Below are 72,089 nucleotides of genomic sequence, written 5' to 3'. Positions count from 1 at the left end.
TTTTACATCAGTTAAACATGAAGGCACACTGTGAATGCAGGTTCTGGTATGTGCGCTTCTTTACATCTTTATGTTAAAGGTGATCCTTATTTAATGTCCCAGTTAAACGTGATCAGTGTTGAAGAAAATTCCCAGGGAGGACATGGAATTACATTGCTGCTGTTCCTTAACAGAGTTCTTAATCAAAAGATACATTACAGCTCTTCTTTACCTGACTCATCCAACAGGACGTATCTTTTTTTCAGAGTTCCCTGAGTGGAGGAAAAAAGTTATACTGAAAATAATCATTTATAACACTTCATTTATAACACTAAGTGTACATTCTTCTTAAGTTTTAGGAGTCAAATAAACTGGATGTAAGATGCCCTGTATGGAAATCCAACGGGAGGACTGGCCTATCACCAGTAAAGGGTGATTGCAGCTTCCCAGGATCTGTGACACATCAGCTTCTCCACATTAGCAAAAGACTCTAGTTTAGCACAACTCCTGGGAGGTGCCTTGATACCGTGTCTGGTAGCCGCACTAGGAGAGGAGACATGAGCACGTGGTATTGTCTCCTGCACTTAATCGTTGCACTTAATGTCACGAGTTACATAACACTTCCATGACGAATGAAAAAAACACAGCAGTTGTGTTTCCTGCCAGTCTTCCTCTTCTGCTATGTATCCATTCCTTTCTTTGCAGAGTAGGGAGAGAAAATGTTGGTCTCATCCCCTGTGGGAGGTTGAGGTAGAGTTCCCAGAACTATACCATGGTAACAGCAGGATTTTGTTCCTTCCCTTTCTTTGTGTCTGGGTTTGCCCAAGCTTCCAGCGGACTAATTTTGTCTCCTGAACTAGATGGAAGCTGTTTTCTGGGTTTTGTTCTGTTGTTTGTTTTTCTGGATTACTAATTTACTGGTCTAGTGAGCTAAATTGGCTCATGGAGGGCATTGACATGCGCTCAGAGGGATACTGCGAGTGCTCAGCTGGGAGTGGAGCCACCCATTTCAGCAACAGAAAGTTAGTAAATTGATTAGACCTTTCTCTTCAAACTGCAGTTTATTCAAATTCTGACTCACTGATTGAAAGAAAAGGTTTATTTTTTTTCCCCCTTAAGTTGGGAAAATAGTTATTCTGGGTTTGTGTCTTTTTCTTCCTCACATTGAATTGTATTTTCTTTTAACTTGCTCCTCCTCTTTTTAGATCTAATTCATTCTCTTCCAAATCAGAACAATAATAATGTATTTTCTTGCATTGGCTACCTTTAAATGTCTTTATTCTTGAAATTTCCTAGAATAATTTGTGAGAGCTAATTTCCAGCTAGTCTTGGAGTGTGTCTATTGCTTTGCTCATCCCACTTAGAGGAGGGAAGGGAAAGAATATCCTCATTGTTTTGCTCTGTTTGAAAGACTAGATACAGCAAGGCTTGCCAGCTTTCTGATATTAAGATTTCTTAGCAGTTATAAACTTGGATTTAACAGAGGCTTACTAAGCAATGTGTTTTTCTGTGGTACGTAGGATGTTCCAAGTCAAAAAGTTTAGCACAACTAAATGATTACAAATTTAACTGTGACTAGATTGAGTACTAGATCAAGAGATGCATTAAGTATTCAGTAGTTCAATGATTATCTTTTTTGAAACTATGAAATTTTTGAGGTTGTCTAGCATTTAGGTTAGAAAATTGTCCACATGAAAGTCTAGTCTGATGTATCCTTTAACAGCTTTGTATCATGTGAAATGCTACAAAGCAAAGTAAAACGTCTGTTTTTAAAGCAAACCCCATGAAACTTTCATTATGCATAATCATTGAGTATTGTAAATTAGGTTCTTAACTAAAGAAACCAGATGTTTTGTGTGTCCTTGGGATTTTCACTAGTCCTGTGTTTGCACCATTTATAGGCAGCTGTGCAGAAGATGCTGGATCAAGCTGAAAGCCAGGTACGCTCAGCGTCTTTTTGAAAAAAGAACTGAAAAATAATTTAATTGCCATCCGGTGTTTGCCTTGTAGCGTGTTGTCCGTCTGCTCTCAAGAACCTAATGGCCTGAATAAATTTAATATGTAGTGGTTTGCGTGAGCAGTAAACAATTATTTACTGGGTGGAACATAATTAAGTGTGTTTCTGGCTGGTTGATGGCAGTGCATTTGTGCATGCTCGTTCCTGTTCAGGAGGTCTGAGTCAAAAATGAATCTGAAAATACTGCTGTGTGCTGTATTTAAAACAAAACAACAAAACGCCCGACCCACGAACCTAGGAACAGTGGATTTTTGAATTAGAATTCTAAATAAATCTGTCAGTCCTTCTGGGTAGCAAGACAAAGTTGTTTTTTAAGCAGATGGGGGATTCTAAATAAGACATTCAGCAGCATAGGAGAGCACAGATCCTTAAGGAGAGAAAACAGCGTGGGGGAAGCTAACTGCTGGAGCGCCTGGAAGAACGTGGTTCTCAAGCTGTGTATAGTAAGGAAAACTGCAGTCTTCCTTTGATACTTAGAGAGGATGAATTCAGTTTTTCCCGTTTCCTTAGAGAACAACCTGATACGGTTAAATTTGTGAATACTCGTACTCTGCATAAGTCGGAAAATTAAATTTTAACCTAGTTACCTGTTGAGGGTTGATTGCTATTGGCTACATTCGGTTCTGAATTGCATTTAAAGAGTTTTCTTAGGCAGGGAATCTAAACCTTTATTTTGCAATATGGGTAGAAAAATGCTCAGAGCTATTACCCGACTGGTGCTGAAGATGTATTAGCAGCCACTTCTGCAAGGGCAGAGACAGAAATACTGCATGTTGGTCTTCATGTGGTATCAGTTCAGGGTTCAGTTACTTCGGCAGCATGAACAGTGATAGTGCTGTTTTGTTGAGGGGAAATTATGGCTGAGAGTCATGAGCAGAACTGGTGGCAGAGTCAAATGCTGCTCACAAATAAACAGTTTTCAATTAATTTAAAAGGAGAACTTAGGCTAGTTAGCTTTACAGATCTTTTGGCTAATGAAAATTACCTTCTTAAAACCTGTTTTGTTCATGGTCAACCAATGCTTGCAACTTGATAATCCCGATTTGAATTTTAGAAATCTTAATGTGATGGCCTGAGTTGAGCGGTATGGATGTTTTTCATTCCACTGCTAACTGTGAATTTAATTGCTTTTTAATTATGGCCTTTGGCAGGTTACTTTTATTTAGCCTTTCCTAACAGCATAAAAAGTGATAATATTATTGAGCTTTAAGCTTTTGCAAGGACAGATAAGTAAATAGTCCTAGGCTTTTACCTGCCAGGTGTAAAAAGTGCTGCTCAGTGTGTGCTGGCATGAAGGAGCTAACTGGTTTAGCTGAGTGAAAATAAACTGTCCCAACATTTGTAATTCTTGTGGATGACAAATGAAATTGTTGTTTCAGGAGCAAATATCACAGCTCTTTTTTTTTTTTTTTTTCCTTCAGCAAAAGAAAAGACACGGTTTGGTTATATTTTATTGTTAATACGTAATTACGAATATAGACTTGCTCGTAAAACTGCACAGTTATCAAGAAAAGGGGCTTCCATCACCAAAGACCCAAGGCACTGGGTAGCTTTGGGTTTGTTTGTTTGTTTTTTGTTTAAAAAAATAAAAGCTTAAATAGGTTCAAGCTTGCATTTGTACTAATGCAGTGCTCATAATTGCCTGTGAATTTAATTGGCAGCTTCATTTTGATACTAAATCTTTCTTCTTTTTTTTTATTTTTTTTAACTTATATGTATTTTAATGTTTTTTTTCCACAGCTGGAGAATGGTGTGTCCTGGCATAACCCAGAGCCCCCAGAGAACATAGGAACAGAGAAGGACAGAGCAAATTGCCCGTTCTATATCAAAACAGGTTCCTGCCGATTCGGAGACAGGTAATCAGTTGAATATTTACCAGCAGGAATGTTTTGGAGAGGTGAGAGGCAAGCAACTTCATTAGCTTATGTGCAAACTGAAGAAATCTTGCTTCATAAATCACTTTTATTTATTTGGATGGGGTTCTGTTATTCATGGTGGAACTAGACATTGAGAACAAAACTGTTGACTGCCTGGAACTGAAGCGTTTATTGTTAAGGCATATTATTGATGGTACATTCTGGTTCCACTGGCCAGACTGCCTTTACCTTAGATCTGGCAGATGCACAGATACATTCAGACAGAGTACATTTGATTTCTGCTATTAGCACAGGCCTGACATGTCAGATGTTGATTTTTATCTTGATTAGTTTGCATACGCTGCATCTTTTAATAAATAAATAAATAGGAGGATGTCAACTAAAGCAAAACTGTGGTACATCTGCACAGTTGGGAAGGATGTTGTAGTAGCTTCCAGAATTCTCCTGTTTGTATACTGTTAAACGTGTGATACACTCATTCTTGGTTCTTGTATACTGCTGTGGGTGCCCTGTCTGGGAAAGGAAATACAGTAAAAGGTGAGAACAGAGGAAGGACGACAAGGTGATGAGAGATGAGGAGCAGCTTCTGTAGGAGGACTGGCTAATGCATCTAGGCTCTTCACTTTCAAAGAGTTGAGGGAAGAGGGCTGTGGTAGGTGAACATTGAAGTCATGAGCAGGATGGGAAGGATTATTTGCTTTTAGTATGAAACAGCTTAATTAGGTGTCCCCAAGCATTTACCAGCTTAAAACAACAAAAAAACATCTTCCTCATAGGAAACAGATTGTGAAATTTGTTGCCAGAGGACACAGAGGAAGTCAAGAGCGTAAATGGGTCCGGGAGTACAGGTTCATCAGTGATCATTGAAATTGGTGTCCCAAATGAAGGGTCTGGCTAGAAAATCCTTTCCTTTCTGTGCGTGTTAAGGAGGAACGATAGATCAGCAGGGAAAAACTCTGATACTTATTACATGAATGTTCAGCATAAACGAGTAAGGCCATTTAACTAACTTGTATCACTGAAATGTGTCTGATCCATGTCCTGTAGTTCTCTTTCTCCTAAAAGTAATTTGTTTTAGAGTGATGCATATTGTGGACAATTATGTGATTACTGAACTCTACGGAAATTTCAATCCCATGTATCTTTTTCTATTCTGAAATATGTGTTGAATGCCTAAATAAAACTTTGGGCAGCTATTTCACCGCAAATAGCATTATTGCTGTTGAAATTTTAATGCTCAGTTCTTTGTAATCTTTGCAGTCTAATTTTTGTTTTGGAGGTGCTTAATGGAGGTAACCTCCTTGGGTTAACTATGAATTGGCTATAAATCAGTTTTGCTGCAAACTATGCATAAGCTTTGTAACCAAGTACTGAGAAACATTGTATGCTGCCCTTCTCTCGCCTATAGTTGTTTCCTCTCCTTCCTTCTTTGTCTTCACATAACATACTGCCTTCATATTCTGGTCATTTCATCCTCTGCTGCTAGCCATAAGTAGAAGGACCGAGATACAGGCAGGATAAGGAGCGAACAAATAGGGTAGAAGCTGAAATGGGCCACAGTGGTGAAAACTTGAGGATTGATATTATTAATAAAATAATGACTGACTTGTCAAAGCTCACTATGTCTTGAAGACAAAACTTTTTCAGTCGATCTTAGACTCATATCATAGAATCGTCAAGGTTGGAAAAGACCTCCAAAATCATCTGGGCCATCCCTTACCACCAAATAATCACAGTAATTTAAATACTAATTATTTTCTAGCAATACTAAATTCTGGGTCATTTGTTTTCCTTGGGGTTGCTTTTGTTCTGTCATGTGCTATCTTTGTACAGGCAATACTGGTTGGGTATAATATTTTGTGTTCCATAATACAAACACCAGTGAAATGAGGTCGCTTTTCAAATCAAAAAAAGATCAAATTCATTGTCTTATTTGTTTGTGGTTTTTTTGGTTGGTTGGTTGGTTGGTTTCTAAGTTGTAAATCAGAACGTGTGAGTCAATTTCTAGCTGGCAAGATGCAGAAGGAAACTTTCTGTCTTAAGTCTAGGTTGTAATTGCTGGTTTTAGACCTGACCTCCCCCAGTTTGTCTGTGCTTTGCCATTGCTAGATAAGAGAGCAGATTAGTCTGACTGTTGCTCTGATCATGTCATGAAAAGCAGAAACGTGTTGGAGAGCGTATGACCCAGTTACTCTGTGAAGTGTTTGAAACAGATCATAAAGCACAGTGAAATAAACATGGGGGCTAGCATCCGTGCTCTTACCAAATCTAAAGATTTGTGGGGGAGAACTGTATTTCGTGAGGGAGGTAGCCTGAAGATGATAGGCAGTGTGGGAGAGCTTAATAGTTTTATGGCTGCCCAGAAGGTGCAGATTAAGCTATGACTTGTTTATAATAAGCATTTTTTAAAATGGAAGAAAAACAATAAGGTATTCATCCAACTACAGGACTAGACGTGCTTTCTTTTCCTCAGCCCCCTCCCACCTCACAAACCCACTCTTCCCTGTGTGCTGAGAACATTACCAGTAAAAGTTCTTCAGTTCGCAAAAAGAAGAGCAGGGACTTTTTTTTTTTAATATTGTAAAGACTTGTCAGTATTTCTGTAAAGCCGTTGAGAAATGGGGAATGCATTTAAGCCTTGCAACTTTGGCTTTTAATACGTTATGGGTATCTATATCTTCTGCAGACTTTTTTTTTTAATGTAAGAATATATTTGTGATTGACAGAAAGCATTAAGATTATTCGCAAACTCACTTCCAAACTTCACTGTTTTAATAACAGTGTAACTTGGTTTTCCACTAGTGGGTTTTCTTTTGTAGGAGCTTTCTCAAAATGGCAGCTGTTTGAAGCTTCAACAGGTCCATCTTCTGCCGAAAGCACAAATCCTCTTCGTTCTTCTTCTCTGTAACTATCCAGGTGTTCTCGCAAGCATAACTACCCAACGTCTAGTAAGACACTGCTTGTCCGAGGGATGTTCATTACTTTTGGCATGGAGCAGTGCCGGCGGGATGACTACGACACCGATGCAAGCCTCGAGTACAGTGACGAGGAAACCTACCAGCAGTTCCTGGAGTTCTACGAGGACGTGCTCCCTGAGTTTCAGAATGTGGGGAAGGTTGTTCAATTCAAGGTATGCATAGGAGTGTAATAGCTTGTCTTTTTTTTTTCAATTTTTAACATATACCACATCAGCTGTGTTTTACTAGCCTTTGGAGAATTCTGTGCAGCATGCTCTAGCTAAATCCCATATACTTGAGAGAACTGTCTGGTGTCTGCTGCAAACTGCGCATCCCTCACGGCACCTGTAAACTTCCCAACTGCTGCTACAGAGCATTCTGGGTGAATCTTCTCTGCTAGTCTCCTGAACTGTCATAAAAGCTTGTGCTTTTATATTGCCAGGTGTTCATACAGAACAACAGTCCGCTTAACCTCACAGTCCCTTCTCAGCCTGTGATAAGCCCCAGAGGGCCCATGAATTAAAACTGCTAGGCAATATTAAAGATATCTGGGCTAGTGCATTTGTGCCACTTCAAGCTGCACCAAAGGAATGATCCTGGGGAGATACAAAAAGTACTTGGAGTATACACCCAAATAATGTCATTTTAGAACTGGTTAGATAAAATAAACTCAAGTGGCAATGAACTGAAAAGGTAGCAGATATTTCAGCAGCAGGAATTAATTTGAAATGGCTGTATTACAAAGAAGTATGTTGTGTAAATGGTGTTGAGATTTGTCATCCAGCCTTAGTTTCTGCATCCGGTTTCCTGATTTTTTTTTTTCCTATTTATATTATGATTTCTCAGGGGGACAAATGAGGGTCCTGTAAATGGAGACCTTGGAGATGAATGCTGCATTTTGACAGTCCCTTGTTGTCATAAAACATGCAGCTTGGATGGTGAAAGCTCCTTGTAACAAAACCTATTGCAGCATCCCTTTCTGCTTGCCATTCCTAAGTGTTTTTCTGTAGTCACCAGGAGGCATGCTGTGCCTTTTCTCCTTTTGTTTCTCTGTACTGACAGCTGCCTTAGAACAGAAATTAGCATTTCAAGCAAGAGGAAAGTTGTTTAAAAAAAAAAAAAGTGAATTTTCAATAGCTGTATAACGAGGTTGTAAGAAAGAAACCTTTACTTGTTTGGATGAGTATCCCACCTTATTTTGACTCAAGGGATATTAGCCAGCAATACTCCATCATAGAAGATGGGATGTAGATTCCCACTGGAGCGTGGGTTGAAACGCTGTCTTATCATCAAACTCGGATCCTTAAGGTAGTATCTTTGTTGTGTTGCTAAAGTTGCACATACTTGGATCCCTGTGGCTAATAATGGGGTAAGAGCTTCTAGTGTGGGGTTTTGTAGCTTCTCAAGTAATTGTGCAACTGTAATTTGATTTTCAAAGGCATTTTCATGTTATTAGAGATGCTTTGGAATTATGTGTTGGCAGCTGGAATCTCAACTGTGGTTGAGTCTCTCCTACCATTTATAATCATATTATACTCATCCCTGTTTCAATTGACTTCCATTTCCAACGTGGCACGGGGTTTTATTCTTACTGTTCTTTCTGGGAAGCTACTCCTGAATCTGGCAGATTCTGACAAAATGCCCTTCTTTTCTTTTCCCACCCAAACATGTTGAAGGTGAGGTCATTCTCACTTGTTCTTACATTGTCGTTGCTATTTATCTCAAATACTGTGACTGTTTACTCTGTAATATTTAATTACATAACTGCTCCCTGTTGCCTCTGAAGCCCTTGCCTAATCCAGAGGTCTATTCTCTTGAGGGTCAGGCAGGGTCCAGCGATGAAAGAAGCTGCTTGCCTCATTTGGTGCCGATACTGGAAGAGGCCTGGGGGCAGAAGAGGCTGGGCTCACAGTTCTGCTCTGGAGAACTAACTAGGTCCTAACCGGCTTGGGCCTGCCCGACTCAGCATCCCTAGTAACCAGTAACAAGGTTTTTGGACATTAAATTGTGTATTTTTGTGAGGTCCAGATAGACTTTGAATGCTAAATTATTGTGAAAAATGGTGTATCAGAACTGTCCAATGAAAGCTAGTGACTTCAGCTTTTCTAACTTATCTGACAGGGATGCTGTGAAGGTAAATTGTTCTAAAGATTCTTTTTCCATAATGAATCCCACATTTCCTCATGGGGATACTAGCGAATGTTTTCAGAGCGGGACTTGGCAGTCGCGTAGTAGGGTTGGCCCAGACTTAAGTGCAAGACAATGGAGTACAAGCTGCCTTTTGGACTAACTGAAGCAGAGGACCTAGTGTTAATCAAAGCAAAATGCTGGAAACGTACAAACGTAAACCAGAAGGTCGTCTTGTTGTCTGAACATTGTATTTGACTAAAACTATGTTTAGAAGAAAATAATATGCAAGTTCATATTGATGTGCTGTCATAAATCAGAATGGCTGCCACCTTCACGTGCGTGACTTGCTGTACAGCATTAGCCTTCAGGTGTCCTAACTTAATGTTTCGATCTCCTTAGGTCAGTTGCAACTATGAGCCTCACCTGCGAGGAAATGTGTATGTCCAGTACCAGTCGTAAGTATTCACAATCTTACCAAGTTTTAGAACGAAACTCCAAAGCCTAGTAATCAAAACTGTTTGTATAATCCAAATATTTGTTCTCATACTGCAATGGGAGCCTAAAATTGGTAACTAACATCCTAAATGCTTGTACAGTGATAATGTTACGTTTGTTTTGTTTCTTTCTTCTTTTTAAAGGGAGAAGGACTGCCAGGCAGCTCTTGCTCTATTCAGTGGCCGATGGTATGCAGGCCGGCAGCTTCATTGTGAATTTTGTCCTGTGACAAGATGGAAGACTGCCATTTGTGGTGAGTTATATAAACGCTTGTAAAAGAGAATGTGTGTTAATGACAGAGTTAATGTAGAAGTGAAAAAGATGGAGTTAATCTGTCACTTTAATTCAGCCAGTGCTTCAGATCGAGTTCATTTCTATTTGGAAGACAAATATGCTTACTTGTTTGTGTAGCTCTAGGAAGGAGAGGGAATATTTGTCCTGTGTCACTTAAGTGTTTGAGTCATCCTAGTGGATTTGCTTGGACTGGAAGAGAAAACGTAGATTCCAGCTTTGGAAATAATAACAACACTAAAGCGGAAGTGCAGAAAATACAAATTTATCTCTTTCAAAAGCAACAATAGTTTCTCAACCATCAACAGTTCTTAGCAGTAACTTACATTTGACTTCTCTATATTTACATTCTTAGAAAGTTTAGAGTACTAAAATTATTTATGAAAATAGTTTTAAGCTAAAGCTGTAATAGCCGTCTTAAATACATGTTAGAAGGTTAATTCCAAGAAAAGTACATATCGTAAAAATAATCTTGGGTGAATTAATCTTGGGTGAATTAAATTGGTAGGTGTTCAGATACTTGTTTTTCTGTTGGAGGAGGCAAAATTAAGTTCAGAAAGTTTCTTTTCCAGTAGGTGCATAATGAAGGTTTAACAGGTTTGGTTCATTTAAAAAAAAAAAAAAAAAGCAAACCCTAATCTGTTGCAGGCTTATTTGAAAGGCAGAAGTGTCCAAGAGGGAAACACTGCAACTTCCTTCATGTATTCAAAAATCCGAACAATGAGTTCTGGGAGGCCAATAGAGACATACGTATTTCTCCTGAACGGACTAATCAGTTGTCTAAAAACTCTGAGAGGAGAAACAGATCAAGCCATCGTGATGACTATTACAGCCGGTCAAGGCGAAGGGGCAGCCCAAGCTCAGATCATTCTTACCGCAGAAACGGAGAATCAGAGAGAAAAAAGAATCGCCGCAAAAACAAGAGGAGGCGCCGGTCTGGCAGGTCAAGGAGTCGAGAAAGGAGGAGGTCTCGCAGCAGAGGGAGGAAGAGGAGAGGACGCAGCCGCAGCAGAAGTTACAGTCGAACACGTAGTCGGAGCAGAAGTCGGAGCTCTTCTCGATCCAGGAGCAGGGGTAAAAAGAGATCAAGCAGCAGAGGAAAAAATAGTGAAACTCCCAAAACAAAGTGAGAGTTAATCTTAGAAGTTGCTAATTGATCAAATGTTGATCAAATGTAGAGCTGACAAAAATCTTTCCAGTAGGGCACCAGATACGTTTGAGTTTCAAATAAAGTGTTCTTGCACATTAAAATGTTTCTTCCTAATAAAGGAACCTAGTTTACTGTGTGCTAAGCTTCAGAAAATTAAAAGTTTAAGTCCTATATAAGGTGTAAATGTCAAGTACTCTAGCTACTCTGTCCCTCTGAACTACTGCAACATCTGGATGCATACTGAATACAAAATAGGAAAAGAAGTAAAGCTTTTTTGGTATATGCTTATTTCCGTGTAATGTGTGTGTTAAATGTTTACTGTCCCTGTAAGGAGTTAGTACAGAACAGCTAGTGTGCTGTGAATTCACACAACAGCACACTGCCAGTTGAAGTCTGTGTAAAAGACAGCCATTTATGTTTACAGTATGTTTATGGGATATCTCGTTCTAGACAAAGTACTATAATCGTGTTATGCATTGGAGAAAAGGGATCTGAAAGGCTTCACTGTTTGCTTGTACAATACTTGCCCAGTAGGAGCTTTGTGGTCATAAGTGTTGGATTTTTCTCTCTCCTGTGACTGAGCTGCTGAGCTAATTGCCTGTAGGGATTGCAGTAGACTAAAACCAAGTAGGAATTACACAGGAAAACAATCAATTTATTCAGTACCTTAATCCCCAAGTAAGTGTGGAGACCAATCACTTGTAATCCCTGGAGTGAAGGCAGAAAATACTTTGCATACTTCTTGGTTGCATACCATTTGTAGTTCAAAACAACCTGCCTAACCTATTACGGAGCGGGTGGAAAAGTGTAAATCTGGTAACTAAAGATGGGAGTGTAGCTGTAAAGGCTCGAGATGTTGCAGAGTGGCTAAAGAAACTCAGTATTATTTTATACCTGAAGTAATATTTCGTTTTTTTTTTGTGAGAGGAGGACTTGATATCAAGCCTTTTTTTAGGCTTATATTACAGTTTAAGGCACCCTACTGCCTAGCTTCCCTACAGTCAAGGTGGAGAGGGGTACTTAAAAATGAGGTTATCGGGACGAAGCTTTTTAGAAATGACAGCTGTGTTAGCAGAGTACCTGCAATTAGCAAAGTTCTTATAGCTATTTCTTCAGTTTTAAATGAAAGATTTGTGCTGTTAAGTGGACTGTACTTCACACTGTTTAACTTTACGTTTTTAACTTGGGCACTTTGATGTCTGTTTATGCTTGGAGAGAGCAGTTTGTGGCCCTGAAGGTGCGGGTGCCCCAGGTGTCTGCTGTCTGCAGAGATAATTCTCTCTCTCTTCAGCCTCTCCAAAGAACTTGGGACTCCTGCCTTTGAGTACAGTTCAGACCACTTGCTAAGTTAGAAGCCTCTGAGGTAGGCATGAAATGCTCCCAAATAGGTGTTTGTTATGACTCAACAACATAGCATCAAGTTCTTTAGAAAATCTGGACATCCAAACTCCAGTGTAGCGTTCCTCATAGCAAAAGCATTTTTTTTTCCCCCGGGATAGTTAAGAGTGAATGACCATTGCTTCTGGATATAATATATATATATATTTTTGCTTTTCTAAATGCATACTGCACCTAGCATGCTGATTATACATTTTCCTTCTTTCATGTGTAACTGTTGTCCAATTTGGAGTAATACAACAGAAGTGCTATATATTGTTGTTCAGTTCAAACCCGACTTTCACTATATATTGTCATAACTGTAGGCAGAACTGTAGCTTAGTTAATTTGATTAAATGTTTTAGTTATTAACAGACGTAGGGACTGTAATAGCATAACTTTTGAAATAATAACTTCATTTGAAAGGCAGATTTCGCTGGATAGACAGCACCGTTTTAAATTGTATTTGAGAAATTTGTGACAACTGCTTTCTCATAATGTATCTTTCCTGACTAGATCTTACAGGCACATTTTCCCCAGGGTTTCTATTTTCCTCATAGATGCTCACTTGTCTAGTTGGGGCACTTGTGCAGAATGCGGCAAACCGGAACAGTTGAACTGGCCTTCCCCACCTGCTGGGCTGCATCACCAGCAGGCCAGTAAGATCACTTCACTGGTGCTGCCTCACATCCCACAGCCCGCGTTCTGGTGAACTAGCCTGCTGGTTAAGGTTCTCGGGTAGAACAGTTGATTTGTGCCACCTGCAGTGTGTTGCACATCCCCTGCTGTGCGGTGTGCTGCTCGTGCTGTTGTTGAGCGTTGTCTGAGGGAAGTAAATCACCGAGCTCGACCAGAAGTGAAAGGGGTGGTAGGATGCCGATTTTGTGAAGATCTGTGACAAGCAGGGTGAAATAAATGAAACGGACCTCTCTAGGACTAGAAACCAAGCACCAACTAAGACCCATGTGAGAATTCCACAGGTGATTAGGCTCCTTGTCCCCACGGTTTTGTAATGGGATCGGGGAAGCTGAGCTACTGTATTTTCTTTTTTTTTAAAAAAAAGTTCTTAATAATAATTAAAAACGTTGCTCAGAGATGCATGTAAAACTTAAATATACTTTATTTCTGCTATTCTAATGGCTGAGGCTTCAGCTTTTTTTCTTGAGGTCTGGATCCAACGTGCTGGCTGCACCTGTGTGCTGTAGAACTGGTAGCTATAATTATCATTGTTTCACATGCAGTCTGCTTATTACACAGAAATTGAGTGCTGTAGATCTGACATTTCGTTTGCATTTGTTAGCATGAAACCTGGCCTCCAACCAGTTTTCGAAATTAAGAGTTCATGTATTTCAGTAGTTTCCCTACTTCATAATCTTAAGTAGTGTCATATGCATGGTTGTGTTTCCTTATTAGCTGAGTGAGCTATTTATTCTGAAGAGACAAAGAGACTAGAAGTTCTTAAATGTTAAGCTCCTTTCTTTTTTTTCCAAAGGGGAAAAGCCCAGAAACCACAGAAGGGATTTAAATTTGCAAGGAATAGCTTGTTCTCACCATGTACTATTCTGCATAATCCACATAAGAGGACCTTATAAAGTGAATTCCTAGTGGTTAGTGAATTCCTACTTCTTTTTAAAGACTGCATAAGGCAGTTGCTTTCAGACTTTTTTTTTTAATTTAATTGTGCAAGGATCACTAAGAGGCTTTGGATTGATTATGAAAGCAGGTATTGACACAGAGCTGCAAGAAGAGGGTTAGGGCAGCAGCAGGGGCTGGCCAGCCAGCTGATGGAGTCAGGGCAGGGAGCAGGTGCTGCTCTGATCCTTCGTCTGTGGAACAAGTAATGTACCTGAGCAGGAAGCTGAACATGGAAGTCCAACTACTTCATGAAAACCATCCTGCTTGAGGTGATCACCTGAAGTGTTTCATGACAGTAAGCTAGCACGCTTCCTGTGGCAGAAGGGGAACGCTGACAGAGGGGTAGGAGCTACTCCTGTAAGCACCAGTAGTATCCCTGCCTGTTTAGGCACCTGGGAAATAGGTTTGCCTTCTGCCAGCAGCACACCCTCATGTTTTCACTGGTGCCTGCTTTGAGGTGATTTCCCTTTCCCTGATGCTTGCTGTGCTTGTTGCATAGCCACCTACCATCACGCAGCTCTGAGAAGGGCTCACGTGTTCACATGCCGAATGCAAGACTTGCATTTTCACAAGGAGGGAACAAGCATACAGGAAGGCCTTCCCTCTCTGGCACTTTCCATTAATGATGGAATGAGTGGTCAGAAAACATTCTGAGTAACTTTTCTGCTTTAAACCCTTCAGGAGGACAATCCTTGATTCAGTTGCATATTACCACATGTTGCATATTACCACATTATCAGTAATTACCCCGATGTTTACTGGTTATATATCTGTACCAGTAGCGGCATCTTTGGGATGTGCAAAGTAATGGTTTTCAGAAGAAATACAGGAGTCTGCTCAGAGATGCTGTTGCTTCCGGTCCTGTAACAACACTTTAAAAATGTGAAAGTTAAACACTAGTTAAAAACTTTAAAGCTCAATTTAGTTTCTTATATCACTTAAAGAATGCAGCTGATTTTGCTGTCACTGTAAGCTTGTTGTAATTAAAAAAACACTTATTCCACCCATCCTTCTATTCAGCTCTGATGTATCAGCTGAATACAGCATCTATCACATTTAAAAAAAATGTATCTGACAAATACCGTTCAGAAAGCTACTAGACTGAGTAGAAAGCAAGCTGTACAAGCATAACCCATAAACATGGTAATTCAGCAAAGAGGCAGCCACAGCCTGACCATCACCACAGTGTTAACTCAAAAGGAACAGCAGATGTTTAAGAAGGTCTCTTCAACTTGAAGATTCAGTGATCACAGTGAAGGCACTCAGGCCAACAATCCCTTGCCTCAACAATTCAGAAATTCTACAGGATTCCTTAGCTTTTTTTTTCCCCCCCTCTTCTCTAGCTAAGATAGGAAATTTAAGAAAAAATCTTACATCCACATTAAAGAATGCCCTAAAGATGGTAAGTTTTCCCTATGCTTTTGCTGGTAACATCAGGCAGTTCAGTTGCTTCAGAAAGCTGGAAAGCAGATGAGTCAAGAGAAACTTTTGGTTGAGACTAGGACTTAGGACTGTGAATGCTGCATTGACATGTTCGTAATCCCATGTATGGAAGTGAACAGCGAGCTTGTATTATCTAGAACCCTCTCTCAAGCAACGTGATTTGTTTTAACTTCAAGTGAAGTGGCACTACCGCAACAATTTACCATACACTTTAATAAATTCCATGTTTAATGTGATAAGCCTTCCAAAAACTTGCTAATTTATTGCTTTCTGTAGAATTTAAATGGATGTAAATAACTAATCTTGGACACAGTATTCTCTCACATTTTTTTAATAAAGTGCTCAAGAGCAGGTTAAGCACTGTAATAAAATTTCCCTTTTTTTTAAGCTGGCACTGAGTAGCCTTTTTTTTCTCTGCAAAAAAAGGAACTAATTACATATAAACACAAAGCAATGGTGTAAAAATGGACATTTATTACAACTAAACCAATGTGACAGTACAACGGAGGTCAAACAATTTATTCATCACAATCACAACAAAGCTTAACCCAGCCAAGCACATACAAGTGACAGTGTAAACTTTAAAAACGCTGAATATGTAGGAAATTGCTTCAGGTTTGACTAAAGGTAATTTCACTGCTTCCATCTCACACTGAGGGGTATTCTAACACCACTTCAACCTCATCTATCCCTGCACATCTTGCACAGAGGAATCTTGCACAGAGGAAATGCAACCCACTGCTTGTGTGTGCCTCAAGTTAACCACGGTCTGTAGCAATGCAGTATGTTCAAATCCCAGAAATGGCTTAAGCAGACAAAGTTGAACGCTGCGAGTTCACAGGCTCTGCTCCAGCACTGCCACTGAGGCATGCAGACCCACCCCTGCCTTCTGCTGCCACCCACACTGGGACCTGGGTCAGGGAACCCACGCCTGTCACCACCAACCCTCTTCTGGTGGGTTACATTTAGCCCCCATCAGGCCAGGCCCACAGCCTGGCTCTCCCCCGGCTGTGTAACTGCTCATGCTAGCACTGCACAACTGCCTCCATCAGCCATGCCAAAACTCAGTTTGGTGAGAACATACATGGCACTACGTACTTAACTGACCCAGCCCAAACATGGACTTCTACAGTGAAATTGCTGGGAAGGGAAGAGAGGGAAACAAAGCCTGGCATTCTCAGGGACCATGCACGCACACAGAACTTTGCTACTCCCAGGTGTAGCGATACCCTCTCAGAACTCGCAAAGCATACATGAACCACATCTCCTCAAGTGAAACAGTTCGAATGTACAATTAAAGAGCCTGTGAGAAGTGTCAAACTATCACCTGATATCACTTTGCCCCATTTGCAGTCAATCTCATATACAAATCTGGCTTTAAAAGTTCTCACTGCAAATTAGTTGGTTATACCACTGTATACCAGGTAGGAGTTTTATAAGGGATGCATCACACGTGAAAGATATAAGTCAAGAAAAGTATTCAAACATGAAGCTGACACTGTTTTTCCTAAAGGTGCTTAAACACCCATTAAAGCGTAACTATAAAACACCAATAAATACAAATTAAGTTGTAGAGTTCAGAAGAAAATCATAAAAACTCCCTTTTGTAAAGCTCCCTCTTTCCATGTTCAAAAGTATCCCATTTTCATTACATACCTCTATAGTGTCAAAAAGGCTACTTTTTTGTGTGTTTATATTCAGAGCAAGCTAATACTGATTTAAAAATAGTTTCCCTGTTTGGATTTTTAACTACATGCATTCCCTTTTTAATATAGTAACTTGCACAGTTTTGCTCAGATAACTACATGTAAATACATTTTCACTGCTAGTAAATGATCAGTTTGCAGCTTTCTTGCAAAAAGCATTACCACTTTAACAGTTTTTAACCAGTTTGATATGCAGATCCTAAGAGGATTCTTTGGTATAATGGCAAATTCAGTAGTAAACAGTTATTTCCAATCTTAATGCATCAACTGAAAGAAAGCAGAATTATCACACCTGTTGACTAAAAACATAGATGAACGAAAGTCTTTGGTTGCATAAACACAATTTCTACAATATAACATTTCATACTTGAAGTTGTCCATGTAGTTTCCGTTCATTTAGATATACTATGGCAATGATACATTTATTTCCTGAAGTCAAGTTTGCTTATAAAAACAGTACACTTACTGAAATCAAATGCAATTTTTCTATAAATGCAGAGAAGAAAGACATTGAGTCAATTTAAATCTAATTCCCTTTCGTTTATCGTGTTTGGACTTCAGTTTCCTGTTCCCTTTTCAAAAGGAGAATTTCTCTTGTAGGCCTGAATGAAGCAGCTTAGCAAAACAGTAATACTGACAAACAGCATCTTACACCATTAGCTAAACATTACAATGAAGGCAGTGAACATTTACAGTATGAAACACTGAGATGTCATCAGCGGAACTGAAGATTTATGTCAATCCAATTTCTTCAAGTACACTACGTGGGGTCTCTGCTTCCTACGGAGGGAAAATTTGAGACAGCGGTAAATGGATCCTGTGCTTCTACTGAACAGTACACCATACATGAGAGTTAGTATGAAAGATGCTTAATTAAAGAAAAGCTGAAAGACATGAAAATATAAAAGCACTGCAGTTTGCAAACATGGCATTAGCTGCACTTTTCAAAGAGCTGTTAATTAGATTGTCATGGTTCACAGGAAGAGCTGGTAGATTTTATTGCCCTTAAGCATAATAAAAAAAGCAATTCAAGTGTACCAGCAGGGAACAAACCACAACCCAGTAATGGAGATACAAACTGGGGAGGGACAGGGAAGCATCTTGCAATGGAGTCTGCCAGTTATTTTTGTGGTAAATTGTTTCATGGGTCTCTGCTAGGCTAGAAGGAATGCATGGATGAAAAGACTGAAGCTACTTAGATACAGTATCCCTCATGCTCTTCATGAAGAGCCTAGACATTTAACACAGGTAACATACTTAGCTTAAAGAAAACAAGTCCAGGTTCCTTGGTACAGCTGGTGTCAATAAATTTACTGTTCTGACAGTGGAGGAATTGCCAGGATTGGAATTGAATTATTCTACAGCAGGTAGAATACAAAGTTTTAGGTTAATTCTATTCGTACAAAGCTTTGTTTATAGTCAGAGCAAGTTGTTTTATACAAAACTCCAAAGGGTTATCATCAGTTCCGTATTCGTTATTGCTATAGCATCTGAAAAACATATTAGTCTTATTAGAAACATTAAGCAGTACTTTGCCATAATTATTAACAATATGATAGTAAATAAAAAGGGATACTGTATCTTTATGGAAACATAAGCATTTTTAATATCCAGAGTATGAATAAACTTACTTTAGCATCCTAAAGCAAGACATGTCATGAAGCAGGAAAAAGGCAGATAACAGTTAAAGCAGCAAACAAATGTTTCCTAAACAAATTGTTACCTAAACATTTTTTAGAAAAATATTTTTTTCAGTAAAGTACAAAATTAAAAGCCTTAAATCTTGCAAGCAACACCAGAACTTCATTTCTATGGACTTCAACTATGGAGCACAAAATGATCACATCTAGAATCTTCAATCAATTCAATTCACATGTAAGACTATTTAACACTAAACTAAAAGTTATAACATTTTAAAGGCAAATTCACTTGAAAGTCAGCGTTTGGAAAAGTCCACTGCTGAGCACTTTCAGATGGCTTCCAAAATCCAAAAAGAAAAAAACAAGTTAAAACTGGAAGCAAGATACGCAGGGAATTAAGGATGTAGTGTTTTCTCACTGATGCAATATTTAAATATTCTTAGAACTGCAGTGACCTTGATAAAGCAAGGCAGTATGGTAGGCTTAAAGACTTACTTGTGTATTTAATATGCCCCCCCACCAAAAAAAGACGCTGCTTGAAGAGGAAGCTATACCATGTTTTTAATATAACCTGTAGCATTAAATTCCCAGATGATTTTGTTGCATTCATTTTAGAGGATATGCCTCTCCCCTATCCAATAACTTGATGCATTTTACTCCAAAAAACCCTATATTTTTAACCAACTATAGCAACAGAACTCAAGTGGAAAAAAAAACCTTGAGGAAAACATGAAATCATGAAACTTCTCACAGATTTCTGGGTCTTGAAAATATCTGTAGTAGAACAATCATTTAAAGTTTTAAATTGACTCAACAGCAGTAGACGTTTACAGTGGTGAAGCAGTGTGTTTACTAAACCTAAAAAAAAGGTTGCTCTAACTGAAGACAGTGCACTGCTGCTATCTTTAGAGCAGTTTACTATTGCCATCTTCACTGCCTATTCAAAGCTGCAGATAATTTTCACTAGGCATATACTTAAAGATTAAATTTCTTCAAATAAATCAAGGTCATTGGCTGATAATGAATTTAAAGCAAATTATTTCAAGGACGTTTGCTACTTGCCCACAGGTAGACCTCACCAGTTAAAACTCAGTAAGATGTTAACATTTTAATACTACAGCAGTAGCCTTGAGGCAAACATGCTTTCTCACATGCATATCAACAATATAATCTCAACAGGAACACCTAAAAGCTAATGTGTTTTGCTAGAATAATTTCATCAATTATGACTTTTAAGAAACAAATGGAATGGATTATGTTTTGTTCATGTTATTTGTTTTAGCAAGTGTCAAACATTTTATGCAATTATGGAACACATTCTGCTTTATTATACACTACCTGCAGCTCAGAATCACCCAAGGCAAACAATGCGAATTTGAAATATATCAGAACACAGATGAGGAAAAAAGCCATTCACATGAGACAAAAGTGCATGCAATACTTTTATTTCAAACATGCCAGGGAAGCTAATTCATTACCTAGTCATTTAGAAGCAAGCAGCTGTATACAGATAACAAGAAAAACAGCATCTCATTACAGCTCAATGCACAGCATTTTAAGCCAACAGGCATGAAATAATGCAGGCTAAAGCAGCATTAACCAGACATTCAGAAATACATTGTTAATGTCTTACAGAAAAAGGCAAACTTGGAAATGGAAAACCACTCCTATGATCTTGTCTTTATGACTTCAGAATGCTGCAAGTCTAACCCAAATCTTTTGTCCCATCCCCTAAGTCTCTTATCTTTATGTCAGTTTAACACTTGAAATGTAGTGCATTACCACATAGAAAATGTGGAACTAGCTACTTGTAAGCTACTAGCTACTTTTAAGTAGCTAGTTAACCTCTCTAACCACCTCTTTGAAAATTGTTGAAATATAACTAGCAAAGACAGCATTGGTTTTATGTTACAAAATACACTCTTCTGGTAGGCTAACAGAGGACGCGATGAGTGCCCTCTCATTCTGCCCACTCTTTCTAACTGAAAGTTACTCATCATATTTATGTATGGCAGTTTGCTGATGCACACTGCAGTCTGCACTTAGAACTGTAAATATCAATTGAAGGAGACACATTTCAAGTATGCTATTAATGAACTTAAAGTCTTTCCCATCCTAATCATGTGGGAAACAATGAACTTGTTCTCTCCTTCAGTAGCAGCAATTGTTTAACTCACACCAGTGTTTTGAACATTGAAATACAAATGTTGTAACTTCCAGATTTACATAAGTCATTCTCATTGCCCTCATCAATTCTGTCTTCCTTCTCTTTGTAAGGTAAGGCACACTATTGTACCAGATTCAGCAAAGGATACTGGTATGAGCATCTTTAATTAAGATGCAAGATCTATGTAGAATTATGTGCAATATTTAATACTTCTGTGTATATATGTAGTAGTTCCACACACTACTACCACGCTAATATCTCAGTAAATATTAACATAGTCTACTGATTTTAACTCTGTTTAAATACCACCAAAACACAGTTAAAAGATAACAGGTCAAGTAATGTTACAGTACAGGTGCTGCAGCAAATAGATGTTTAGCTCAGAAAATTCTGCAGAACTTTTAAGCATAAGGCTTCAAGCTTACACACAATAAAAAAGTTAAACCATATGCCAAGAAGCACAAGTTTTGTTGAAATGAGACATGTGAAGAGACAACACTGTAAAACACAGGGGGAAGAGGAAAGTACAACAGCAGAGAATGGTTGTGGTATTCTATTAGATTCAAGATGACTGGATTCACCAAGCTGATGATAATGTTGTCATGAGTAAGTCACAGGTCTATCTCCTCTGAAATTCTGCATGCATGATGAATGAAGCCATTTAGTACACTGGGACATTAAAGTATTCATGACGTGGCTACAAAAGAAATGTACATATTCTTACACATAATAAAAAGGTGGACATATATGCAAGGAAAAAAAAGGTTCTCACTTTTGTATCCCTGACATGGAAGAACATTTTATACATAAAATACTGCATTTTTGACTACTCGAGGTTTCCTAGGGAAAAATCATGGTTTTACCCCCCTGTACTTGCATGCTGGCAGCATCAACATACAGGAGAGTTTCACATCATAATTACTCTAGAAAGTTCAGAGTTTCTTCTGAGCCAAAAATTGTTTGAAGCTGAGTAACTGTTCCAGAGATGGCTCACCCTATGTATCTGTTACATGCTAGCCTCTTTGGCAGGCATCAACTTTTGGCTGCTGTGAGAGACACAGCAGTGTGCTAGGTGAACTCCTGACACCACCTACCATATCCACTCTCACAGACACACACTGGTAACAGGCCCCCAGAATGCAACTGCGAAGAGCACAGCGCACCAGGGTAATGCAGCAGGGGGGTTACTTGATAGAGAAATTACCATTCTTTTAAAGAGCTCCTGTCTCAAAAATGGGAGGAATCTGAGACACCTCTCACAGCAGGCCAAGCTCTTTGCTTTTGAATTATGCCACTGAACTTAATAACCCAGCTCTTTATTTTATCAGCATGAAAGTTAGTACACAATTTGTTGAAAGATGAGTTAGAAATCAAGCAACACAACTTTTTTTTTTTAAAGCCCCATAAAAAACAATGCCTTGAAGACAGATAAAGTTTTTAAACAGAGCAATAGTGATCTAGGAGCATACGCCCCAGATATGCCAATTAAGCACTGTCTGGGAGAAAAACCTCTCTGCATACTAGTTAGCATCTTTCATTTTATACCCATTAAAATCTTCAAAGTATTTTAGCACCCTATCCCCCCTCCAATCATTGAAGTCTTGGAACAGAACTGAGAAAGTTCCGATGACTTCTAAACCTAACATTTCTTCTGTCCCGTATTATTTCACGGCAGTATTGCCATCTAATTCACAAAGTGTTCAAGGTTTAATATTTTTTAAATTCTTATCTCCACTTAGTAGAAGTCCCAACAAAAATATCTTAGAGGCTTTACAGGATTTACATTGCTTTTTAAGAATCGGTAACCTGACCATTATTTCATACCAGTTACTTAAAATTATCAGGAACAAATCCAGTAGTTCTCAAACAACAGCTCAGTGGCAGTTGCAAAGTGAAGTCTGCCGTGATTTTTGGCAGAACTGGGAAGAATTGGCGTATACCAGTGAATTATAACTGGAATTTTAACTCTTAAAATTCTTACTAAAGTCAAGTGTCAGTGTACGTTTAAAAATGAGAGTGTATGAGAGTTAAGGCATATTTTTAACTGGAAAAGGAAACAAACTGACAGCATACAATACTAGCCCCAAGGAGTAGGAGCCTTGACTAAGAGTAATTCTAGAAGCCTCCACAGACAAAACATTTCCAGAGATAATTATGGAGAACTTCTGCTTTACTTACACTGCTGGCATGACATTCATTCATGAAGACAACTAAAAAACAGGCATATTTGTAACAATCTAAAACACCTAATTTTTTACATTTTTGTATTTTCACTTTTTACCTGTTATCTTTTAGTTTTACACTACCTGATATCAACAAATAAGGACATGGAAGTGTTCCTTTTTTGTTTACATGTTACCTTTCGGTAATTTCCAAACTACCCCAGTTTACAACTGAATATTCTATTCTTCCCAACTCCACCCTCCAGGTATTCCCCACCTCTTTCTTGAGGCCATAAACCACTGAAAAGAGGAATTAAGTATCTCTGGTGTGAAAATACTGGTACACAAAATTAGATGACTGACTCAAATTAATCTTACGGGATTAGGCTCTCATCTTGACAGAAACGTATTACCTACTGATAAGGCAAGGTAGAGTGTCAGATAACAGGAAGAAAGTGGTAATTTCACTCCTGGCAGCATTTTAGCTTATGGAACATGTAAACACCACCTGCAACTAGCCTAGCAATAAACTGACACTGTAGAGGTGAATCTAAAAGATGAAAGGGAAGATAACAGTACCAGAGACGAAGCGATAGCAGCAGAATTGTGAGATGGAAACTGCTGCAGTTTCAGTGAGCCCTCTGTACCGAGGACATCCTAGAATATCACGCGCAGAAGGTCCGGCACTGTGGTAGCCTGACAACCAACAGGAAAAAAATTTTGACAAATTGTATCTGGTCAGAGAACTACGGTACCTCACATGCTTCAACTATGAACTGCTAAATTTCTCCCTGTGTTCCCTGCCACACTGCCTGCAGAGAAGTGAGCCTGCAGGTCTGAATACCAGAAAACATACTTGGGAGGGGAAAGGACAGATGTCAACTTTTACAACCAGCATCTAGACTACCTTGCCTTCCTTCCTTCTATGGGACTCTGCAGACCTCAGACATCTGAGCCTGTGAAGCATGTGCTTAAGACAGCTAACTAGCTGTGAGTTTATAAGTTCATCTAGCAGCTAGGGAAGAGGTAATGGTGTTCTTACAGAACAATACAATGTCAAACTAACATGAAACACTGCCCCTGAAAAATCACCACTTATTTTAAAAATGTGTATGTCAACTGTTTTTCTGACTTTACCATGTAGATCCTAGTTAGTAGAATCTATTTTTTTCAAACTGACATTTGTTTTTGCAGCTCATTTTTAGAAGCTGGTAACACTGGGATTTTCAGTCCAAGTCATTAGAGATTAACTTAAAAAATGGTAGAATTTGGGTCACAGAACTACTTAGCAAGCCCAAGCAACATTTTTCTCAGTCAGCTTTGTAATGACTCAGCCTAATTAAATATCATAGTCATACAAAAATTAGAAGGGACTTCATTTAATACAGTCCTCCAAACAGCATACCTGTAACATTACTGATATATATATATATATATATATTTAATCTGTTAAAGGCATCCAGTGATGGAAACATTTTAACATCCCCCAGGCAATCTACTCAAATGCTTCATTATCATCGCTACTAAAATTTTTCTAAACATCTACTTGGAATTTATTTTCTTGCTGCAATTTTTGTCTGCAGTGGACAAGAAAACAGTCTACTTCTTTCAGGCATTAAAGAGACAAGAAATAATTTATGCCTAAACCAAGCTGACTCAAGCTCAGTGTTTTGCCCTGCTGACAGTTCAACAGTGAGAAACACACTTCAGCAACACCTGGCATACCTCCTTTGTCAGGTAAAATTTGCTTAGGTTTTTGTTTCAACTTTCCATCAAAACCAGCACAAACCCCTATGAATGTAAGCCATGCTAAACTGCAGACAGAAATATGGTGGCTACCTTATGATAAAGACCTGGTGTTTTGTTGCTCATTTGTTCTTCCCCAGCATCTAAACAAACCCCAAGTGAAAACAGACGAAATGCAGGGCCATGAAGTGCACAGCAGTTTGGGAATGATTCTACTGAAAAAAACTTATGTGGAAAAGAGAGGGGAAGGATGAGGGTTTCTGTTTAAAAACATGAAGCTCTTACAGTAGAGATTAACATTTAACAAGCACTTCTTCAGTAATTCTTCAGAAGCAATTACTTTTACACTCTACTTCTGAATCTTTATTAGGAAATATTTCTAATGAGAGGCTGCTTTAGGAAACTGCTACTGTTCACTTGAAGTTTCAAGGATGTTAAAATAGTAGGGTAACTGTTTCCCAATCTTTCCTTAGCTAAGTACTCAAACTACAATTACAGGGTTATTGGGAAAAGTCTACTTTACTTACAAGGGAAAGCAATGTGTTTTGTTTCCTCAGAGAGCCTAGAAATACCCATGAGGTCTTCACTGTGTTCAAATACAACTATTAACTATGATATTGTTTAAAAAAATCTGTAGTGATGCTAACTCCAAGTCAAGATCTTGTCTGCAATTTCCTATGCACAGAGGACAACAAAGCCTTCAAGATTGGTACAAATCAGTCAACACGATTCTCTGGAACAGCAAAAGTTGTCATGGATGTGTTTCTCAGCAAAATGTTCCAGCATATGTGCACGATTAGGGTCTAAAACATTACCATTACCTCAGCAGACCAGAGCAGAAGGACGTGACACACAAACAGCAGTGACCTGCCTACCTCCCTCTCAAAAGCAGGAGTAAAAATACCAGTGGCAACTTTACGTACTGTAACCGGATAACAGTGGGTGGTCCTGCCTCCTGCTATTTCTGACCTGCTGGATCAGGGGTGATAATCACCCTGGGAGGCAGTGCTTTCTACCTGCCCGTCAGTTGCTACAAAGTGAGCTAGGAAGAATTAACGGGGTCTGAGCTTTCATGGCGAGGGTGGTTCTGAACAGCCACTGGAGGCTTTGCTTTCCCACCACAAGAACACAAAAAGCTTTAGGGAAATACTACTGCAGAATGCTCTGTAGTACGAAGCCAGAGCCGAAGTTATAAAACAAATCACTGAGTTCTCCTCTCCCAGACAATACCACGGTGTCTGTATGTTTGGCACATCGCCAAACAATGCACAAAAGGATTCATTTATGTTTTCTTCCATTCTTTTCCAGTCCTGCACTGCGGCTAGAGGTTTACATTACTTATTCCCCTTTGCTTAAGGAACCATTACTTAAACTGCTGGGCTGTGTTTCTGAAGGGATGACCAGAATATGCTGTTGTAACAGCCATGTCACGTCCAGTATCATTCAGCTTCCATGGCAATGGTATTTAAGCAGTCCCACTCCTTCCTGTTCTGCAGCACTTTGCCTTCCTATAGTTGATTGGACAAATGTTTGCAGGGCCAGTTTGCTAACAAGAAAGTGAAAAGTCGCTGACTGGGTTTTTATAAATGAATATTGAAATACAAACATGCATCATTTAAACACAATACATGAGAACACTGGCTTTTTAAAACACACATACACTAGCAATTGTTGAAAATAAAATGTAACTTAAGTTACATTATTAGCTTTAGCATATGAATCCAACTCCCCCTTTGCCCACAGCCAACCTTCTTTACCACTGATGACCTTCATTCCTATACATGAGCAGCAGTTACTTCCAGGAGGCAAACTATCCCTCTCACTTTGTGCAGCCATCTGTCTGTCCCTCTCCACTCACCCCAGCAGACATCATCCCCTGTTCTGCAAATTCTGCGGAGTCACAACGAGCAGAAGTTATGCTCTGTACACAGTGACTATTCTTTCACTCCTTTCAGGGAAAAGCGCAGCTCAGGAAGAAGCATCCCATAGGCAACTGATAACACCACTGTTTAAATCAATGGGGACAAAACACATTTGTTCAGCTAAAACCATGTTCCCAAAGAATTAATGGACATACTGTAGATAAACTCAAGTCACCCAGAATTCTCTAAGCTTGAGCTCGCATGTTCCTGAATCAGTCTTTGTAGCAGTCTAAGACAACAAAAGATTAACACTCCTAAATAAAAACTCTATGCTTAACATAGGTCTGAACTAACACGGATATCCTTTTTAAAGTTCTAATCACAAGAAAATGTTTACAGTCAGTGTTAACACTAACCTCACCATGAAAACCACACTTTGTGAATAAGCTTACTATTATGAAGAGAAAAAAAAGCAATAGATGTGAAGAAAAAATGTGGAAAAAATCAAGTTGGAACATTTAGGTTCTCTTTCAGCTGTTTTAGTATATGACTAGATTCATGTAAGTAATTCAATTTTGAACAAATGACTCTTGTTGGCTGCTCGTATTCTACAGATCTAATATGCAAGCATATTAGTTACTCCCCACTCCTGATACCAATCAACTGCCATATCATGTACTCATGTACTAGGTAACTTCTAAGTGGTAAAACGATACATATAACAGTATATTTGATTTTGAACATGTTACAAAACTTTTTCCTATTATAATAATTTTCTTTGGTCTGGAAACTAATTCCTGACCTTTATAAAGCTGCATACGAAATTACATTTATTACCGCAGTTCCACATTACAAAAGCCAGTTTGTCGACTGAAATACTTGTGTATCCTGATATCAAATAAGCAGCAGGCTAATTAAGTTTTCTCTAGCAAATCATTTTCATGTGCGTTTTAAACTTGCCTTATTTAAGACAAAATCTTACCTTTCTTAGTAGGACTGCCACAATGTACTCCACTTACGCTTTGGACAAAAATATGTTGCAATGCACTATATATGCAAATAAGCTTTGTTCTGTCATGCAGCATCCGGCATTTGATATACAGTCAATTGCAGCAGCACCCAGTCTTTTTAGGGCCCATCTTCCTTGCACAGCAGATGTAAACAGCCCATTTTCCAGTAAATACACATTTACATGAGTTGATTGTAAGTAAACAAAGCCAAACATCTGTTTAGTTATTAGTTTTGGTATCCATTTCTCTAACTTGCATTATCCCACTTAATTATTGACACCAAAAGAAAGCTAGTAGAAGTCAGACACTTTGAGTTGATGCGGTTAGTACAACAAAGGAAAATAAAAGGGAACACTCAAAGCACTCTTCAAAGACCATCATGCAAGTGTTGCAGAAGGTTAAGCCCATCACCCATTTTTGTTTACTCTTGCAAGGATTTAATTACACGTGCAACAGTCTTTGCATAGCACCCATTTAATCCATGCCACCAAAATGGTAAACTTGGTAGTTACCAATCACTTAGATGGGGGTCAAAAGGGCTAATGTCTTAGATTGCTCTTAATCATAAGATATCCTCAGACAAACCTCCCCAGTCTTCATTCTGGCTCTATAAACACAAAATCAAGCAGCAGTGAAAATGTAGTATCAACTATGTAAAAAAAAAAACAAATTAAAACGCTATTTACAGCTTATTTCTATTTAAGATAAGTTAGAAAATATTCTCCATTTTATATAAAAGTTATTTCACTTAAAAATATTCAGCTATTGTTATTCATTAACACAATTTTATGAGGTCCTACTAAAAGTCCACCGTTAAGAAAGCAAACAAATGCATCAGTAAAGAACATCTGTTCGAAGATTCCATATAGATGCATTGAAGAATGCATTAGTTTTTCACTTCTTAACAAGCTAAGGATATCAATTCCTTAAAAGGATAAGCTCTAATCAGAAAGCTTCACCTATGCTTGAAGAGAACTTAAAATCAGTTGTTTGTTATTGTAACCTTAATAGACTGAGAGCGTAGTAGCACAGGATGGTATCAAATTTACCAATTTTTCAATTTTATCAATTTAATCCAGTGACCATTTCACACAGTGCTACTACTAACACTGATATTTGAGTAAGTTTTGTTCCATAAAGGGAGATGAGTAACATTCAACTTATCCCTTAAGTAATCTAAACAATTTAATTCAAGAGCTATGTAATATTTACTCCTCTAATAGTTACCATTGTTACTTGCTGAGCTGTATGTGACAAACCAGTTGTCTTCATGTAGTAATGCCTGGTACAAGAAGTTGAACATTTTTGCTTTAATCTGTACATTAATCATCCATACTTAGAAGGCCTATCCACTTTTTTTTTTGAGAAATCTCAGACATTTATTGCCTTTTCAAACCAAACTTTCAACGTAAGATTAAAATACACACACTTCCAATGTATAGCCAGCACCAGAACTATTACTCCTGTTAGACAGACTGGCAATAAAAAAAGTAGAGCTTCTTCCTTTAAAATAGTATCTAAAAGCTCCCAAACATACCAGCAACATGCCTGACATTTGTACAGATACAAGCACAAAGAAATCAGAATCCAAAACCTGAACACAATGGGATCCCTCCTGAGGGCATTCTTTTTTTTTTCATCTACTGTTCTGTGGAGCTCTAAACACATCTTCACCAGTAATGAGAGTTTTAAGGAAGGACAGTACTACTGCAACATGACACATCATCTCACACAATTCTCAGACACCGGAGGGAAATGGAATTTTCTCCTCACTATCTCAAGGTTCAAACATCTAACACTGCTCTTTTCAGCATTCTGCCAGATTTAGGGAATGCGTTCTATTAAAATGTAGATTTATGTGCTCATTCAGAAAGAGCATCTAATTCTGAAGATAAGATACTCCTTACTGTCAAGCAGTCTTCTGCAATTGTTCATTGGATTTTCTATGTTTATTGACCAAAAGCATGCGACTAAGCTCCTGGAAACAACTATGGATTATGCAGCAGAGCTAAAATTTTCATCCTATCACCCTGATGCAGTACTTCTACAGACAGAAACAGAAGAGTATCTCTGGAGAAAATCTATCAGGAGTTCAGTATTGTTAATATACCCTTCACAGTTCTGTAAGGATCACTTGAATAAAAGAATAATCAATTCCACAGTTAGTTTTGTGATGTAAACATTGATTATTAGTATTGCAATTTATATCAGAGAGGGTACTGAATAGTTGCCAGGAACAGCAAGGACTTAACTTGTACTAATTGCCTTACTTGTAATTGTTTATAGTGTTTCAATTCGCAAAACAAATTGAACATTTAACGCAACACTTATATGGTAGATGCCTTCCTCATAACTTGTTGATTCTTAGGACCTTCTAATCAGTTTCTGATTTGAGAGAATAAAATTACTCGCATCTTACATGCACACCCTGAACAAAACTGTCAAGAAAAAACATTATGGGGACAGACTTATTAAAATGAGATTCTAAAGGTCTGCACAGAAGTTGCACAGGTGAAGAACAGACTGATTTCTATCATTTTCAATTCAAAGTGAAGGATAGGTTAATATCTGACCATGTGCTTCTGGAAAGACAACTGGATTTCTAAAACATTTAGAAACCAGTGTGCAAGCCTATGATAACGAGGTCCTAAGAATCATGAAATCTAGAAAAGCAAGAAATTTCAAAGAGTATTAGCATAACTACTAACTACATCTCTCCAAATACAGAATAAAGAATAAAAGACTCACATATAGACCAATTATTAAGTTATCAGGGAAAAAGTCTTAGAATGGGAAGTGGGTGAAGTGTGATATGACGACATCCTGGATACTCAATGCCACTTTTTTTTAGGATGACTTTTAGGTCTGAAAAGATTAACTTCCCCTCCTCCTCTCATTTCTACCTGGGAGAAAAAACTGAGATGCAGGTTCTACTACTCGTTTTCTGGACAAACTGATTGCTTTAAACAAAAGAGTATGATCTGGTATTTGCAGGAAAGCCTATTCCATAGCAGAGAGGTCAGTTGAAAAACATGTATTAAAAACACAGAAGTACTTTTGCATTCAAGGATTACAGACCTGTCTGCTACCACTAAAGTGACAATTAGTTGTAGTTAGAGGTTTGTTCCAAAGAAGTGATATTCCTATGATTTCTGATGATGTATATTCTTAGAGTTCATTCCATCTGAAGTTCAGCTACATTTGTATTAGATATGTCAGAAACTATGAACACATCTTCAAAAACAGCTGGCAGGTTTTATCAGTACTTTTAAACTTAGAGAGCTGATGACAAGCAAGATAGCCATAAACAGATCTAGATATGAAGTCAGTAATGCAGTTCTGCAGAGATTTTAAGTCACTTCACTTGAGCAGAATGCTATGAAGAGTGAAATAGTTAACTAAACATACGCACAAAAAAGACAGTGTAAAAGGGCTGGAAGTTAACTGACATATTTGGAAACACCAGATTTAAGCAGTTCCACACAATTAAAAACTTTGTAACTCTTTAATCTCCTTGCTTTGCATCCTGTGAATGCTGAATTTAAGAAGCAGGCTAGTTTTTACCACCAGAACAATAATTCGTATCATATTAGCACAAATTGACAAGTGTACTTTCCTAAGACAAAGTGCAAATGAGTTCTCCCAAAGTGAAGCATATTATATATACAGTAACATCACTCTAGTCAAGTTATGTATACAAGGTTTACTTCATTCAAAAAATAACCATCTGTTCAGCTCACGCGGGAAAATGAACAAAAAAGCAACTGACCACTAACATATGCTTTATCTTGGTTTTAAGTAATGTTTTCTGATCAACTATGCTAGTCTTTAAGAATAAGCAATGCAACTTTTTATTCCCAAGACTGGAAAGAAAAAAAATCTACCCATCAAGTCCAAAGGATATGAAAAAACTATTTCCACATGCATTTATTTCTTCACCTAATACTGTATTAGCACTTACATTTTAAACAGCACAATTAAGAAAGCATGCAATACTTCAAAAAGGAAGTCAATATGTTGAATGCACATTCCAAATTGGACTTCTTTATTCTATATACATATAGGCTCTTCTATGACACTTGCCAAACTATTTCACACGTCTCATGAATAAATATGGTTATGCTTTCTCACATCTATCACATGAAGACAGAAGTACTTTCATTCCAGGTTCTTAACATCTCCAATCAGCACCATAAGAACTCTCTTCTTTTTTTGATCTATATATGAAAGTTGTTGACTGATATAACTGGACAAGACATACACTTCGTATGTAAACCAAACAGTCAAAATCTAACTGCAATACAACCTCTGCCACACATCTAACACCCTTCTGGGACTGATGCCTGAACAGCATTAAAAAATGTCAGCTACCAAAACACTACCACAACTTACTGCATCTTGTAAGAGTTGAAAGAGATTACCAAGCAACATAGGCCTTAGGTATTCCCTAATCCTTGAATAATTAACTAATAGCATATGCCTTTCTCCATCACGGTAACTCTCATACAGGTCCCCACAAGTATCTTCTAAAATGTAATTAGAGACCATTATCTGTTTATAATATCAAGCATATAGATGTCTTCAGAACTGCAGCCTTAAGCTGACCAAGCTATCTACTTGAAACTGAGTCAGAGGTTACACATCGCAGTCAAGGCAGTCAGCTCTCCCTTAAAGGGAGATTACAACGAAGATTCCATTGTTGGTTCCTGTTTCACACTGAGAGGCATACAGCCAGGTATAGCCAAAGCACAGGACATCACAGCCAACTTCAGAAGGCAGTCTACTGCAGTAGTCCATATTTAAGAGCTAACGTGAAGTGAAGCTAAGTGAAGACCGAATTCATGGCATTACAGTAAGTTTCTCAGAAGACTAGTAAGAAACAGGTGCTTACAGGGGCTCTTTCCTAACCCAGACATAGAAACCTTATGTTCTCACCCACTGTAGGTTTTCAAATATGTTCTTTTGTTAATGCTAACATTCCTCTATTTTCTCATATTCCAAGAACCACCTAATGCCATCTCCCCACTATTACACATACCTTCAAACCTACTGTTTACAAAGCACACATTTCATCTCCAAGAGAATTTTCACAGCCAAATTCTCATTTTCAAAGATACTCATTCTAAAACTATATCTATATAGCAACCTTAACCATCTTGCACAAGTCAGCTGGTATTAACAATTTAACCACCCTTCTGTATATAGGATGAGGTAAGGACTTGAAATAGCGAAGTAAATGAGGGTGATTCATAGCATAACTATTATTTTTCATGTGGAAGAACTAGTAGATAGTACTAGAGGACAAACTGCAAGAGCCTATGAAAAACATTACACAACTTCTACATTTTTGATCATTAGTAGAACAGTGATAGAAAAAATGTGATTTGTGAATACATCCACTTTTTGAGATCTTCCAAAAAATGTAACTTAAAGTCTTTTAGATGTTCTGTGATCAACTACTGAAAGCATACACAGCCTGTAAGAATAATGGTGAACAAAATGGGGACAGTTTCTGAAATAATTTTCTAAAAATAACAGATAATACCAAGAAGAATTTTCACTTGAAACTAGTGTTTAGAAATTTGCTCCAACCTCAAATGAAGACCAGCAATTCTGTATAAGTTTGGTTTTCAAATATATACGTAACCACCTGTTTTAGATATTAGAATTAACTCCTTAAATTTACATTTTCATCACAGTGAATAACCATGAACTTCCAAGGAGCATACTAGCTTTCTTGGACCATCAAATAAAAACACAGCAAACTTAAATGGAAAAATGGATCCTCTCCTTTCCATAAAGCACATTGTGTTGTGAGTTTCATGCATTAAAAAAGTATCACAAAATCATGCATGTTTTAGATCTTCCACAGACCACATGTATGCAGCCATGCACAAACACACGGTGCCTGCAAATTTGCCTCCCTCAGTATAATTGAGTGGATTGCACAAAATACTACCTTTTCAGAAAGGCATGCCTCTGTAGTCACTACTTAAGTATCTAAAATTTCTACAGCAAAAGAGCTATAAATAAAATTTCTATAGCAAAACTATCAAACAAGACACACAACAGCATTTTCAACAGACGTTTCTAGCAATAGACTTACAGTGAAGCATGAAAGCATTAGAATAGTTAGTTTTTACTATCTAGATAATGGATAATACTGCCAGTTTTGATAACTGGCTATTGATAAGTTTTCAGATGGTAATAAATGGGAGGTAGGGAACAAATATTTGATCTGAGAGCAATTTTAAGAGCTAGAAGAAATGGATGAAAAAGGCTTTAAAAGTTTGCATATTTCAGTCCCACGAACTCTAGCAGTAAGTGAACTGCACCGCACCAAGACCTTAAGGACACAAGTGGGTGCTCAGAAACAGAAGCACATCCTGGAAAACTGCCACAAGACTATAGAAGTAGACAAGACTATTAAGAACAGATTCATTATTCAGCAGTTTATGCCCCTGCATTTTCTTTTAACATTACCCAAACAGCCACTTAATGTATTTGTAATTATTTCCCTTTGTGCAAGCATTCTGTACAGCTTTTAAGGTGCTTCATACATTAATGTATGTATTATTAATAATGTATATTCAAGACTGATTAGTAATTTTTAAATTAGGCAATGCAAGTTTCCAGGTCCATATAAAAGTCCCTTTGTTGCACATTATTACAGTGTGACAGTCAAAAACAAACAAACCATAACCCTGCAAGAAATGGTTTGCATTTGGAATCACAACATATTGCACTCCAGTAGCTTTCAGGTATTCTGGGAAGCAAAAACAAACTAGAGGTACAAAAAGTTCCTATTTGTGACAAACTATTATTTTAACAACCTTCTTCTTTAAGCTCAGAATGCACATGGTAGTAGTTAATATAAAATACCATCCAGAGAAAAAGTCAAACTTTTTTGGAAGCTCAATTTAAATATAAAATCAGACCTTTACAGTTCTTATAAATTAAAAAGCATACATATGGAGTAGTTTTATACTTGACTGACAATTGATATAATTCTACTAACAGTGAAAAAAACAATTAGCTTATAAAAACAAACACAACTACAGTGGAGCCATGATCAAGAGTTAAATTCCAATTTAATCAGAAAAGCATTAATAGACCTTGACAGAACAAAGAAAATCTCAGGTGGCAAAGGGAGGGGTATCAAGTAAAATGCATCAGGGTAAAGCTATCACAGCAAGGGAAAAGTCTCCAACTGAAAGAGTCAGACTTCTTTTTACATTCACATTTTTAACTTGAATTTACATGGTGTAAGCGTAAAAAGAGGATGCTAACTGTTTAGAAAGACTGTCATTAATCCCTATTTTTTGCTTTAGAAGAGCCTTAAAAATGGTGAAAATTAAATTAAAATCCCATGACAAGGAGAATACAGTAACTTCATCTAATATATAAATTAACTCTGCATTTGCAGGAGACAGACTGGAATAGGGAACTAATTTGTTACATCCGTTTTTATATAAAGAACAGCATAAGGTTTTAAGAGAAACTGGACAGATTTTGGATAGATTTTTCCCCTTTGTAAACTGCAACAGGACTTCCAGTTAAGATAATTACTTCCAAGTGTAAAGGAGGAACTGACAAACTTCTTCAGAATACAAGCAGAAAATACATGCAAGTATTTCCTCCCTAAAAAAAAAAAGTATCTAATCTGTGTGTAATGCTGACCCTAATCATAACACTAACTAGCTGCTGACAGACAAGAACTTCAATGTGTTGTGGATTTGTCTGTGCTCTGAAAGAACTACAAACACGATCACAAGGAAAAGAATAGAATGATGTGCATCTGCATCCTATTAATACCACAATCAACAAAGGAGTATCACATGGAACACAGAACACTCATATCAGAACTAAGCAGTTAACTGACTGAACAAATTAACAAACCAAAGGTTCACTTAAGCATAAAAATAGAGCAGCTAACACGTATATACGAGTGAAACTTGGTACATTTTAAAAAATAAGGTTCATCATCCCTGCTAAACCATGCATTTCACTGGCACACACACAAGACCGATGATATTCTCAGCCTACCAGAATTTTGTGAATTTCACTTAAACATTCAAGAACCTTAATGCTGACCTCAAGACTACAGCAGTTACAAAGAAAAGCACAGAACTGAGTAACAACAGGGAAATGTTATCAAGTTTTTTCTACACCACTGAACCCCTCCCCATCAAATACTTTCCAACTAAAAAGTCTAAAATGCAATCTAGATTTTTCATCAGAGTTAGTAATGAACAAAGGCATTCAAAGTGAAAAAACAGATGTTTGTACACTTCATTCTGTGTGGTTTTGTGGCAATACTATTAGTGCTTTTCCAACTTAAAAAGATAGAAACCAGAGTAAGCAACCTATAGCAGAAAAGCATGTCTTTATAATCTAAAGAACTATACCTGAAGGAGTCTCAAAGAAGAGAGTCTAGCTTCTGGATTTCAGCAACGAAACAGTAAAGAAGTGAACATGCATCAGGTATGACAAAAAACTAAGTGCTGATTAATAAAAAGAATGAAAGACACGTGAACAAAACTAAAGCTGCATGATCTATAATCATCTAGGTATACACACAGAACAGACACATACCCAAATTCACAGTAGGTTACAATACTCATGCCAAACAAGATGAGAATAGCAGATAACATTGTAATATTGCACAATTAGAACAACTAAGCAGACACTACATGCCAGGCATGCTAGACAGCACTTTCCACAAGCTCAAAGAAACAGGAACTTTTTCTAATCACAGTCTAGCATGCCCATACTTTGGCCAGAGAAGTTTCATTTGCTTACCTCCTGTAAAAGATCTGCCTGCTCAATGGCTTTGAGAACATTTTTCTTGGAAGTCTCCTGAACTTCCCCTCCCAAAAGGAACTCATCCAGAATAAAATAGGCTTTTTCAAAATTGAAGATGATATCAAGTTCACATACCTACAAAGAACATCAAGCATTACTGCAAAGTGGAAAAGTGGAAGTATATATACCCTCTTGAGGTGTCCTCTCACAAAACTTAACTTGCTCACAGCTTCACCAGATGAAGATGTTAGCTTCAGGCTATTACTTTTCAAATTGGGCAACAGTAACAACAAAAAAGCAGTTCCAGGCCAAAAGGAATGAATTTTTTTTTTGCTGAAGTTAAAGAAAGGACTAAAGCAGCTTCTTTTAAAAGCCTTTTCATTGTTAAAAAAGTTCGATTCACAGCTGTCAGTCTGACACGTCTTTCACGAGGCAGAAGATCACCACTATAGTTCTCTTCTTCCCTGCACTATCCAGAGGCAGCTCATGCAATTGGACAGAGAAGTTTTGAAAAAGTCACAATTTCTTATTCATCCTGTGCATGCCCTAGTCAGAAGGGCTAGAAGGATGAGCAGCAGTGTTCCTAAGCGCAAATGCACACTACTTCTGTTCTGTTTGGTTTTGATATCTGGGAAAGCAGATGCCTTGTCTTTTCTTCTCTTCCCCCTCCTGCTAGCTCACAACCAACTGCCTTATTTGAAAGCAGATGTAGAGATGTGTTGGAGCATGGCGGAAAGTATATACACAAGAGCAGCACCATGGAGAAGAGAAGCTGGAAGCCCGGACAGAAAGCTAAGGATTCATAAGATTTTATCTGACCACAAATGAAACTAAGAAATAAAAAATATAGGCAATTAACACCGGACTAGCAACTGTTCTCCTCCAAAATCATAATTTATTTTTTATATTTTAGCAGTTACATAGGCTCTTATCTGTTTAGTTTAACCAAGCAACAGAAAAACTGTTAGATAAACCATTTAAACAGCCAGTTGATTGTATTTTAAAGAAAAACACTGTGGAAATAAAACAGTGATGTAATATAAAGAGACTGTGAATCCATAAAAATTAACTGAAAAGAAGTTAACTCACACTTCCAAAATACTTGTCAAGAAGTTCTACGTAACGATGAATTATTTCCAGAGTTATTAGTTCGTTGTCCTGATCTTCAATAGCACAGCAGAAATAGAGGCTTGCATATCTGTAAGAACAAAATAATCCTCATGTTAGCAAAAGATGAGCAAAACAAATACACTTGGGAGTTATTAAATTCTCAGTAGTCCTTAACTTTACACTGCTGTTAGTTTGTACAAATAGCCACGCAAGCTCTACCAAAAAATGGCTTGGAGACCAACAGACATGCACATGGACCCAAAGGGATCTGCCTCCCACAGTCAAGCAAGACTTCAGTTTTTATCATCTTTTACCTGATGGAATTAAATTAGCCTCATTAGTGTTTGGAAAAGGAGATATATTTGATTGCCAGGAGGCCAGAGAGAGTTTTGAGGCAAGATGTTTTCTCTACTAACTGTAACATCCGAACACTGGTATACTAATCAACAGATTAAATGTTAAAGTTATAGCACACAAGCTACACATATAACAGCTAATTAAAATGCCCTGGGTTAAATAAATGGAACTAGTAATTTAGGATTTGGTCTTTAGAGAATTTAACTAATGCCAAAAAATTCCAGGACTAACACTAATGTCATATACCCCGAGCACTATTAAGTCAACAACTCGATCACTACCAACTGTTCTGGTGCCAGGAGATGCCATCAACTAGTTTCCAGCAATCCACTTCCACCTTGGAATACAGGCAATTATTTCCTTGAATATGATCTTACGTTCCACTTTAACAAAAAGACTATCCAATTCTACCATACAACACCACAAAGTTGTTTAATTCATGTTTTAAAAAAACAGCTGAGGCAAAACCAAAACAGGAGTGAAAGCTGAAAAACCCATTTGCTCTTTTGTAAAATGCCAAAACCATATGGCATACAGATACACATGGCAGAAACGAGATTTCAAGTAACACCTGTTGTAGCCACTAATTTATGTGAACCAGGAGCTGCTTTTGTTTGCCAATTTAGAGAGAACTGGCAGCATTAAGCACTGAGTGGCCAACCCCATTAAAAAAAGTCATTAGGATGTAAACACCAAATTTAAGATGCACATTCTTTTCCCACACACTGAAATGTGTGAAACGCACCTTTGTAACATTACAGAAGTTTTTATCACTATCATATTATCTGGGACTCTGTAAGGCCTAAGAGAAACTGACTTTTTTTTTGCTAGAAATCAAAAAAATTATTTTGTAGTATGTTGAAATATATCTCCCAAGCACTTAGCTAGCATCATTCATGATGATGCTGAAAGTCTCACTCCCACTCTGCTCTAGTGGATTCAAATCACTGTGACTTTATCACGAACAACTGATCAGATACACTTTTATTCAAAAGTTCTAAACTGTTATAAAAAAACTGTCCACCACTTCTTTCCACCCTATCACAAAACCAGACTTGGGGGATAGGGAAGGGCTGGGGAGGAGAGAGGGAAGGTACCTCCAATGAAGCACACAACACTAATTCCCTTGCTCTTTTATCTCTTTAGCATGGTGACTTGTCAACTCATCAGAAGTCCTATCTGAGAACAGTTCTTTTGATTTTACACTGCTGTGCTGGTCCCTCACTTTAGCACTTCAAGGACATTTACAGCTATTGTAGTAGCTTGCAAGATGTTATCTGTATATGGCATCTTTAAACAAAGCTGCTTAAAAACAGTAAAGGAAGGAAGAAGGTATGATGAAAAAATGTTTTCAAACCTCCTGATTTTTGTTTATTTATTTTTAAGTCTAGTGCCAAGTTAGACTATTTGCTTGTAGAAAAGAGAGCTTTGTACATTAGTTGACATTTATGGTGGTTACCAGCACCTAAGTCAAATACATCTAAACAAAATGTCCTTCATATACAGATGAGCAGAATTGATTATGAAGCATAGGTAAACCATTCCCATAGTGCTTAAACACAAGTTGAATCACACACCAGTAAAACTTATCAAATCAAATTTGACTTAAATATTTGAAACGTAACCACACGGGACAGTCCTTTTGTGTTTCTCTATTACTTAAGAATCTCTTTTGATACTCAGAATTATTTTATGCAAGTACAAAAAGAGAAGAGAGGGAGAGAGATTTTACCTAACATAGAACACTTTCCAGGAAAGCTGTCTGCTCTGTGTTCTCATTTAAAAGAAAATGTAGCGTACTTTTGAAAGACTTTATTTGGCAGCTATTAAGCAGAGTACACTTTCAAGCTCTGCCAACTGCAGTCTTGGAGAAGGAATACCAAAAAATGAAAACTACTCATCATAAGACGAAATGGAGGCCTAGGTATCTATCCCTATATGCAGAGAACATTACTTTTTCTTCTTTCCTTTTTTTTTCCTACAAGTAGTAACCAAGTGCAGATTCACTATGCCTACTTTGCAAACAGTGTAAGATTATACACGTCAGCCATCATTGCAAAGGGCATGTCAATACGGGAAACAAAGGCATACGTTTCTTAAGACCCAAATTATCAACAGCAATAGTTGTCATTTTTTCCCTCTGCAGTCCATGGCTTCAGAAAAGCGTCCACAAATAGTCTCGAGCAGATGGAGTGTCTACACTAAGGTGAGTAAATTTCTGTAGTCAGGCTGGAAAAGTTATTTGACCTACAGAAATGTTGTTTCTTACTAATGAACCTAAGAGAAAGCACTTAAAAGGCTCAATGAAGAGGAAAATCTTGAAATAAAACAAACCACACCGCAATGAAATACAAACACAGCCCAGCCTGTAAGAAACATTCTGCCATTTTCATTCCTACCGCAGTTTGAGATCTCCAGCCCACCTCCCACCCCATAGGATCCTTAGCCCTAAATCAGCCGTTTACACTCAGCTAGGGAAATATTTTATCATAAACATTGTCTGCTTGTTAGAAAGGGGGACCAGCTCCAGGGAGACCAAGAACAGTAAGGAAAAATCACCTAAGAATGCAATAACAAATAGAGCAAAAAAGGAACTACAGGCAACACAAACACTACAATTCATGCCTTCAGGTAGGTGACCTTACAAAGGTGTGGGTTTTTTTGTGGAAGGAAAGAAATTTATGAACCTCCCTCCAGCAGCTGCACTAGTCCAATAGTGAGAAGCCTCACAACCAGCACGTAGTCCTTCAGCCACATTCTCCCCTAACTCTGCCCACAGCCAGGCGCCCCAATTCTGCTGAGTGATCAGGTCACTGGGGGCAGAGCACAACTTGCAAACCCTATCCATTCAATGGTCTTCTACACGATGAGAGAACACCTGCTTGAAGTCATCACTGACAGTTTGTCACCAGGTAAAGCTGCAAGCCTGAAGACCTTCAGCATCGAAGTTGCTTTGCATGTAAATTGTGTGTGTAGAAACCTAAAGCGTACAGAGCTCAGAGAGAGCAGAGCTCAACTCAAAGCCACCACCACGCTGCCTTTCAGAGGCACACGTACTTCAGGCAGCCCAAGAGTTTGGGACTCGGTGACAGGTTATCACAGTTGACCCAGTGAAAACTGCAGTCATTAAAATTGTCCTTGGCAGATTTGTTCCTCCTTCAAAGGAGCTGCATGTTTCTTTAATAAGTTCCAAGACTCTAGGACAGGCAGAACAGTCACTATTTAATTAGGATACAGAAATAAACAACAGTAATAAAGCTATCTAAAATAGGCATTTGTTCCACAGTTTCTTATTTCAGCAAGGCTATAACCCCCAGTAGTTTATAAATGAACAAAATCTTGGTACTGGTAATGCTCTGTAAGATAAAGCTGCTGCTTCTGCCTGGATATACACAGAGGCCCTCCTAGTACCACAAGAACCAGAACAGTGTACAGAGAACCTAAGCTAGTTAAAACAACCAAACTTCAGTACCTAATTAGCATTACATTCAGTTTTACAGAGACACCTACTCAACACTGGGGTTACATTTTTAACAGATACAACTGGCAGTTAGATGCACATAAGGAACGATACTGATAGGTCAACTACTGGCCCTTAGCACTTGCCACATGACTACCAATGGGATCAAAATCCTGAGTGGAGACACACTGCTTGCAGAATGGGCTCTTTTCTTTGGAGGTAGAAGGTAGAAGGAGAGTTTTAAAACTCCCTCCCCTCCCCCCCGGTTATCAACAATAACCAAGTCCCACGACCTCGGTATACCAAATGCTAACAAGCTAACAAGTAAAATTTACATCAAAATCAGTTATTCTGCAATTTCTGATTTGGAGTGCTATACACTACACAATGAAAATAACTAATACCACCAGAAGCTAAAGCAGTGAATAGCTGAGATCTTAAAAGAAAAAAAAACGCACAACCTATCTTAAGTTCCTTTTTCAGAAAAATTTTAGAATTTTTAACATTTAACAACGATTTCTCTGTCAAAAAGGGAAAGCTGCACAAACTACTACCCAATATTGTATGCTCCAATACTACTAGTCAAAAAACAACAAAAGAAGAGCAAAATGAATTGTATTTGCTAAGTTTCTAATCAGCTGTCTGCAGACAGCTCCCTCTCAATTGTTAATGGATTCCCATTCTTTATTTTTTTTTTCCCCCCAGGAAGTCACTTCAAAACTCTGTGTCTTTTGGAGTCAGAAGTTTGTATCCTTTTTCAGTCTTTGGGTGCCTACCAGCCTGAAAAACTCTTCCAAACGAGCTACAGAACACATCCATCCCAATTCATGAGCTACGTCAAAAACAGGGCACCTTACCATCTGCATTTTGGGATCTCTAAAGAATTTGTTTCTCTAATGACAAAATAAGGCAACAATGACTGACCCAGTTTTGCAAGCATAACAATGCTACATATATGAAACTAAGGAGAACAAAAGTAATCACATATTCAGATGGATTTTAAGGACATACAGTTCTATCTCCTTGAAGTTTCATCCAGAAAGCATTTTATATGAATGATAAGGATGAAATACCACAGAACTAAGGAGGCTAATCAAAGTAGTCCAGCTTTCTTGACAAATGTGAAATATCAGAAGGCAGCAAAAGCTACCAGCTTGTTAATTTTGCATTTGAGTTGGTTTTATTCTTGCAAAAACGTATATCAATGAGAGCCTAGAGTATACTTCTAATAATGCCAACCATTCTTTGGGTTGCGATATCTAGGCCAACTCTTACACCTGAAATGTTGACAGTTAATATGCTCTAACAACAATTATAGCACAAATCAGCAATTTCAGACTCATAATAGCAATATGTACATACAGCATGCACAACAGCAATACAAACATTTGTAGCTTTTATTTTAAAAAATATTTTAAAAAACATTTGTGCCGGAAGGTTGCGATCCTTCCCAGTAAGAGACCAGACAAGAACAGACCTTAGTAGTGACGTGCAGGAGTCTTGTCTGCAAGCAAATGTGAGCACCTTCTGCAATTTCATAAACCACATAGCTTCTGTTAGATGTCTTGCTCTTTTAGCTACCCACTGTTCAGGAAGTACTGGACCTTGACTATTTTAGTTGTCTTCTCGGTATAATCTGCTTCTGAGCTAACAGATCTGCCTTTTCAAAGAGATCACAGTAGTTGACACACTAATTATGGTATGTTGATTGGGAAGAAGTCTTTCCCCCAAAAACCTAAAAGTAGTTGCCGTTTTCAGATACAGGATTTTAAACTATCACCTCTTACACCCAGTCCTTTTGGTGATGTTTTAGCCTAATGCAACTGCCAAAAAAAAACAAAGTAGAACAGAAATTGAGATGTTAATTAGCTTGATACAAAATAATCTTAAGCAATTTCATAGGCTAACTGTGCCAGATTGGTTTGCAGGCAGTGAAAAAAGCTACTGCAGTCAGCTGTGCACACCAGCAGTCTAGCAGATGGACTGCAGTCTACACACACATAGCAGCCAACTTCTGTATTCTCCTTGACCACAGACCCCACCGCATGTTACTGAGATGCAAAAACACCACAACTGCCAGCAACTCAAAAAGCCATACACAGATTTCCACCAGTTACCTGAGCAGAAAAGGACATGACAAATAGTTGACGACCATTGTAAAGAGACCAGGAGAGAGAATAGCACTGGAATGAACTCACTACCAGAACAGTTACCACTGTTAGAGACCGGCCAATGAGTAGAACAGACTGGCTTACTCATGCCCCATTTTTCTGATCTAGCCCCATAAAAGCCCAGCTGAAAGCACACTTGCATGTATCATCACTTACTGGAGCACACAAAGTATTTGAGCAAGCTTGTCTACATGTATGTTGAAGAAGTTTTGTAAGAAATCAGAAGGAAGAAAAACCATTGTTTTCTTTAAGCACAGCCTTATTGTTTTTCCTCCTGACATTGGAGAGCTACGCACATCAGATACACTGGTAGCTTTCATGTGCACGATGCTACATGCACTGATGTACATATGAAAGCAGGACTGAGAACATCTATTCCTTTTTTATTCTACTCAGTTGGTACATTGGAGGAGAGTCAGAAACTCTCTGTCATTCCTACTGACAGAACACAACAATATTGTAAGGCATTGAAATTATTTACCACCTCAAAGAAAATAAGAATGCATAAACCTTTTGAAGTTTATAAATAACTAGAGAAGGGAGTTAACTCGAGGTTTAATAGCACCAGCTTTAGCTGGAAGAGATGTAGCCTCCCAAATCACAATGATAATTACTGTTATTTGTGAGGAAAATTATTTCTACACCTCTACATTGTAATACATTCTAAAGATCAGAATAAAGCTAAAAAAAATTCTTGCCACACACTCTAGCAAGTTAATGAACAATTGAGACAGGAAACTATTGCTAAAGAAAATTATACAGTAGTTGTACCAAAAAAAGAGCTAGTCATGATTTCTTAAGTTAGGAGAAATACCTTTGCGTGTTCATAGCAAAAAAAAAAACCCTATGTACTCTGAAACAAGAGAATGCTTTCCTTATTTCCATGAGCTTTCAGAAGCAAGTTACATTTACATGTGGTTTACGAAGCCACTGCCTAAGGTAAATGTTTATGGAATTTAGTATTTATTACCTATTACATCTTACATGCATTTATTTATTGTAGGCATCTAAGCAGAGAACTAAAACCCACCACTCCTTATGAAAATAGAAGGGAACCTCATCTCTTCAGCACATTTCGAAACGCATGAATGACTTTCTACACATGAATGATTCCTACTTGGCTATCAAATTAGATTCAAAGGAAAAGTCAGTCTCCTCCATAGCCAGTAGAGGGAAGAAAAAAAGATAAATTAAACAAAAGTCAACCATCATTATGTTCTCACTTATTACACTGTTTGTGACATATAGTAATTACAAGGTTAGTGAGAAAGAATAACCTTTTGTAGACAATCTTCAAGTCTCTCCACTCCAGGAAGCTGCACATTTTCGGTTTGCGGGCTAATACTGTTTGAACAAGTTCCCTTGTGATTTTCTTCTTCTCTTTGTCAGATAACGGGACATACCACTTCTGGAGTCTCAGCTTCCCCTGGCGACTAAAAAGCAACATAAACTGCATCTGTTGAATTAGAAGGGGAAAAAAAAGGATTAATCTCAGTCTCTTAGTTTAATATTAGATACCTTTGAGAAAAACCAAGCAGGAAGCAAGATAGGCTTTTGGATGGCTATCTAGATTATGCATTTCTACACCGGTGGCAGATGTAACACAAGATTTGAGAGTACCAATAACACAAAGGATTCAGCTGAGCAAGGTCAGTCAAAGCAAAGATAGTAGAAAGCATGCACAAGTTTCAGAAACACAAGTCAGAGCCACCAGGCAGCGAATACACCCAAAATCCTGACAAACTGTGTCCAGCCAGCCTCGGTACAGCTGCATATGAATTTACGACAGAAAAATAACTAAAAAACGACACAACCACCTCGTCCAACACCCAACCTCCTTTTCAATTCACCGGCTTAGAGCCTTACAGCAGGAGCAATTTGCACTTAAGATCTCTCCGAAAAGCCTCAGAATACTTTAAGAGGCATTAAACCTCCCAGCGGAGCGTCCTGTGGCACAGCAGAGCCTTGCCTCGCCTCGCATTACACAAAAGGAGCCGAGATTAAGCGTTTTCCCTGCGGTCCTATGTTCCAGGGCTCGTTTCCTCTCAAGGAGTGATGTTGCAATTATATTTTAAGAGCAACTTGCCGGCTGGGCTTCCCGGCGGCCGCAACACCAAAGGAAACGGATGGCTTTTTTTTTTTTTTTTCCCTTTCCTCCTTTCTGCTCCAAGTTGAGAACCGGGCTGAGGAAGTTTCCCGGGCAGCCGCGGAACACGACGGGAAAAATAATAATAAAATAAAATAAATTAAAAAAAAAAAAAAGGCTAGTCCTGGGTGCCGAGCCCTCGCAGCCCCCCTCAGCCACCTTCCCGGCCCCGGCTCCCCCCCCCTCGCAGCCGCCGCGTCCCAACGGAGGGGGGGGCAGCCGTTAACGGTCGCTGCCCTATGGAGATATGAGGTGATGGGGGGGGTCCCGGGGCTCAGCGAGCCGTGCCCGCAGACGCGGCGGTGCTCACCGTGCCCGGGGAACGGGAGGAGGAGGAGGAGGAGGAGGAGGAGGAGGAGGAGGAGGAGGACACAGCACCGCTCCTGCTGCTGCCGCCGCGGCTGCCGAGCGGCACTGAAGGGAGGGGGCACCAGCGCGCGCGCACCCCAACGGCCGCCCCGCCCCGCCCCGCCCCTCCCTGCTCGGGCAGGGGCGGGGCCACGGGGAGGGGGGGGGGGAGCAGAAGGAAACTTTACCGGCTCGGAGCATGCGCGCTGAGGGTGGAGGGGGGGGTAAGGGGGAGCTCGCCGCCATCCAATCGGAGGGGTCCGTCATGGCCAATGGGAGGGAGGGGGCGGAGCTGGCGGCGGAGGTGGGAGGGGGCGGTGTTAAGGATCCCCGCCTCGCGCGGCCCGCGTTAGGATAGGGCAGCGGCCGGCGCGGCAACAGCCAATCAGAGGGCGCGGTGCGGATAGCGGTTCGCCAGCCGCCAATGGGACGGCGAGGCACGGCGCCGGGGTAGTGACAGCAGTCAATCAGCCGCCCGGAGACAGAGGCTCCGCCTCCCCGGCCCCGGGGCTCCCATTAGGGGGTGGTGGATGGAGCGCGCATGCGCAGCGCCGTGTTTCCCCTAGCACGTGCGTGCCCCGCGTGGGGGGGGGAGTAGAGGCGCGCGGGGCGGGGCGGGGTGGGGCGCGTGCCGCAAGGCACCGTTACCCGGCGGCTGGGCGACCGTTACCCGCAGGGGGCTGCGCCGCCGCCGCCGCCGCCTTGCCCCTTGTTTTTTTCCCTCATAACGCTTTTTTTTTTTTCTTCCCCAAAGTCACCTTGATTAAATTCGCTAATTAGATATCCTGGATTAGTCACAGTCTTTTTTTTTTTATTTTTTTTTTTTATTTTTTTTGGGGGGTGGGGAGTTTGGCAGGGGATAATTTTTACAAATTGTGCATTAAAACAGCTAAACCTGTATTTTTTTTTTTTTATTTGTAGGGATTTTTTTTTGTGTGTGTGTGTGTGTTTTTTCTCAGTTCTGATGAAGGTTGGCTAAAATTCCATGGTGTAAACACGCTCTGAAAGAAATGCAGAGAAGCATCTCTTTAGGCCAAAATTGGAACACCTTAAAAAAAGAATCTTCTAGGTTTAGGTTATAAATTAGCAGACATTTCTTCTCAGAAAGAGTAGTCAGGTGTTGGAACAGGTTGCCCAGGGAGGTGGTGGCGTCACCGTCCCTGGGGGTGTTCAAGGAAAGGTTGGACGTGGTGCTTAGGGACATGGTTCAGTGGGTGACATTGGTGGTAGGGGGGTGGTTGGACCAGGTGAGCTTGGAGGTCTCTTCCAACCTTACTGATTCTCTGAATTCACCATTCACTCTTCCACCCCACCACCAACATTAAGGTTGGAAGTAATCAGAAAAGGTTATTTCTACCAGGTGGTTGTTTAGTGGCATAACACGCTGATTGACAGCAAGGGAAAAAGCGTCCTCCCCTCTGCACCTTTCTGGTAGCAGCCGCTCCAATTGCTTTGGGATGTGTTGTGCTTTTATTACTTTTTATTATTGATGCTTTAAAAAAAATCTATTCTTCTGGCTATAAAACAGCTGCGGCAGCAGAAACCAGTGCTGGAAATGCGTTTGTGTAGAAACGTGGGTAGTCAGGAAAACCAGTTTTCTGGCATTTCAGGGAATGCTATAATCAATTGTACTTGAGGAAAACTGCAGATACATTACTTTACCATTTTACAATATATGTTAGAGCTGTAAGAGAAAAGTGATACCAGGGAGAACGAGGCACGCATGAAACCAAACTGGGTGGAAAAGGCAGTTGCAACATCTCTTAGGAAGTGGGAGCTACAACTGGAGGTGCTCGTTCTCATCCTGTTTAATGTTGACTTAGCAAGCATCCTGTTCTCATTTGAACTTGCCTTCCATCACGTGCAAGGACAGATGCATGTGGATTTGGTAGCTCACAGAACCTACCATTTCACTGGTGTGGTATCGTTCTGCTCTGTGTATTATTTTGTCCTCAATAATTTTGCAGCTCTGCTTGTTCCTTTTGAGGCTATTTCGTGGTCTCAAGCACCCTTTTGTTCAGTAAGCATTCTTAAGTGTCTCTTTTCTAACCTGCGCTTTTCTATCTGTCCTTGAATTTAGCATCCTATATCCCATGAATTCTCCATTAGGAGTGCATGCACGCTTCAAGTGTTTCTAGATCACCAAAATCATTATTTAAGCCAGCAACCAACTTGTGTTTCTCTTCATCTTGGCTACTTCCAGTGTATTAACATCATTATAGTAATGAGAGCTCAGAAATGAATTTCTGAAGTGGTCACTCCAGACCTGTATTTTGATTTGTTGCTTCCTAGCTCGGTGAAATATTTCTGTGTACAGATGAAAGCACACATTCTGCAAATGCTTTGTTAGTGAAATTCAGCCGGACTACATAGATGATTCAAGAAATAGATGTATTTTGGTGCTTTAAAAGCAAAGTCTTAAAAACTCAGATTCTTTCTGGATCTTGTGTCACCTTTTTCAGTTTTTGTTAGATTTCCTGTTCATTTTTATGGTTTCATCCAATGATACAAGTGCATTTTTCTCCTGTATTTCCCCCTCCTGTCTGTTACGTGACTGGATTTCTACAGGCTTTAACCTGGATTTTCTTAGTTAAATCCCCTCCTGGTCAGAATCTCTCTGCTACATGCAGTTTCAGGTGATGTGCATGCGTGACCAACCAGTAGTATGTCAGGCGTGGTGGGAGCAGCATCCAGCCCTGTCAATTTCAGCTGAAATTTGTCCTCCTCACCCTGTTCCTGCCTCCTCATCACTGTTTAATCTGGAGGATGCGATGTTCTCAAGCCTGCATGGTATTGCCACTTGTGTGATCATCCTTTAACTCATTTCTCTCAAAGTGAGCCTGCTTATTTTAAGCAATTTAAGGTGTGATTCCATCGCAGTTTCGGATGATCTAAATCCCAGTTTCTCCCACCCCCTCTTCCCATTCCCACTTCCATGTTCCCATCTCTTTTCCTGTGCTGCCATAAGTGCTTGTGCTACCTCTCGCTGTTGCAGCAGGGAATTGCCAACGAGGCTTATTTTGGCTCTACAGGTGAGGAGAAAACAACTGAGTGAGCCAGTCTCGGGATCCAGTACCTCTGGCAGGAGGGCAGTGACAAGAAGAGGTAATACTCTCCTTTCTGTTTGTGCTGTTTCTTTCGGGAACTTCAGATGACGTTCTCTTTGCATTTTTTTTCCCAGTGTTGTGGTTTGTACTAATTACCCCTCTTTATACCTACTCCATTGTTTGTTCCTGTAAGAAATTATCCTGTCACTTACCTATTGAACTAGCAATATACTAAACTAGCTTTAATTAGCAAATTGATAAAGATGCATATGATGCTTAAAACAATAATACAATAGCGTCCGTGTATTCCACAAACCCATGACAATGCAAATGTCATGCAGTCTAATTTTAGACATGACACTGAGTCTTCTGTTCATTAGCCTTTGTTTATTGCCTTACAGCCAGCTTTAACAAGACAGATTTTAAAGAACGAACTCAGAATTTTGATCTCTAAGCCGTGAATGATAACCTCCTGTTTTATTAATGGATTCTTTTTTTTTTTTTTAACTGCTGTAGTTATAAAGTCCTTTGTACTCCATTTCAGATGTAAGGCAAGTCTTCAGGGGATACGTCCATTGACCATAAGACATTTGGGGTCCCCCGCCAAGAGCTTCTCCCTAGATTATTTCCAGCATGACTACAGACACAGAAGAGAACTGCCTGGAGCTGGGAAGAGAAGCAGGGAGGGAGGGAGGGAGGAAGCTTACACAAAATAAGATTAAATTTGCTTGGCTTTCCCTGGTATGGTTTATGTCAGTTCTTGGGTTTTGAATTTTTTTTAATTAATTAGAATGTAGTAGTTTTGTCTGGAATATGGGTCTTGTACGAATGTTATTGAGGCCGACATCTTGGCATTTGGCACTTCATGCACTGTTTCAGTGCCAAGACTAAAGCCCCTAATAACATTTTGTTGTGTTTTCTTTGTTACACAAAATGATGGGTAAACTGAGAGGCTTTTGAAAAACAAACCGTTTATTAATTCTAATGGAAAACTTGTTTATTAAATTTTAATGTTTTTTTTTTTTTTTCCCCAGAAATGCCACCCAATATTTGGTAAAGAAGGACTTTACTTCAGCCTACCTTTCCACTGTCTTCACCTTCCTAAAACAGAGGCAGCGTACTTTAAAAGTGCATACTGTATCTTTGCAGGTCTACGTTAAAGTAGTCAGTGGATGTATCAGTGAGACTCATTTTATTGTTAATTTATCTTCTTGATGCACAATATCAGACTCCATTTTCATTGACTGAATAACCGTGGAGTCATTATGAAAGCAATAAGAACTGAGTTACTAGCCTTGGAAGTGATTACTGCTAGATTTTTGCCTCTTAAGCCTCCAAACAGGATGTTGCATTATTATATGCAATTCTCTTCCCTGATGTACTGTCTGAACATTGGCTAGACTATCATGTACCACTCTGATTCATGCAGAACACTTAATCTCAGTGGAGCCAAAGTAAGTATACATGAGATCGTAAATGACAGTTTTCATTGCCATGCTCTTTTTTTTTTTTTTTTTTTTTTTAATGTGGAGCTCTCTGTCTTGATGAAATACTATTTATTGCAAACCAGGGCCCTGATTGCTAGATGCTACTAAGTCATCAGATCCTACCTGGAACCCCTACCTGCCTGTTTTTTCAGGGTAGGTGTTACAGGTCATTGAAATCCTGTTAAATATGATTGGTTTCTAACAGTTGTATATGCCTCTCCCTCAGGAACATGAATGTCAGGCCTCATGTGTGATAGGCACAGCCACAAATTGAGCGTCAGGGGCGTTCATTCCCGAAGTTCACTTTTCACAGCTGGTTTGAAGCTGAGGCATTGGTCTTTTGGCCAGTTCTGTGAATTACAGAATCTATATCATGGCTTACACGTATAATTTCCCTTGGAAAATAAATACCTACTTCTGAAAATACCTTGTTTCTGCATATTCAGGTAAGGGAATGTGGTATCTGCCAGTCAGCCGGGGCTTCCCCTTGCTTACCACGTTCCTCAGCCTGAGCCTCGTGCGAGGCACAGCAGCCATCTGAACGCGGCAGCACAAAGCCAGCTGGCAGCATTTTGTGCGTTGGGCTAGGGAGCAGCAGGATTCTCTTTACTTGTGTGATGCTCTTATCTTTCTTGTTTCAATGTTTATATTGGAGCAGCGTGCAGAGGAACGAAGAAGAAATGAGCTGCTCCACGGAGATTTATGAAGAAATTGTCGCAACTCTTAATGCCCTTTCCTGCTCCACTGGTACAAACTGTGCCACAGTGCAGCAAAGAACTGAGTGTTTTCAAAAGCAAGTGCACAAGGAAACCTGGCTTTTCAGCCTCACAGAGTGCTTGCTTGGGAGGGAGGGAGAGGGAGAAAAGGAAAGCGAGGAGGATTTCTAAGGCTGTGTCAGTACTGTACTTTAAGGAATCATTGAATAAAGCACCTCACATACATCTTGCTCATCCTCTGGCACTCCTAAGAAAGCAGCAGCTGCGACTGCAGTTTGTGAAGTGGCTGATGCTGCAGGTTAAGCAGTAAGTACTTACTGGATCCATCCCCTCAGATGAAGAAGTACTTGGGCAGCCTTGTGCGGAGCTACTCAGTTTTGCCCGTAATGAGGAATTTCTCTTATATATCAGAGCAGTGCTCTGGTGTATAAAATGCAGCATGTGGGTTTTCTGAGCACACTTTGATCACCCTAAATCCTCTCAAGCCCTCATTTAGGTGTGTACGTCCTCCTCCATCATCCCTGTGAGACACACCCAGCTGACGATCCCACAAGCCCTCTTGATCCTATTCTGCAGGGAACCTGGTCCGATATAGCTCAAAAGATGCTGTGTTTTGCACGGAGGAGATGGTCCAGTTGCTGGCTTCTGATGTTCCCAGATTGGCATGTTGCTTTCTATAACCAGGACAGAAGATACATGGTTGCACAGCCTATGTCCTAATTATGCAGCAGATAGAAACTTTTCAGGGGAACTTGGAAACTAGTATGAATCTGAAATGGTAACCCAAACCTAAAATGTTTCATGTTATAATCAGACTCCTAAGTCTTCCAAGCTACCACACTGATCCTACAGTATTACACTAAGCTTTCATTTCAAATCCTTTTGGGTAACTCAGTTCAACTTCCTCCATCTTTCTGAAGAAAATATATTGCATGATCTGCCTAGTTCTTGCCAGTAACACAAGGGGACGGCATACACCGTAAGGCCTTCGTTTATTGCCGTTTTCTTTTTGGCTGAACTGTGTAAAGAGTATGGAACCAGGGCAGCTGAAGGCCTGTAAACCATTTACTTCCATATTTTGAAGGCTCAAGAAGGATTGAAACGATGCATAGATTTTGTGCTGGCTGTGTCCGCATGTGAGGAAATTTTATCCACATGGATTATGGTTCATCAAGCTATCTAGACTCCCTCTGTCACTAAAGCCTATCCTTGCGGTGTCACATTTGTCCTACCTTAGAGCTGCTGAACAGCCATTGCAGTAAACGTCTTGCCAGGGGGTGTGTACTTGGGGTCTCTAGATTTCGAGGGATTTTGAAGAACTAAAGGGCATAGGGAACAAGTGTAATAAAGCTCACTGTGAGATCTTATAGAAGGGGGATGTGGCTTTATAAAAAAAAAAATCTCTGTAAACAGTTGACTGTGCCTATTTACATTCTCGAACCCCCATACCCAGAAGCACCAAAATAAATCTGTCCGAATGGTCTAGCCAGGGTCCCATGTGTGATCACACACAGGACAAGGAAGCTGTCTGTTAGGCCCTCATTGTTCCTCTGAGTTTCTTCTTGATTGGAAACTTGAATTGATTTTGGACTTGTTTTTGTTTTTTAACAAAAGATGATGCTTGGGGTCTTTTGCCTTCACAAATTTGATATATCTTGTATTTTTGTCTGGGTATTTTATGTCTCTGGACTTGATTTACTTGCCTGATGCTTTATGTCTGTTTCTTCCTTCTCTTCATTTGCATACCTGTGTTTTTACTGCATGTTCTGCTTCTGGTGCTTCCACACACGTATATGCACACATTTCCACCCACACTCCATCAATACCAATCTTACTATTTGTTACAAATTACTGCAAGATAATTGAGTAGCTCCTCATTTTTCCTTGAACACTTTGTTCCTCAAGTGCAAGCTTCCCTTTTTATTTCCATCTATGCAGTAGCATATCAAATACAGCTGGAAGCATGTCCCCGTAAGAAGACCCCACTTAGTCTCTGACTTTAGGATTCTGCCCTGTTCCAGTGGGTCATTAGTGGAACAAAGCTAGAAGGAGGTTCAGTCGTTTGCTCAAGTCTGAAAGGCCAGTGTTTCAAAACTGCAGAGTGTGCTATTAACAAGGATGAATCCTTTGGCAGTGCATCCTTTCTGCTGCAAAATACTTGCTGTGTGGAACCTAAGACCCTTATTACAAATTCATGAATGATTTTAATCCATTCTGGCAGCTTTCATAAGCATTGCAGTCATCTGGAAGCAAAAAAGATCATTAGTTTGTGCAAAATAATACAGCTATGCTCATATTTGATCTAGTTCTCTAGTGGGAAAGGAATACTTAAACTTTTTTAAAAAATTAATCAAGATAGGTTTCTACTATATTATATCTAACAAATCTATTTAGAAGTCATGTTCGATAAGACATAATAACACAATGCAGAACATCAAAAAAAAACAAAAACAAACACGTCTAAAGTGTGCACAGCCACCCTCGATGTGCTAGAGGAGTTGTAAAATCATGTTGTAAAACTTAACTACCACTTGTCAGAAAGTGACAATCTAATAGGAAAATCTGGCTATCAAGAATTCCTTCCTTTCCTCATCATCATTTTTAAACAGTTGCCCCAAAAATGTGAGTTTCTCTTTGAGCACTCTTAACTTTTGGGGCACTGCTTGTTGCAGGCACAAAATTATCAGGAAGGAAATCAGATCTGAGAGTCAGCAGCATTTACTTCCCTGGGGCACTATGGTGCAAAATGATAGCAACAGTCAAGAAGTAACATTTATTTGTTGTGGTAGGTGCCTGAAGAAGTACCCAACAGCTGATTTTTAGTACAATTTTCATAATATTTTTTTTGCCAGTAAGCAACTGTCAAGATACTTTATGATTGCAAGTCAGAGAGGAAGCATGTGTGGGAGAGGATGCATTGAATGGAGTATTCCAGAGCTGCTGTGAAGTTTTCTGTAATACAATCAACCCCGATGTAAGACCAAAAGTAAAGATCTGACTTTCAAAATTCCAGCTCTTATTTCTATAGAGCACCAAGCACAGCTGAGCTTTATTCGAGGCTCCTAAATGCTATGAAATCTCTAACTTCTGTCAGTAGAGCAGGTTTGTCCCACTTGCTCAGATTTGCAAAAGTAATAAAAGTTTGTAAATAAGTCATGTAAAAAAAGTTTATAATTCATCTCTCTTCCCAGTCTGCCATGAAGAATTTGTGGTTTTACAGCTCGTTTTGCCACTGAATAATCAGAATCAGGCATCCTTCCCCTCTGCTCAGTCATGAATAATTTGCATGGAGGGGTACCAAAGAAGAGTGTAGTGAAATCAGCCCCAGGCAGCTAAACAGTCTGAAGAAATTAAGCCTGTGCATAAACTACATGTAGACTTAAAAAAGAACAAGAGACTCATGCCTGAAACAGAGCAACAAGACGGCGAATATTTAGGTTGGTTTATATTTATTTACAAATGTTGGTAGCAGATGGTTACCAACATTTCATCAGTATGTCTGCTTAAGCAAACTTAAAAGCTGTAACAAACAGCACAATTTATGTAGCAACTCGCCTTCTTTAGCCCACTCTTAACTTGCATTACCCAGAACAACTCCCATTACAATTCATCACACAGCTAAGTAGCTAAAAAAGGGAAGAGATGCAAGGGGAAAACCAGGAAAGCAGCATGGCTGTCCAACGCTAGGGATCAGTGGTTTCTCCACCATGGATTGCCTGCTTTGACTGATAGTTCTGTGCACAAAGAATTGTTTTCAGAAGATTTCTTCCTCTCCCACATACGGAGTGTACTTTGGTTTTTAAAGCTTATAGAGGTTACAGAAGCAGACACTATCTGAGCAACCAGATAGGCATAAGTTATCTCACTGCTCTCTTTGTAAGGGAGTATATTTAGCAGACGATCTGAGCTAGTCTGCTTTTTTTCCCACACTACCCTTTTATTTTCATGCAACACACAAGCTGCCTGAGATAAGGTGATGACTGACAGATGAGGGTGGCTAGTCCAATGGATGCCTCTGATAGATATTTGTTAAAAAATTGCTGTCTAAATGAAATAAATTAATAGAAAGGGGGACTCTCAACTGAAATTCCCCAAAAGAATGCTTCACACCTAAGAGTACCTCCCACTGAAACTGTTTAATTCAGCTGGGCTCCCCTCTCTCTTGAATACCCAATTTACTCATGAGTTCAGGAAGAAAGATTATGTTTTTGCAGGCAACTGGAAGAAAATACTTGTGATACCGAAGTGGAGATGGAAGAAAACATCAATTATATCACCACAAATGGGATGGGCAATATAATGAACAAACAATGATTTAAAAATGGAAACGTGAATGCTTGCTCTGTAAATATTTGGACTGGAGCTGACTTTCCTGTTCCTGTTCTAGCTAGTGGCAAGGAACAGGGTCATGCCCTGTCAAAGGATGTCACTCTAGATGGTGCAGATGAAGGTAACACCATCATTTCCCTGTCTGACTTAGCCTCATAGTCTGCCTGGTATCAGAAACCTCCATTCAGCAGGAGCCCAAAGTGCGTGTGTCCATGTGTGTGTGGGCTTCTGTCTGAGAAAGAATTACCGACTATACACTTATAAATCAAAAGAATTACCAACTATAGTCTTTTGTTCCTTTCTGGGAAAATCCTGTATACAGGGGCTGTGCAGCCTCATAAAAAGCAGGTGGAGTCTTAACTGGTTTAGAATATGCTGATTTAATTGATTACATTAAAAATATTAAGAGACTGAGAAAAAAATATTCCTTTCCTGTCTCATTTATATGTAGCAAATGCTCAAAACAACTTTTTATGAGAATGAGCATCAACTTAATTAGAAGTGGCGTGCTTTCAAAAGATTTCTTCTATGTGATTCAACACATCACAGAGCAAGTTTCACTTAAGACGAGGACATGCATATTTAGATCCAAGGCTTGCAGGACGTGCCTGCTCTGTACGGTTCACCGAGGTCCACCCTCAGAGTTAAGCAGGTCTGAGCTTACACATTAGCCCAACTAGTGAGCATTTCCATGCCAAGATTTGAGTGATGCTCTTGTTCCCTCATTGTTTCTGTACCTCATTGTTTTGGTACGTTCATGCGCAGTGGAGCACAGAGCTGGCTCTGTGTGCTAGGACCCATCTGTGTGCCACCCGAGGCAGCCCTGGCACAGCCGGGGGTGGCAGGGATGGGACAGGGATGCAGGGCCACCAGCGCTCTGGTTTGCCTCTGCCCTCGCTGCCCAGTCCTAGAAACAGACTAAGTCCTTTTGGGGCTTTAAAGCAGCGCCAGCCTGAAAACACCAGACTGAAGAGTGGATGATGGATGGGGGCAGGCTAGGAACTGGCTGGGAGCCCTGAATCACTCTGCAGTTCAGGCATCACCACACTGGAGGAGACTTTGGCAGAGTCCATGCTTACCTTCCAGCTGAATCATCCCGCTGGGCTGGGCTGAGCTGCACCTGGACAGGGACAGGGCGCCAGAGAAGGAGGCTGCCCTGCCAAAGGACTGTGCCTGGCTGGGACTGGGGCGAGCTCTGGGGCTGGGGCTGCTGCTGGTTCCCAAGCACGGGCACAGACACCCTCCTGCCTGCTGAAGGCAGATGCGTCTGGTCCGTCTCTGAGAAAAAAGCAGATTGACCAGACACAGGGTCAGCAGGTTTATGGGGTCACTCTTTTCCCCTCCATGTCGCGGAGTGGAGCCAGTGCCCTGCCATCCCTCGGGAAGCAGAAGCTCGGAGCCCGGCCATCAGTGGGTGCAACTGCTGCCATTGGGCTCATCTTAGAAGTCGTGGGTAAATGACATATTTAGGCTACAGCAGATCACATTTTCATTAGTGGTGCTGCTTCTGGAGAGGAGCGCTGAGTAGTAATCATTATTATTGCTTTAGCAGATTGTATCTGTGCGCTGCTGCCACCTGCCACTCTCCATACCACGCTGCAGAGACAGCCCTGGCTTTAAATCCTAGTGGGTGACCTTATTATCAGCTCCATGTTTTCGAAGCCCACAGAAGGCTGGCCCCGAATTATACAATTTAGAAATAAATACACTGGAGACTTCCTCTTCCTTGCTGCTTAGCTTCTGGGTCTTTAGCATCCATACAGGCCATTTTTCATTTTTCTCTCTGCAGCAGGCTAAGATATTAGGTGAGGGAAGGAAGGGGGGGAGAAGGGAGGGAAGGGCAGAAAGAAGGAAGGAAAGGAAAGAGGGAAGGGAAGAGGAAGAGGGAGGGAAGGGAAAGGAAAAAGGAGAAAAACAGCAAGCAAGAAGAAGAGAAAAATAATTTCTACAAAATCACATATAAACAGAGATAATGGCATTGCCAAGACCTGGTTCACTGAACAAAAGCAAAAAGCAAAGTAAGTAAATATGTTTTATCTAGCAACAGCTTACCAGCTGAAAATTATCCACACCAGCACAGAAGTTATCAGGGTTGGCAAGCCACCCCATTCCCTTCCCATAATTTGTCCAGCTGGTGGTAGTGAACTTAAGATTTCTTGTCCCCTCAGTGCTCATGATTCCTGGGCTCTAACCCACAGCAGTCCAGGTGATGAACTGCCTGGGTGATGAATTTTATTTTATTTTTTTGCTTATTTATTTTTGAAGTGAGAGAGCTGGGATTTCAGGCTTTTCACTTGAGTGCTATGTTTACTTTCTGGGCTATTGAATACGCAAGTGCAGAAGGCCAGAGTAATTCGGGACCTCTGGCTTCCCTACCTGGCTGAGTGTCACAGAGATGATACATCAGAAGGGGAAGACAGTGGGGGATCCAGCAATAATTGCTTGGGTGGTGCTACAAAAGCACAAAATGATGGCGGTGGAAACACAATGTTCCCAGCTCTGTCCGGATGGCCAGTCTCCCCACGACCTGTCCAGGCACTCACCTGGGTCAGCACGAAATACGGCACAGATTGTTTGGAAGGCGATACTTTGTTTGGATTCTTATGCTGTATAAATCCCTGTGTTCACTGATTCAATAGAGGTGCACAAGTTTACACCACTGGCGAGTCTGGCCATATCTTTAATTTATAATTCAAACTCCTTGTCACAAATCTGGAGAAAATGATTCCAAAATGTGATTCTCTGCGCTGGGAACAGTGTCATTTAAATGCAAACTGTGGCTTGGCCACGGTCAAAGGTTTATGGCATGCATTGTTTCCATTTTAAATGTGTAGAAAGAATGAAATTTGTAGCTGAAAGCCTGATAATGTGGTTATCCTTGTTCAATTTTTTAGCACCATCTGTTCTTCCCAAGTAAGAATTCCTGACAAATCATATGAGCGAAAACTTACTTTATTTCTCCATGCAGCAGACAAACCATTAGAGTTACAGAAATCTGGTTGGGCAAAGAAATATGTTTATAAAATGATTGGTTTAAGTCTTTGTTGTCTGAGAAAATGACTTTTTAATGTACTGACAGCTGTCTCCCTCTGGCATGTTTTCAGTTTAATAGTTTATGTTGGAGCCAGATCATTTGTTTCATAACTGGCTGCAGCATAACAAACAGCACTTTTAAATCTCCAATCAGCCCACGTGTCACATAAATGTTATTTGTCCCAATTGGAATACCTTTCTGATAACTACTTTTTCTTAATCGTGCCTGAAAAATGCATAAGTAATATGACCATACAAAAATCCTCTTTTAAGTCATGTCGATAAAAAGGTTACATGCCTGAAACGTTTGGGTATTTTAATAGGTTGTCTTAATTTAGAGCTGAGGCAGCTACCCAGCACATTAATGCATACTTATTTATTTGCTAAAATACTTCTATAGTGCTTATTTAAATCCTATCTAGAAAACAAATATTATTTTCTGCTCCCTAAAGCCTGTTTCCAAAACACAGCATGCTGGACATGGTGCAGACACAGTCTGCATGCTTACAGGCTGAGCCAGGGGGTTAAGTGTCTTCACCGGGCTTCATCTCTCCATCTGTATCCAGTGGTGTCCAGCTGGATCCAGGCTGGTTTTGCATGGGTGAGTACAGAAGTCTGGCCAGAGTTTGGTGTCCCATCCTTTGTGCACCACAATGGACGTCTTCACCTCCGCTTTGGAGCAGCACCTGTCCCTTCGGTTGAAAACTGCAGTCTGAACACAGAGATCAATTCGTATTAGGGGCAGCTGGAAGTGGCACAGAGGGAACTTTTCCTCATTTCCATCTAAAGTGGTGTTCTGACATCACTGTAGCTCCTTAAAGGGTCCTATAAACATGGTATTTGATGGACATGGCACAGAAAGGACAACAGCAGACTGTTGTGTCTGGTTTTGGCAGTGTGATGCTACCTTTCCCTGTTCCATGGGGAGAAGAGAAACTTGTAGGTCAATTTGATCTTTTTTGGCATAACACATTCTGTGCACTGCAGTGCCACCCATGCTCATTTGGTAAGGCTACCTTCACATCATTTTGAAGAGATGTTACTGATTTTATTAATGATTAGATCAACTCATCATGCAACGAGAGCAGTGTTCAGGCGTCTCCTCGAGACTGGAATATGTTCTTTGATCCTGAACCATAGCATTTGTGCCCTCTTCTAAATCCTGTCTTTCAAATAAATCTTGCAACCAAGGTGGGAAGGATCTACTGCGGGTAGAAAATTGTCTTGCTAACCAAACAGTGAATGACACCATTCCTGGGTGTATTTCTGTGGCGCGTTCCGTGTCTGTGATCTATCCCTAGGCTATATCCACTCTGAACTGTAACATTTATTTCGTGTCAAAATAGTCTGCTTATGGACCATATGGAAACAGAACAAATCTTAAAACCTTTGTGAGCTTTACACCAGCGATGAATAGATTCATAAGGAACGAAAAATATAAGCTCCCTGTAGAAATAAGCATCTAGATAAAGCATCTGCAAGGGAAAATGTGTCTGGAGAATGGCTTTTTAGAGGAAAGAAAGAAGCCCCATTAAATAAGCAAGCATTTGTCAGCTGACTGCCAGAGATTGCAGCTGTAGGTAGGAAAGCAACTTCTGACCTGCGGCTCTCTAGATTCTCACCCTAACCTGCAACAGTAGCAGTGTGACACAAAGGTGAAACCTGGAGCTGCACAGGCAGCACTACTGTGGTTGTATTGACATGTGCATCGTATGGCATTGACTGTCCCCTTTCCCTACGGTGACTGGGGAACCTGCATTAACTCTGCTTCAAGCTAAGGCTTGCTTTTAAGCAGAGGACTTGCCATGTCAGGTAGGCTGACCTTCAATGGCAAACGAAGCTTAATGGCGAGAAGGGGAGCGATGGGGGTTATGTGGATATCTTGGATGATATGACATGGACTCCTAATGTTGAAACTCTGGGAGAATCTGCATTTATGCTATTTAAGCTGAAGCTGCACCTGTACTGACCTGCAAATGTCATAGCTTTCATTTGATCATTCTGCCTGTGGGAACCCGAGTGGAGAAGAGGAAAAGAGGGCAGTTCATATTTGGTTCTAGCTCTATTTCAGGTCCCAGAACTCCAGAGTGCTCCCAGATTTATGAAGAGTTTTATTCTGAAAGTCTTATCTCTCACATGCAAGCAGAGGACCTGGTCCCAAAACTATGTGGAAAGATCTCAAATCTGGGTCAGTCTTGCTCCCTCTCTGACTCAGGAAGCTCTTAGTCATGGTAGGTAGGCAAAATAGTCATGTCTCTGTATAATATTCTCTTTTGGGGAGCCAAAAATTCCACAAGTTTTGGGGCTGCTAGCACATGGCATTCAAGTTGGGCTTTTCTCCAGGTGCATAAGAAGATGGAGCAATGGCTCTCCTGGGTAAAAACAGTGCAGAGTAAAAAAATTGAAATTGCTGCAATAGTACAAAGAAAATATTAATAATTCTGAATATAGATTTATTAGCAAAGTTTATAAAAAAATCTCAGTTCTGTGTTTAAAATTGTGTATGCTCTTGCAAGATACTCTCAACTCTGACGTGTGCCCTATAGTATATTTTTTTGCAGCTATCCAGATGACAATGGAGTGTCAGGAATGTCACATTGGGTGTGCGTGGATATGTAATAGCATTCATGAGCTTCTGTGATGACACAAGCTTTGTAGAAGCTCTCCGACTATAGCAGATCTCAAATAAGTGATTGTTCTGAATAAATTGTCTACGCTATTGTTTTCCCACTGCAAACAGAACAGAGCCATTTTTAAACAGGCTGGATAAAAAATGACATCGAATTCACTGTGTGAAACGAAAGGACAATTTCAATTATATTTTCCCCGATATTTTCTGAACACTTCTCATATTTTTTTTTTTTTTTAACTATTGCACAATTCTTTTGGTTCAAACCCAGACAAGGCTTTGGAAAGTGTTATCTCCAACTAATAAACATGGGATTTGCACACAGTCATTCACTTAATGTTTTGGAACAAGGAGTCGCTTATGCAGCTAGACAAGGGGCAGAGCTTGGGAAAACTTTGCTATGGCACTTCTCCAAGCCACAGCTGAAGAGGGCTGTGCTTTTGTTTCTTAGATTTCAGATGCTAATTGCAGCAGGATACTTGTACAGCACATTAGTGAAAGCCTTCAGTAAGACAAAGGTGCTATGGCAGTCAATATTCATGGTTCAGCAAACAAGCTGAAGCCTCAGTATTTTGCTGGGGAAGGCGGGGCTGTCTTCCTGATGAGTCCGTGCAGTGGGTTCGTGACCCCTCACGGTCATTACAGACCCCATGTCAAATTTTGTGAGAGGGTTGCTGTCGAGCCAATACAGATGATAGCAGCCCGTCTTCTGAAACTCTCGCTGCAGTTTCAGCTGGATGCGGCATTTTCGCTGTCTCACGTTGTGATTTACAGAACATTTACAAGATATTTCACTTTGGAGTGAGCAGAGCAGCAGCAGCGAACCAGCAGAGAGCCGGGCAGCGTGCCCGAGCGCGGGCTGATGCGCACACGCGCCCTGAGAGGGACAGCCTTCGGAAAGACCGTGATTTACAACCCCTCACCCATCCAAACGCATTACTGTTTTGGGGGATGTCACGGGCCATTCCACCCTCCCTGCAGCACATTTTTCAGCCTCCTCACCACACTGCCCTGTGCTCCGGGCTGCCTGTAACCCCAGCTGGAACGGGGAGGCACAACTCAGGCCAAGAGGGAGATTTTGAGCATCTTCCAGCTAGGAGGCAAAATGTTTTTCCCTACCGCATCCCTCACATCCAGTTTAAACCCTAGCTGAGAAGCCAGGGCACTGCCACACACCCCAGGGCACTCAGGGAACGGGCACCTCTGAGGCTGGAGAAGGTCCTCGCTCCTGTGTCAGGTCCTCCATTAATGCAGAAGTATGGTAGCAATAGAGGATAACTGAGACTGGAAAGGTGCTACCTAATAGGGCACACAAGAAATAAGGGAACTTTCATTTCTAAAGCCTGCTGTTTTAAACAGCGGTGTCAGCTAAAATGGGTGTATTTTTTAATTTAGCTTTCATACTATATCAGTTCCAGAGATGGTCACATTTTCTCCGCGGTGATATTACCAAAGTAATTCTCAGCTGAGTCCGTAGCATTATTTTGTGTCACATCACTCTTAGATAACTGGAAACATACCATAAATATTAGGCATCTACTGGAAATGAAGAATTATAGAAAACACTTGCCTCATCCTTGAAAAATGACAAAATATTTTACTGTCAACAAAATCAGCCACAGACTGTCTTTTAGTGTAATTTGCAACCAGGAGGTTCTCAGGTTGTAACGATCAGCCTCCCCATTAAAAGCCTCAAAGCGCCTGCATTATACTCTTGATGGATTGTGATTTTGCTGTTGTTGTTGTTGTTTAATTACTGCAATTAAAAACATTAGCACAAGATTTTCAGCAGGAGCCAGGAACAGGAGGAACCGCAGCTTGGGTGGGGTGAGAGGAAGACAAGCTCCTTGCTCTGCAGTTTGCTGCGGCCATCCCGCTCCCCTCTGGGCAGTGCTATGAGCACTGCTCTGCCTGGAATGGTTTGGATTTATTGAAATGCCCACCGCTGCTTCGTTTTCAGAAATATTTCTGCCCATTGCTAAAGGTTACTGTGAGAACAAGATGCCATCTCGTGGTCGGATTTTCATCTCGCAGGTCTGAGCTTGCTTTCCTGAGAAGCTAGTTAAATGGTCCCTCCAGCTTAAAACTAACCAAATAACTAAACCAGCATTTTCAGATTTCATTATAAACCCAGGTCCCCCACTAATACCTGAAGGCTTTTAAAGTAGAATGTTCTGCTATTAATCATAACCCAGAAGTGCATTTGGAGATAACAATCATTTACGAAGTTATGAAAGCAAAATGCTGATACGTGCGATTTATTTTTCCAAAGTCGAGCAAACATATTAATTTTGCAAAGTGTAATGATTTTGTGCAACTGCTTGGAAAAAGGTAGCGCAAGCATTATTCAAGGGAAAGCCTATGATTCCCATAATTTAGGTTGATGTAAATAGCTGGTAGGACTACCTCATCTGTTTTCTATATTTCCTTATTTCTGAACCTCAGGTACAAAGCTGAGTGATAAGAATACCAACACACAAAATCTGCCTGAAGTACAAAGCTTATAGGCTTTGGGAGCACTTCCTAAATGCGGATTTTTTTCCAGTCACTTATTCAGGAGTAACTTGTGAAATTAAGAATCAAAAAGTTGCATTTTATACACCATTCCCAATGTTCAGATATGTTTTATGCAACATAAAGCTCCACTTTCTTGTCTAAGCCTCTCAGGAAATAAAGTAAAAGTCAAGGGTGTGATTGCAGAAGTATGTTAGCATTACAGGATAACTGCTGTCAAGGTTTTGTCACTAGGGCTGCCTCACAAGCTCTGGAAGGGGAACCAGGACTGGGGACCACTGGAAGCTGGAGCATCAAGTTTCTCATAGAACCCTGTGTTCCCCATTGTTTTTCCTTGACACTCACGTACCTCTCCCTCTGGTGTCGAGATCGATTTTCCATCCTTTTTTCTCATGTCCTCTCCATGGTCACGTAGGTAAAAGCACAGGGTGGCACAGGCATTATATTGCCTTCCTTGCACAGAATGACACTTATCCCCAATAGCTGAGACACTGCTTTGTACAGGTGGGGAGGAAGATAAATTCTCTTTAAGTTAGTGGACCTCTTCAGAAAGTTTCTCCACAGCCGAGACACAGCCTGTAGGGAAGAGGAGAGACTTTCTTCGTACTGCTGGAGTTGTTTAGCCAATTCATCCACTGTGGGTTCCTCATCGTCTTTCTAGTGGAGGCTCTAGATGCCTGCCCATATCCTCCCACTCTCCCTGCCACTCCTAACTATCCTGCCTCAGGACAGATCTCTGGATGACACTCTTAAGTAGCTGTTTTTTTCTTAGACAAAACATGAAGTGCGTTCAGGAGACATAACGATAAGAATTTGCTGATCTGAACATCCCAAGGATAGTCGAAGTTTTGGAAAGCTACCATAACTCTCCTGGAGGAGAAGAAATGGAGAGTGAACGAGTGGGAAAAACCATCTTCACCTGACCTTACCTCAGAAGCTATTAACAATTACACCTTTCACGCTTTTTCTTCAGGGAGCCAACCTATGGAGTGGTCAGGGGGAGATGTCCAACAATAATTTCTTTCTTTAAAGTTATCTCCTTGAAGCTATAACGTCTGGTAATTTCAAGGCTTTTGACTTGCCTATTGTGAAAACAGCATTTCTTTTATGAACAGCACATTCTCACAATTTCCACTTAGTGAAAGTAATGATGATGCCACCAGTGTCTATCCAAATCTGTTTCTACTTACCACAAGGCAAAATTTGAATTCACATTAAGGCACCTTACTATTTTGCAACTCCTTCAGGTGTCCACAAGGAATTATGCCCCTCCTCTCACCCCCCCCCCCGAAAAAAAAAAAAAAAAGACATTGAGCATAGAGGTATAATTTCAGTTCACACCAGAAGACATTCTTCTCACTGCAGTACAGTTAAGCCCCACAAAGTGCCAAAAAACACCTGCCAAAAAGTAATGTATTTACAAGTTAGTTTTACATGTTGGCATTATTTACTTGTCTGATCTTGCATTCAGGGCTTGATCTGTCTGGGGGGGAACATGTCATGCCGTGCAAGGTTGTTTGGTTGTATGACTGAAAAGATGACTTTAAAAATTTTTGAACTGTTTGTATAGAAGCAAAATACAGAAGAGTATACTATCCCCAAGGCAAACGTAGAAACTACCTGTTGCTTCTCAGGTTCAAAGTTTTCCCTTAAAAGGTGTAAGCATCTGTTAAGGTGTAAGAAAGGGTGTAATCAGCTGCTTGAGTACAATTCTTATGGATACATGAACATTTTCCTCCCCAGTTTCCAACTTGGAGTGCAACATTTTTCATCATACTCTTAGATCAGGATTCTAACAATGGTTCCTACCGCAAATTTCCAGAGAAGAGAGAAGCAAACCAGTTCTGACTGCTAGGGAAGTGATTTTCCACCTGTACTCGGCTCTGGTGAGGCCACACCTCGAGTACTGTGTTCAGTTTTGGGCCCCTCGCTACAAGAAGGACATCAAGGTGCTTGAGAAAGTCCAGAGAAGGGTGACGAAGCTGGTGAGGGGTCTGGAGAACAAGGCTTACGAGGAGCGGCTGAGGGAGCTGGGGTTGTTCAGCCTGGAGAAGAGGAGGCTCAGGGGCGACCTTATCGCTCTCTACAGGTACCTTAAAGGAGGCTGTAGGGAGGTGGGGGTTGGTCTATTCTCCCATGTGCCTGGTGACAGGACAAGGGGGAAGGGGCTAAAGTTGCACCAGGGGAGGTTTAGGTTGGATATTAGGAAGAACTTCTTTACTGAAAGGGTTGTTAGGCATTGGAATGGGCTGCCCAGGGAAGTGGCTGGGTCACCATCCCTGGAGGTCTTTAAAAGACGTTTAGATGTAGCCCTTAGTGATATGGTTTAGTGGAGGACTTGTTAGTGTTAGGGCAGAGGTTGGACTGGGTGATCTTGGAGGTCTCTTCCAACCTAGATGATTCTGTGAATGAGATGGAGATAGCAAACAAATGTAAATGAAGAAAATAAAGCTTTTGGACAATGACAATTATTTGAAAACATTCCCACAGGTTTAAATTGGTTGAATCCTTGAAAGTTAATTAATGTAAACTCAGGTTGCATCACTGAATTTGAAGTAGTAAGATAGACTTGTACCATTGCAGAGCCTCAGTCACAGTTTAAATTGGCACTGCCTCTAACTTCACAAGAATGCACATCTTTCTACCTTGTCAGCTACTGGCAGACCTGGACAAAAAAAAAAAAAGGTTGTTAAATTTAAAAAGTAACGTTGTTTTTAGGACATTTTGCCACATATGTAATATTTAGTAGTAACCAGACAACAAATGAAAGGGAAGATGAAACAGCATAAGGTACTTGCATGCCCTTAATTTACATGGCAATTGACAACAAGCACAATCTGCAATGATTTATAAGTGCCTTACACCATTCACCCTTGAGACAGAAAAATGGGATTCCCATCTATTTTAAGAGGAGTGCAATCCCTCTCAAAAAATGAGAGTCTGGGTTACGCGACTGAGTACTGAAAATCTTAAGGCTAGACAGCACCGAAATCAACTGAGAAGGGAGGATGAGTCTCTTTGGATCTACATGTAACTGAAAGGAAACTCAAATTTTAGCCCTAAGCAACTATTTTTGGGGACAGGCTGGGAACTGGTACTTTTTAACTCAGGGTCCATTTCAGCATCTTCAAAGCTAAATAAATGGTTGACTGCTCTGTTGAATCGTGTTCCTAGCAGAAAAATGGCTGTGCATTGCCTGCATGCAGGCCATGGCTCTGGTCTTTGCTATATGGCCTCACAGGCATGCTGGCAGTGGCTGTACATCTATGGTCATAAACTGTGCATGCCCAGAAACACTCCTGGGCATTAGGACTGACACTGTGGGGCGGCTGATGTCCATGCCAGGTCACCATCTGGCCTTCAGATGGAGGCAGCTGTGTGCACATGGCCACATGCTGCTGTTGGTGCCTGGAAATAGCTCTGGGCGAGCACCCAATGTGGCACAAGGAGCAGTTTAAGGTAGGTGCTTTGCCATGTTCCCCGGAACCTGCTTGGCTTGACCAGCACAGGTGAGCACAGAGCAGCGCAGGGGCTGTGCATGCAGCCAAGGATGAGGGAGGGGAGGAAAGTGAAGGTGCAGTGATGGGAAATGCCTGGCTCGAGTCAGCACTGACAGCACTGTGGGCTCTGGCCTGATGCCCCAGCAGGAGGGGAGGTGCAGCCAGCCCTGAGCCTGTCTCCATGCCTGTGCTGCAAGGAAGGTGACGACAGCCAGGTGCGAGACAAGAGGAGCATGGAGCTCTGCTGGGCCAGCCCCGTGGCAGCTCCATTTGGCAGGTGCTGCCGCATCTTAACTGGTGTCGATTTGTGGGAAAGCATAACAGAGCAAAGGTGTGAGTGCAAGCAGAGGATACAGGGAAAAGAGAGCTACTGTACTGCTGCCAATTGATTATTTTTTTTTTCCTTTTTGGCAGCAAAGAGGCTTTTATTCTCACTGCATAACAATGAGGGCTTCAAAGCCCATATAAGTGCCTGTTTGCCTTTCATTTTACTCTGCATTGCAGCTGGCATGCCCAAGTAAGCCAGCTTGCTCTGAACACACACTAGAGATTGCCCAACATCATCAAAGCAGAAGTGGTACTTCCATGTGCTCCTTCACAGCAAGCAGGCATCAGGATCAGAGAAGAAAGCCGAGGGTGTGCTTGTGTTCCCATTCCTTCCAGATGTGTCCTCACCTGTGGCAGCTGAGGCACAGCAACCAGCACCGTGGGCTTCGCTCAGACCTGCCAAAATGGAGAGGAGCTGAGTGAAATGCAAACTGCCAGAGCTGGTCACTGAGCTCCAAGGGGCCTCTTTCCTTATAGGTTCTTCTGCCTGCAGAGGCAGAATTTCTCTGCAGCTGCACACTAATCTGAAAATTTAAGCAAGCTATCATGTAATTTTGTACTAGATGTTTGCTCTTTTCTTTCTGTCCTTTTTTTTTTTTTTTTTTTTTTTAATCTTCTGTAACACTGATAGGCATTAAAAGACAAAAGGCAAAGAAAAATTCAGTGAAAGTGATTAATTCCCTTCCACCCTCTATCTGCCAGATATATGACAGGTAGCAAATAGAGCAGCACTGCATCCTGCCTTGGGTCGGGTCAGGACCACCTGCTGCTGTGAAGTCAGCATGATCGGGAACCAAAATATCCATAAATGTCAGGTGTATCTTCCATAGGCGGTAAAGGTGAAAGGAGCCCTTGTGCTCACACACACTGCTCTTCTGCACAAACAGGGCATAGAGCTGTTCTCTGCTGCTGGATGACAGCCAGTTTAGAAAGACACAATTTCATTTTATGTGCCTGTGCAATTCCCCTGGTAAATCATTCCAGCTGTTAATTTCCTTACTTCAAGGAAACTGTGTCCTATGTTGAGGCTGAGTTTATCTACACAAAGTTTTGCTTCCAGCTACTAAACGTTGGTCAGCTGCTGGCTGCAGGATGGAGAGCCAGGGCTGGAGGCAGCTCTGCAGGTTTCAGGGAAAGACGGGAGAATGTGTTCCTCTTTCACTCCCCAACAAAGCAAATTCACAGCTCTGGCCATTGATGGCAGTAGTTTGCAACCATACTCATGTCCTCCTCCTCCCCCTTCCCCATGAATTCACTCATGGCCGTAAAAGCAACTGTCATGCCAGCACTTTTTAATGTGTCTATCTAAAAAATGATTGTAAGACCCTTTCTTGAGCAAGGTGAATGACTCAATCCCTCTATACAAGCTGAATAAGTTGATCCCCCTGCATCACTGGAATCCCCTGCCCATTCTGGATCATTTTCAGTGTTCCTCCTGCGAGTTCCCTCCTTCCTGCATGCCCCCTGGAGGCACGTTATTCTAGCAGCACTCTTACCATTGCTGCATACAGAGGCAAGATCACTTTCCTGCCTTAGCCCTCTTTAGGTGTTGATTTTCCCATACTATCACAATAACCAAGGCAAGGTGAAGGACTCATGTTTTTTTGTGACAAGTAGACCATTTCCTCAGCTGCCACAAACACATGAAGGTGTTTCCAACAGGATGGCTGAAAAGTCTCCCAAAACCAGATTTGCCCTCAGCAGGGTGACTAACTACAGGCCAGGCCTGGGGCTTGTCTTCTGCTGTGACCTCTTCCACCCTCCTTTGGCTGGTCATCCAGCACTGTCAGCGCAGGTCTTGGCCCCAAATTTTCCTAATCCAGCAGGTCAAACCCCTCAGATGTTCCTCCTAAAGTTCAAGTTTCTGGTTATTTCTGAATCCCAATAATGCTTTGCTGACTAACAGTTCAACAGTTCATACTTATTTATATATGCAAACTTACGTGACCCATATTTTGTTACTGAGGAAGCTTTTAGCAGCCTAAAATCAGAGAGAAATACTTAAATCTGGGTGCCACCAGGGCATAGCAGCGTGGAGAAACTCCTGTCTCTGGCACCCAGCCACAAACCACCATTCCAAATGTGGATTTCTGTGGCAAAATAATCTTCCTGAATACAGTCAATAAGCTCTTACCAGATCCAGCCCCAGTTACAGTTTATTTTGTACAAGTTTGTTATGATTATTTTGCCACTCTAACAATGTGGGTGATGCTAATGAGACACAGTTACAGCATCTCGGTAACTCTGCTTGAAATGACACTCAGAAAGATCAAAACAGAAGACAAAGGTTAATTGAAAACTCGCAAGGTCATCATCATCCTCCCATATGCTAGAACTTGCTTCTTGTTCATACTAGCTGGATTTCCTGAGTATACAGCCAGCAGACACTAGTTTTCAGGATTTATGGCCAAGTAAAATGAAAAATGTTTATTAAAAAAAAAAAAAAAAAGATATCCAATAATATTTATCTGCAATATTTCATAACTACCAAATGTGGGAACAATGCTAAGAACTCGGAAAAAAAAATCCTCTTATTTCAACTGACTTTATGTTCTGGCAATAAAAAAATAAAAAAATCTGTTGATTTAGAATATCAAATAGACATCTATATCAAATAGACATCCACTTTCCTGCCTTCACCTCGGAGGTATCGAAAAATATTACCTTGTCAGTTCTACTCAGACCCAACAAGAAAGGATTGCCTCTCACAGTATCTGCTCACAGCCCAAGCTAATCCTTCTGTAGCACTTGCCTCTTAATATTTAACAGGCTCCAACGTGCTCAGATTCAGTGGCCAAAAACCTCATTTATGAAGTAATCCTGTAGTAGAATTCCTATTTGGTTTCTAACACTTAATCTTTGCCTTTGTGAAATACTTTTGATTACTTAGAAATTCTGACATGACCTTAATACATGTCTCATAAAGAATTATGGCAGAAGTGACAAGTTAATTTCATAGTGCAAAATATGAGGACAGCAGTAATGGATTATTGGTAGAATTTAGTCACAAATAGGAGATAATTTTTCTACTAATATCAACATAATTTTATCTCTTCAGTTAGTACTAATTTCTTTAATTTCCAGTTATTCTGATTCTTTATGTGTATTTAATTATTCCATTCCCCTAACTCCGGAATAAATATAATATATATTTATCTATACATAAAATATTGTCTATATTCAACAATTAAGGGAAAGCAACACCATTAGGATTGTAAATAATTGAACAGTAAAATTTATGTCTTACAATAAGCCATGAACTAAAACTTAGTTAAAGAATGTCTCAGGCTCCCTTTCTAATTTTAAATAGATTTAAACAGTATATTCCTATCAAGCACATAATTTAAATGCATCATCTTTATTAATTCTTCAGTCATCCATTGTAAAAATGGTAATCTCAGTAAATTCACTTGGTAATAGTACGGAATCTCCTGCATAGGAATTGCACAGTATTCAAAATGTAACAATGAAAGCAGAATCGCTTAGCTCTTCAATGCGTTTTTTTTTTTTTTTTTGAAAAACAAAAGACAGTTTAGTTTATCTCTTTGTCATTTGTGTGTCCTATGTGGGGAAAAAAAAAAAAAAAAAAAAAAAAAAAAGCTCATTAACTATGTGAAACATCTGTCCACAAGCTTTTTATGGAACCAACAACTGTGAAATCTGGTCTCCAAATCTACACCAATTTCTTTCTCCAATTTTGGAAGCGAATGAATAGAACAGGAAATATCGATACCTAAATGACCTTAAAGGTAATAGAACAACCAAAGACTTCAGTGAAAGAATCTATTCCCCCACCTGCTGTTGTCATGGAGGGTGAGTTACCAGTCTAGCACTTAAGATGGAGGCCATACACAATACTGACGCGTTCCCCTTTCTTCTACCCTCCTTTCTTCTACCCAAGGTGTTTATGGACCTTGCACAAGGCCTGGCTGGGAGAGGTTCCCATTGCAGGATAATTGGGTAAGATTAAAAAGCCCATTAGATTGCTTTGGTTGTGAAGCCTTCCTGACCCCCTGTAGGCTGCACTGTGGGAAACCTCTGTAACTTGGAGATCTGGCCTGTGAGCTGTCAACATGTCAACCTTGATACACGTCAATTCAGTGACACAGAGCACTGTAGGGCCGGGTTTTGCTGGGAAAATTGAAGGGATGGAGATGCTTCAGGACTGCAATGCATGCATCACAGCCACAAACAGGTGTTTGGCTTGCAAGACTGGGCTATAGCTGGGATGTATGTCCCAAGCAGGATGGGCATCATGCCCTGCACACCAACTGTTTTGCTCTACGGACCTGCTCCTATTCACCTATGTTACTTGCTAATTAATGCAAAACCTCATTGAAGGGTGCCACCCTTTCAGCTTCCTGCAGGCCCACCCCAGCCTTTGCTGTGTGTGTTCATTTACCTCAGCTCCACCAACCAAGGTGTTTGGTGGCTGGATCACTGAAATTATCTGTGTCAAGGATGAA

General features: G+C 40.2%; 2 protein-coding genes across 16 annotated transcripts in view; one reads left to right on the top strand and one right to left on the bottom strand.

The window, feature by feature from the left end:
* The window catches only part of ZRSR2 (zinc finger CCCH-type, RNA binding motif and serine/arginine rich 2), a 14,041-nt gene extending 2,860 nt beyond the window's left edge, over positions 1–11,181 (top strand). The window contains 6 exon segments of the mRNA XM_040532926.1: positions 1,881–1,919; positions 3,737–3,852; positions 6,790–7,003; positions 9,360–9,415; positions 9,599–9,708; positions 10,395–11,181. Coding sequence (XP_040388860.1) covers positions 1,881–1,919; positions 3,737–3,852; positions 6,790–7,003; positions 9,360–9,415; positions 9,599–9,708; positions 10,395–10,876 — 1,017 coding nt within the window. The 3' untranslated portion in view covers positions 10,877–11,181.
* Positions 11,182–15,803: 4,622 nt separating this feature from the next.
* Positions 15,804–46,248, bottom strand: AP1S2 (adaptor related protein complex 1 subunit sigma 2). 15 transcript variants are annotated; one of them, XR_005814067.1, is made up of 7 exons: positions 46,004–46,173; positions 44,825–45,003; positions 37,539–37,647; positions 36,447–36,584; positions 28,157–28,251; positions 18,689–18,697; positions 17,691–17,837 (listed from the first exon to the last, which is right to left on the bottom strand). XR_005814067.1 is itself a non-coding variant. In XM_040533059.1 (6 exons), exons 2-6 carry the CDS (start codon positions 45,001–45,003, stop codon positions 17,790–17,792), a joined length of 483 nt encoding a protein of 160 aa, XP_040388993.1. In that variant the 5' UTR covers positions 46,230–46,248; the 3' UTR covers positions 15,804–17,789. The 15 variants fall into 15 exon arrangements, 12 of the variants coding, with proteins under 12 accessions (XP_040388993.1, XP_040388951.1, XP_040388971.1 ...); XR_005814065.1 differs by lacking the exon at positions 18,689–18,697 and having other exon boundaries at positions 15,804–17,837; positions 46,004–46,172; XM_040533059.1 differs by lacking the exons at positions 28,157–28,251; positions 46,004–46,173 and adding an exon at positions 46,230–46,248 and having other exon boundaries at positions 15,804–17,837.
* Between the last annotated feature and the right edge of the window lie 25,841 nt (positions 46,249–72,089).

This window comes from Cygnus olor, chromosome 1, assembly GCF_009769625.2.
Source record: "Cygnus olor isolate bCygOlo1 chromosome 1, bCygOlo1.pri.v2, whole genome shotgun sequence".
Classification (NCBI taxonomy): Eukaryota; Metazoa; Chordata; class Aves; order Anseriformes; family Anatidae; genus Cygnus; species Cygnus olor.
This window is presented reverse-complemented; position numbering and strand designations above follow the sequence as displayed.

Excerpts from the sequence above, each read along its gene's own strand:
- AP1S2 (XM_040533059.1), bottom strand. The coding sequence starts at position 45,003 with ATGCAGTTTATGTTGCTTTTTAGTCGCCAGGGGAAGCTGAGACTCCAG. Across the intron at positions 37,648-44,824 it reads TTGAAGATTGTCTACAAAAG|ATATGCAAGCCTCTATTTCT; the intron begins GTTATTCTTTCT and ends TTGTTCTTACAG. Across the intron at positions 36,585-37,538 it reads TTGACAAGTATTTTGGAAGT|GTATGTGAACTTGATATCAT; the intron begins GTGAGTTAACTT and ends TGTTCTTTGTAG.